Raw genomic sequence first — 54,484 nt, 5'->3', positions numbered from 1 at the left:
TATCTAGCAGTCACTCTGTATCGGTCCCTGGTATTCAAAGAACAGTGCATCAAGTTATTACCTAAGAACTTTGCTCGATACGAAATTACTTCATAAGATTGCGAAGTTGGGATGCGGCCGCCAGTACTCTATGGTCACCTGCACAGGGTGATCGAGCCTTCAGATTTCCCTGGGGCACCCCAGAGGTTACTTTTGTCCCTTACCAACACACCAGGACACTGAAAAATTTGTGGTAGCCCAACCTACATCCTCAGCCATTCGTCAACGAATTACTCACTTTCATGACGCGAAAGCGCGCGGGTTGTGTGGTTTCCCCTACAGTTGCCGATACTTATAACTGTGTATAAATGTTTAACAATTCGTAAAGTAACAAAATAATTCAAGGATCTTAAAGTTAGAAATTTGATTATATACGACAGCTATGTTAAAACCAGCTGAGTGCTGCTCACTTGAGATAATCAGACGGGCATTGTAAACTGGCTACAAACGAAATAGTAAACTATGTTTAATGTTGGGGTACTCTTATAATTTCAAGAAACTGAAGCGCCAAACAAACTGGTATAGGTACGCGTATTCAAATACAGAGAATTGTAAACAAGCAGAATACGGCGCTGCTGTCGGCAACACCTATGTGAAACAAGTGTCTGGCGCAGTTGTTAGATCGGGTACTGGCAGGTTATCAAGATTTAAGTGAGTCTGAACGTGGCGTTGTAGTCGACGAACGAGGAAAGGGACAGAGCTTCTCCCAGGTAGCGATGAAGTGGCAATTTTCTCGTACGACCATTTCACAAGTGTACCATGAAAATCAGGAGTCCGGTAAAACATCAAATCTCCGACATCGCTGCGGCCGGAAGAAGATACTGCAAGAACGAGACCAACGACAACTGAAGAGAAGCGTTCAACGTGACAGAAGTGCCACTCTTCCGCAAATTGCTGCAGATTTCAATGCTGGGCCACAAACAAGTGTCAGCGTGCGAACCATTCAATGAAACATCATCGATATGGGCTTCCGGAGCTGAAGACCCACTTGTACACCCTTTGATGGCTACACGAGACAAAGCTTTACGCCTCACCTGGGCCCGTCAACACCGACATTGGTTTGTTGATGACTGGAAACATGTTGCCTGGTCGGACGAGTCTCGTTTCAAATATGTCGAGCGGATGGATGTGTAAGGGTATGGAGACAGCCTCATCAATCCATGGACCCAGTATGTGGGCAGGGGACTGTTTAAGTTGGTGGAGGCTCTGTAATGGTGTGGGGTATGTGCAGTTGGAGTGACATGGGACATCTGATACGTCTAGATCCGACGCTGACAGGTGACACGTATGTGAGCATCCTGTCTGATCACCTGCACCCATTCACGTCCATTGTGGATTCCGACGTACTCGGGTAATTCCAGCAGGACAGTGCGACACCCCACACTTCCAGAATTGCTACAGAGTGGCTCCAGGAACACTCTTCTGAGTTTAAACACTTCCGATGGCCACCAAACTTCCCAGAGATGTACATTATTGAGCATATCTGGGATGCCTTGCAACGTGTTGTTCAGAAGAGATCTCCACCCCCTCGTACTCTTACGGATTTATGGAGAGCTCTGCAGGATTCATGGTGTCAGTTCCCTCCAACACTGCTGCAAACATTAATCGAGTCCATGCCACGCTGTGTTGCTGCAATTCTGCGTGCTCGCAGAGGCCCTACACGATATTAGAAGGGTATAGCAGTTTCTTTAGCTCTTCACTGTAGCTCTCTAATCATAAAAGAAACTGCACAGGTTGGTCTAGGCACATGGTTCAATTAATTGCTGCCAATGTAACTTATGAACGGAACCAGGTTCACTCGTCCGATAGCCACGAACTTGGGTAAACCCTTTTGTTTAATTCAGACAAGAAGGTAGAGAGGGCAGTGAAAAAGCGTCGTGGAAATCGAGGTAAAATCTCACTATTTGCTTGCATCCATATTTCGCAGGATAAAGTGTGTAAAATGCAATGCTGCGTTTCACACTAGGGTTGCTATATGAAACACGCTAGTTTATGGACAGAAGTTTTTCTCTCCAGGGAACTCATTATATTCGAGTTTCAGCATTATACATGGTACGAAGGTGCAGCGAATGACATTTATGTTGGATTGTCGGCTTAGCACATTTATGCCTATTAGTCTGCACACTTATAAATTTAAGTACATTATTACTCTCCATTTTGTTCACAGCAGACCTTTCTGCTGGATGTAATTTCGGTCCCTTGCTCAACCGCTCGTCAGCTGTCAACAAACGCAATACAGTCTAATTCAAAAAAAAAAAAAAAAAAAAGAAAAAGACGGACCATCAGAATGGGACGGAAATCGGTAGATGTGACGTATATGTACACGCAGACAAATGATTATAATGTCCGGAAAAGGATGACTTATTCAAAAGTACGAGTTTTACAAATTTAGCAAGTCAGTAACGCGTTTGTTCCACCTGTGACCCTGGTACAGGCAACTATTCGGCTTGGTATTGACTGGAAGAGTTGTTAGACAACCTGAGGGATATCGCGCAAGATTCTGTCCAGATTGTGCGTTAGATCTTCGAAATCCCGAAGACCCTGACCACAATGCTCCAAAAGTTTTCAACTGAGGCCAAGGTAGGGTTTCAGAAATAGGAAGACAAGCAGTAGAAACTTTCTCAGCGTGTGGTCGCTGAAATATAGGGCAGGATTCCTCGCCATGAAGGACAAAGAAACGGAGCGTAGAATATAGTCAAAGTAACGTTGTGATGTAAGGGTGCGGCGGATGACAACCAAAAGGATCCTGCTAAGCAAAGAAAGGGCACCCCATCACTTCTGGATGTCGGATCGTATGGCTGGATACAGTCAGGTTGGTATACCGCCGCTGTACGTGGTGTCTCCAGACACGTCTTTCGCCTGGAGTTTCATTGACTGGAGTGTAACTGTCTTCCGAGATGATTCCTGCTTCGAAATGAGCACCGACGAACAGCGGAAACCCCCCAGACAGCACTGGGACACCAGCCTGATTATCGTCCGTCATAAGACCCGACAGGCAGGAGGTGTCATATCGTTGCACAGCAGGACTCCTTTGCTTGTCGTCTGCGTCACCCTTGCAACACCGCCACATGTCGACCATATTCTACGTCCGGTTTCTTTGTCCTTTGGCAAGACATCCTGGGCTTATATTTCAGCATGACGATGCCCGCTTGAACACGGCAAGAGTTTCTATTGCTTATCAAACCCTACCTCGGCCAGAAGGGTCGCCGGATTTCTTCCCAATTGGGGACGTTTGGAGCATTAAGGGCAGTGTCCTCCAACCAACTCTGGATTTTGACGATCTAAAGAATCAGTTGGACAGAATCTGGCACGATGTCCCTCAGGAGGACATCCAACAACTCTCAATGCCAAGGCGGATAACTTCTAGCATGAGGTCAGAGATGGGCCAACTGACTGGCTACCTCCTTTTGTGAAGCCTCTCCCCAGAATAAATCATCAAGTTTTAAAGAAATTGTACTCATATGTTTGTCTGTACGTGTACATCACATGTACCAATTTAGGTCCCATTCGGATGATTCCTTTGTTGTGCGTCTTTTTCTTTTTGTCTCACAGTGAATGTGGAGGTGAAGGGTTAGGTACTTGTGCAGTGTAGCGTTGTGTTTGTGTTGTGTGTGCATCAGGTATTTTACGCTACTACCTCTACTCGCCTTACTCTCACAAGCGATCAAACTTGTCACTTCTGCCAGTGACATGCATTTGTGTAAAACGGCTACTGCAGTAGGTAGTCTATATGAAACTCTACATTTCCCCGTACTCTGAGCTGACGAAGTCATGGGATAGCGATATGCACGTATACAGATGGTAGCATTGTCTCGTGCGCAGGGTATGGAAGGGCAGTGAGTTGGCGGAGATGGCGGGTGATTCATACATCTACATCTCTACATCTACATCCATACTCCGCAAGCCACCTGACGGTGTGTGGCGGAGGGTACCCTGAGTACCTCTATAGGTTCTCCCTTCTATTCCAGTCTCGTATTGTTCGTAGAAAGAAGGATTGTCGGTATGCTTCTGTGTGGGCTCTAATCTCTCTGACTTTATCCTCATAGTCTCTTCGCGAGATATACGTAGGAGGGAGCAATATACTGCTTGACTCCTCGGTGAAGGTATGTTCTCGAAACTTCAACAAAAGCCCGTACCGAGCTACTGAGCGTCTCTCCTGCAGAGTCTTCCACTGGAGTTTATCTATCATTTCCGTAACGCTTTCTCGATTACTAAATGATCTTGTAACGAAGCGCACTGCTCTCTGTTGGATCTTCTCTATCTCTTCTATCAACCCTATCTGGTACGGATCCCACACTGCTGAGCAGTATTCAAGCAGTGGGCGAACAAGCGTACTGTAACCTACTTCCTTTGTTTTCGGATTGCATTTCCTTAGGATTCTTCCAATGAATCTCAGTCTGGCATCTGCTTTACCGACGATCAACTTTATATGATCATTCTGTAGTGGTGGACTGGCAAGACAGCCAATCCACAGTGACGGGTAACCGAAAGCCATGCGCTTAAACTCACGCAGGCTGGCGTGAGGTCTGAAACAGGATACGTAATGAATGCTATAAAGAAAAGTACGTAGCTGCTGGAATACTTAACTTTAATCCACAATTGGTGAACACTGGTCTTGTTACTGTACATGCTTCATTAGATACATAGCAAAGGATAAATGGCGCCTTGATAGGTCGTAGCAAATGTAGCTGAAGGCTATGCTATCGTCTCGGCAAATGAGAGCGTATTTGTCAGTGAACCGTTCCTTGCAACGTCGGCTGAACAACTGGGGCGAGTGCTAGTAAGTCTCTCTAGACCTGCCGTGTGGCGGCGCTTGGTCTGCAATTACTGACAGTGGTGACACGCGAGTCCGTCGTATACTAGCGGACCGCGGCCGATTTAAAAGGCTACCACCTAGCAAGCGTGGTGTCTGGCGGTGACACCACACATTCCATTTTAAATCACTCCTAATGCGTACTCCCAGATAATTTATGGAATTAACTGTTTCCACTTGCTGACCTGCTATTTTGTAGCTAAACGATAAGGGATCTTTTTCTCTATGTAGTCGCAGCACATTATACTTGTCTAGATTGAGATTCAATTGCCATTCCCTGTACCATGCGTCAATTCGCTGCAGATCCTCCTGTATTTCAGTACAATTTTCCATTGTTACAACCTCTCGATACACCACAGCATCAAAAAGCCTCAGTGAACTTCCGATGTCATCCACAAGGTCATTTACGAGTATTTGTGAACAGGAACGGTCCTACGACACTCCCCTGCGGCACACCTGAAATCACTCATACTTTGGAAGACTTTTCTCCATTGAGAATGACATGCTGCGTTCTGTTATCTAGGAACTCTTCAATCCAATCACACAATTGGTCTGATAGTCCATATGCTCTTACTTTGTTCATTAAACGACTGTGGGGAACTGTATCGAGCGCCTTGCGGAAGTCAAGAAACACGGCATCTACCTGTAAATCCGTGTCTATGGCCCTCTGAGTCTCGTGGACGAATAGCGCGAGCTGGGTTTCACACGACCGTCTTTTTCGAAACCCATGGTGATTCCGACAGAGTAGATTTCTAGTCTCCAGAAAAGTCATTATACTCGAACATAATACGTGTTCCAAAATTCTACAACTGATCGACGTTATAGATATAGGTCTACAGTTCTGCATATCTGTTCGACGTCCCTTCTTGAAAACGGGGATGACCTGCGTCCTTTTCCAATCCTTTGGAATGCTACGCTCTTCTAGAGACCTACGGTACACCCCTACAAGAAGGGGGGCAAGTTCCTTCGCGTAGTCTGTGTAAAATCGAAAATAGAGGTTTCCGACGTGATTATGGCTGCAGGACGGAAATTAACACTCTTTGAAGAAAATGATAATTCAATGGACAACCTAGCTGCAAACAGGCGTGATATACTTCATTGCGGACATGTTGAAAATGGGTTCCCCGACCAGGACTCGAACCCAGGATCTCCTGCTTACTTGGCAGACGCTCTATCCATCTGAGCCACCAAGGGCACAAATGATTGTTCACCTGCAGGGACTTATCTCTCGCACACTTTCCGTGAGTCCCACACTCCCAACATGTCCACACCACTACATTTGTAGTGCGCCTAATAGATGTTTGCCCATCATACTCATTACTCGTGGCAGATTAATCTACCAAGTCCCGTACGAGTTCGGGCATAGCGTGTGCGTTCGCACAAGAAGGTCAATGACTGGGAAGCCATATTTTAACTATATATCACGGTAGTATCTGTTCTCGAAAGATTAATCTGCCACGAGTAATGAGTAAGATGGGCAAACATCTATTAGGCGCACTACGAATGCAGTGATGTCGACATGTTGGGAATGTGGGTCTCTTGGGGAGCGTGGAAGAGATAAGTCCCTGCAGGTGCACTATCCTCTGTGCCCTCGGCGGCTCAGATAGATAGAGCGTCTGCCATGTAAGCAGGACATCCCGGGATCGAGTCCCGGTCGGGGCACACATTTTCAACATGCCCCTAATGAATTATATCAATGCCTGTTTGCAGCTAGGGTGTCCATTTAATTATCATTTCATTCTAGGAAAGCTGCATGGTCATCAACGGTAGCTGTTCTTTCGGGAACAGATACTACCGTCATATATACTCTTTGAACACGGGATGATAGTTGGGGCTATACACATGCGGCATTCCATTTCGCAAATACCAAATTTCAAGTATTACGTCTCACCAAGGACGACGCAGTGACTGATGCCCCTCGCTTAACGACAGAGACCAGATGAGTTTGCGGAGAGTTGTCAGTACTAACAGACAAGCAACACTGTGTGAAATCAATGTTTGACGCACGACGAATGTGCGGTGAATTTTGGTGCTATTGGGCTATGGCAGCAGACGACAGATGCGAAGGCCTTTGCTAACAGCACGACATCGCCTGCAGTTCCTCTCCTAGGCTCGTGACCGTATCGTTTGTACTCTAGACGACTCGAAAACCGTACTCTGGTCAGATAAGTGCTGATTTCAGCTGGTAAGACCTCATATTAGGGTTCGAGTGTGGCACACGAAGCGATGGACCCACGTTGCCAGCAGGGCACTGTGTAGGCTGGTGATGGCTGCACAAAGGTATTGGCTTTGTTTACACGGAATGGTCCTCTGGACCAACTAATCCGATCATTGACTGGGAATTGTTATGTTTGCCTACTTGGCCACTCATGGACTTTATGTTCCCAGGAAACGATGGAATTTTTATGGACTACAATGCGCCGATCACCTGGCCACAGTTGTTCGCGATTGCTTTAAAGAACGTCCCGGACACCCAGATAACCTGACATTAGTCCCATCGAACATTTATAGGATATCGAGTAGCCAGTTAGTGCACAAAATCGTGCACCGGCAACACTTTCGCAATTGTGGACAGCTGCAGAGGCAGCATGGGTCAATATTTCTGCAGGGGACTTCCGGCGACTTGTTGAATCCATGCTGCGTCGAGTTGCTGCACTACTCCGGGTAGGAGGAGGCCTGGCACGATATCAGGAGGTATCCTAGATAATAAGGATGTTGTCGTCTGCAAAAGATAATCTGATTGTTGAAAGGTCGTTGTTGGATTCCTTTCATGTTAATTTCTTAAATATGTTGTCATTTACAGCATGCATACATTACACTTCTATGTGGTGTTTCTATCTGGGAGGAGACTGAGCCGTGGAACGTGTTATTTTTACACATAAATAAGAACGATCTGCCACATTACTACACTTTAAAACACAGTTTATATGTAATACATGTCACACAGTCTCATATGGAACCTACATCCGCTTTCTTTTATATAGTGTATATGATAAGATACTGTCATCCCCCTTCTCTTCTGTGTGAAAGGATGAACGAGCAAATGTATTTCTAGTTGCATGCTTGATGGTAGCAGACAAGCGTGTCTGCTAGAGAACAGTAGGACCAACGTCGGAATAGGTAGCTTCGCTTTCTAAAAGCAAAGAGGTTTCTATTCTTGGTATGGTCCTTCCGTCCCTTGTCATATAGGAAACTGCCTCTCTGGTCACTTCCGACTATATTTGTGAGGCACCCTCGGTAGGTGCCCACACCAGTCTGTCCGCGGCGAGCGTCTGAAGTGGTAAGATATCCGGCTAAGCCCGTCTCTGCTAAGTCCGTAAGACAATCGATTTCTTAAGTTCAGTCTAACTGAAAATTTAATCACCTTCGTTTATATCTAAAATATCTTATGTTATCTTAAATTGCAATGCAGTGTAATTCGAGTGTGAAGTTCAGAATATCTTCCAGTAGTTGCTTTGTCACAACTTTGTCAGCAAAGTGGAACCACATGTTGATGATCCGTAACACTAACTAAGATCATCAATCTTAAATGTGAATGTGCGTGGGATTATAGCCTCTCGTCTTGACAATATTTTTCAATATAGCAACTTTTCTTTATGTTCAACCCACGTGGGGTGTACTTTGTGAGACCAGTACCACGTGCTTATATAATTGTTTGACCCATCAGGATAATAGTATGACGATGGTAACCAGTTCCAGGATTTTCTTTTGTAAATTGCATTTCAATGTAATTTATTTTAATTATCAAAATTATTGTGGAGTTACACTCTTTGTGTAAATCAAGTTGACCACGTGAAGCATGTGGTGTAATCATCAAAGTAACCCTCAGCTATTCTTTTCGAGAAGATTTCACAGACAATTAGTATGAATTTAGTATACCAGTGTGTGGTAACTTCATGACGGACGGTATTGCGCTACAACCATAACTTCTTTGGGTGAAAATTGAATCGGTTGGTTGTGGTTAATTTCTTCTTGTATATGTTTCAACGTTCTTCATGTGTTATTTTATTGAATGCAGTGTTGTATGCAGTCTCCCAAACTTGGCTCCATATTTGATGTGTTCCGTAAGATTATAAACTCACATTTTCACAACCCTAAATAAGACACCAGTTTAGTTATGAATCAAGTTTAATATGCTGAAATTTTAACGGAACAGTGATCAATGTTAAAATAAATGTCCAAATATAAACTGATTTATTTCTCTTTATTTAAATTCTTTATATATATATATATATATATATATATATATATATATATATATATATATATATATATCACCTGTTGTCGTAAGATGACTATTAAAAGATTATAATTAATGTTAATCTGGTTGACAGTTTGGTAAACTAGACTGGACAGCTGGTGAAACAGTTGCTCAGTAAGGCAAGGATAACTTCCCCAGATACCTCACAGCTTTTAACCCACTTTTATGGTCTTGAATATCAGCACCGCTTTCAGAACAACTTAATGCATCAACATTACATTTTTGCTGGAGCGTGGTAAATGAAATGAAATCATCGTATGGCATTTATTGGCCGGGATATCCCCTTCGGGGTTCGGCCGCCGTATTGCAAGTGTTTTTAGTTGACACCATTTATAAAATTTTGTTTTGCAGATGCCACAGTTGGAATAAAACTCCCAAATCAAGAACTGAAGAGAGGTACGGAAATGTGATATACAAGATACCAGTTACTTCTTCCTCTGTAGAGCTAATGTTGGAGTTAAGAGAACGTGAAAGCTGAAGTATAGGGATAAAAAGGTAATGAAATTCTGGAGATAGGTGGCCGTAAACGCAATACAGTGAACACTCAAGTGACAAAAATAGCGCGAAAAATATGTCTGGACAAAACCAACTGGGGATACGCTACTCCCCACAGACCAGTCAGATTTACGAATTGAATCTACCACTGAAACGTAATGTGTACAAATTGACAAAGGAGGGATATAATTATTACAGCCGAATGGTAAATATGTCGGAGGATAGAAAAAGGAAGAGAAGATGATGGAAACAGTTATCAGCACAGCTTAACGTTACAGCCGTAATTTAAATGTAACCGGAAGAAAAACAATGCTTTGAACATAAAACTTATGCGCAAACTTGACATTAAAACGTATCTCTCGCCGTTCTCCGATTTTATTTATTTATTTATTTATTTTTTTTTTTGCGAGATATATAATGTCCATCAGCTTCTTCTATTGACCGATGTAGGTCCTTTCACACACTTTGCTACCGAGCGAGGTGGCGCAGTAGTTACCACAGCAATGGAGGTGGACGGTTCAAACCTCCGTCCGTCCATTCTGATTTACGTTTTCCATGACTTTCTTAAATCGCTTCACGCAAATGCCGGGATGCCTCCTTTGAAAGGCACGGCCGACTTCCTTCCGTATACTTCCCTAATCCGGTGGGACCGACGAGATCGCTGTTTGGTCCCCTTCCCCAAATCAACCAACCAATCAGCACTTTGTTAGAATGCAAAAGAGAAGAAAACAGCTTTAGTCGAAGTGTAGGATGTTGTCTACATTTGTAATAAAGATTTAGATTTTAAAAAAAGTTGGTGCTGTGATAACTTCATTGTCATTTCAACATTCCTCTAAAGCTCCTTATGGTGTGTGAATGAAAATATGATTCATACATAGTAAAATGTTTTATACACAGTACAACTATTTCTTGAGTTGAAAAGGTACTGCGTGAAAGTCTGTTGATATCATGTATGAATTATGAATCACGAAAACGTTTTGACTCGTGTGTGTTCTACTAGACGCGAAGATGCAATAGGTATCACGTATATCAAGTTACTCTCGTTCCTATTTACGGCAGTCTGAACGGTTTTCTGCAGTTGCCTTTAGTCTCATTCTTATGTAGTATATTTACACGTAATTCACAGATGATCTTAGATTACAGGTTAATAAATTATTAATGGAATAAGTGAGTGCTTTTAGTGTGCATGGGATTTTACGAATCTGAAACGAATATGAAGATAATCCATATATGTTTCGGAGAATTCTGTACAGCATTATTTAATAAATTTATAGATTCTCCATAGTTTCTTTAGTACTATATTAAACCTGTTTGTGAACATATGGCAACAAACGAATGCACAGAAGTGTAAAATGTTAGGCTGACATCAAAACTCTTAACTTATTAACACGACTATCCTGAAAAGGATGAAGAATGTTGTATTTTGTGGTAAAATGCTGCGTAAAAAATGACATACACAAAAAAACCAACTGAAAGCAGTGCTTGTGTGTCACATTTCTGAAAAGCTTCTTTTTTTTACACTAAAACTGTACCTTGCGTTACAGTAACGACAGTTTTGTTTCCATCTGTAACGTAACATATTACACGTTAAAGTTGTGTGTCCTGTATTTTATACTACAGTCTAGACAATGATCTCACAAATCAATGTGCATGTATCTAATCCTCCACTTCACTTAACATATTTCTCAATAAATTAATACGTAGAGAGTCTCTTACATCACAGAAGTTTAGATTCTCAGTTTCGTTTCAGTTTCTTTGATTTAAATACACTCCTGGAAATGGAAAAAAGAACACATTGACACCGGTGTGTCAGACCCACCATACTTGCTCCGGACACTGCGAGAGGGCTGTACAAGCAATGATCACACGCACGGCACAGCGGACACACCAGGAACCGCGGTGTTGGCCGTCGAATGGCGCTAGCTGCGCAGCATTTGTGCACCGCCGCCGTCAGTGTCAGCCAGTTTGCCGTGGCATACGGAGCTCCATCGCAGTCTTTAACACTGGTAGCATGCCGCGACAGCGTGGACGTGAACCGTATGTGCAGTTGACGGACTTTGAGCGAGGGCGTATAGTGGGCATGCGGGACGCCGGGTGGACGTACCGCCGAATTGCTCAACACGTGGGGCGTGAGGTCTCCACAGTACATCGATGTTGTCGCCAGTGGTCGGCGGAAGGTGCACGTGCCCGTCGACCTGGGACCGGACCGCAGCGACGCACGGATGCACGCCAAGACCGTAGGATCCTACGCAGTGCCGTAGGGGACCGCACCGCCACTTCCCAGCAAATTAGGGACACTGTTGCTCCTGGGGTATCGGCGAGGACCATTCGCAACCGTCTCCATGAAGCTGGGCTACGGTCCCGCACACCGTTAGGCCGTCTTCCGCTCACGCCCCAACATCGTGCAGCCCGCCTCCAGTGGTGTCGCGACAGGCGTGAATGGAGGGACGAATGGAGACGTGTCGTCTTCAGCGATGAGAGTCGCTTCTGCCTTGGTGCCAATGATGGTCGTATGCGTGTTTGGCGCCGTGCAGGTGAGCGCCACAATCAGGACTGCATACGACCGAGGCACACAGGGCCAACACTCGGCATCATGGTGTGGGGAGCGATCTCCTACACTGGCCGTACACCACTGGTGATCGTCGAGGAGACACTGAATAGTGCACGGTACATCTAAACCGTCATCGAACCCATCGTTCTACCATTCCTAGACCGGCAAGGGAACTTGCTGTTCCAACAGGACAATGCACGTCCGCATGTATCCCGTGCCACCCAACGTGCTCTAGAAGGTGTAAGTCAACTACCCTGGCCAGCAAGATCTCCGGATCTGTCCCCCATTGAGCATGTTTGGGACTGAATGAAGCGTCGTCTCACGCGGTCTGCACGTCCAGCACGAACGCTGGTCCAACTGAGGCGCCAGGTGGAAATGGCATGGCAAGCCGTTCCACAGGACTACATCCAGCATCTCTACGATCGTCTCCATGGGAGAATAGCAGCCTGCATTGCTGCGAAAGGTGGATATACACTGTACTAGTGCCGACATTGTGCATGCTCTGTTGCCTGTGTCTATGTGCCTGTGGTTCTGTCAGTGTGATCATGTGATGTATCTGACCCCAGGAATGTGTCAATAAAGTTTCCCCTTCCTGGGACAATGAATTCACGGTGTTCTTATTTCAATTTCCAGGAGTGTAGTTTGGAGATGAGAAACCTAGCAATGCTGTAGAGAGCTATACAGAAGGTCACTACAACGGCCAGAACGAAGGCAATGACATCTACCAGCAAGTACTTGTACCAGGTAAGATCTTTAGCTGCACTGCGCAGATGTGGTGCTCCGTTGTGGCGAAGTACGTACTCAATCCACCATATGGCCTTAGGAAGGGTCTCTTCCTTATGTTCGCGGTAAACTAGTGACAGCTGCTTCATGTTCTCGCTTATCCTGTAGACAGAAAGAATGGTGATGGTGATTTATTTCCAATGTAGGTTATTTGTAATTGTAATCACTAAGTATTTAGTTGAATTTACAGCCTTCACATTTGTGTAGCTTATCACGTAATCGAAATTTAGCGGATTACTTTAGTACTCATGTGAATAACTTCACACTTTTCTTTATTCATGGTCAACCGCCACTTTTCGCACCACACAGATATCTTATCTAAAGTATTTTGTAATTCGTTTTGGTCATTTAATGACTTTACAAGACGGTGAATGACTGCATCATCAGCAAACAATCTAAGAGAGCTACTCAGATTGTCTCCTATGTCGTTAATATAGACCAGGAACAATAGTGGGCCTATAACACTTCCTTGGGAAATGCCGGAAAATACTTCTGTTTTACTCGATGATTTTCCGTCTGTTCTGACAGGAAATCACGAATCCAGTCGCACACCTGAGGCGATATTCCATAGGCAAGCAGTTTAGTTAGAAGACGCCTGTGAGGAACGGTGTCGAAAGCCTTCCGGAAATCTAAAAATATGGAATCAGTTTGACATCCCCTGTCGATAGCACTCATTACTTCATGGGTATAAAGAGCTAGTTGTGTTTCACAAGAACGATGTTTTCTGAATCCGTGCTGACTATGTGTCAATAAATCGTTTCCTTCGAGGTAATTCATAATGTTGGAACACAGTATATGTTCCCAAACCCTACTGCAAATCGACGTTAGTGATGTGGGCCTGTAATTCAGCGGATTACTCCTATTTCCCTTTTTTGGTGTGACTTGAGCATTCTCCAGTCTTTAGGTACGGAGCTTTGTGTGAGCGAGCTGTTGTATATAATTGCTAAATATGGAGCTATTGTATCGGCATACTCTGAAAGGAACCTGACTGGTATACAAATTGGACCGAAGGCCTTGCCTTTATTAAGTGATTTTAGCAGCTTTGCTACACCGAGGATATCTGCTTGTATGTGTCTCATCTTGGCAGTTATTGATTGGACTTCAGGAATATTTACTGCGTCTTCTTTCGTGAAGGAGTTTCGGAAAACAGTGTTTAATAACTCTGCTTTAGTGGCACTGTCTGTGACTTCACCGTTATTATCGCACAGTGAATGTATTGATTGCGTCTTGCCACTGGTGTGCTTTACGTATGACCAGAACCTCTTTGGGTTTTCTACCAGATTCCGAGACAGAGTTTCCTCGTGGAAATTATTATAATCATCTCGCATAGAAGTACGTGCTATATTTCGAACTTACGCAAAACTTTGCCAGTCTTGAGGATTTTGCGTTCTCTTAAATTTGGCATTCTTTTTTCGTTGATTCTGCAACAGCGATCTGACCCGTTTTGTCGTACCATGGGGGGTCAGTGCTATTGCCTATTAATTTATGTGGTATATATCTCTCAATTGCCGCCGATCTCTTCGACGTCATTCCACATCTTTTCTACGCTTTCATGATCAGATCGGAAGGAGTGGAGACTGTCTCTTGAAAAGGCGTTAGGAGCATATTTATCACCTTCTTTAAATAGATGTACATTGTGTTGTGGACTGGCAAGAGCGCCAATCCACTATGAGAGGAAGCCGAAAGGCACGCGTTTAAGCTCACGCAGGCTGGCGTGAGGTCTGGAACAGATCAGGGATATGAGACTAGCAAAAATAGTACGTATCTGTTGGAATACTTAACTTTAATACATAATTGGTGAACATCGGTCTGACGGTACATTCATCACAAGTTAAATAGCAATTGATAATGGCGCCTTGCTAGGTCGTAGCAAATGACGTAGCTGAAGGCTATGCTAACTATCGTCTCGGCAAATGAGAGCGTAGTTTGTCAGTGAACCATCGCTAGCAAAGTCGGCTGTACAACTGGGGCGAGTGCTAGGACGTCTCTCTAGACCTCCCGTGTGGCGGCGCTCGGTCTGCAATCACTGACAGTGGCGACACGCGGGTCCGACGTATACTAACGGACCGCGGCCGATTTAAAGGCTACCACCTAGCAAGTGTGGTGTCTGGCGGTGACACCGCACATTGCGTTTCTTTTTGATGGTTGTAGGTGTTACGGTATTCAGCCTAGCAGCAACTGCCTTGTGGTCGCTAATCCCTGTATTTGTCATGATACTCCCTAGTTGTCCAGGATTATTTGTTGCTAAGAGGTCAACTATGCTTTCGCAACCATTTACACTTCGAGTGGACTCATGAACTAATTGTACAAAGTAATTTTCTGAGAAAGCATGCAGTGCAATTTCGGATGACGTTTTATGCCTGCCGCCGGCTTTAAACGTATAATTTTTCCAGCATGTCGAGGGTAGATTGAAGTCACCAATGACTATAATTGTATGAGTGGGGTACCTATTTGAAATGACACTCCATTTTTCTTTGAACTGTTCGGCAGTTATATGTTCTGAGTCGGGGGGAGGAGGGGGGGGGGGCTCGGTTAAACGATCCAATTGATAGTTCAGCCCGATTGTCAAGTATAGCCTCTACCCATATATTTCTCAGGAACTATCTACTTCAATTTCAGGTAAGCTACTTCTGAGAGCAATAAATACTCCACCATCAACTGTGTTTTAATCTGTCCTTTCTGAACACTGTTAGATTGTTTGAAAAAAATGCTGCTGAACTTAATTTCCGGCTTTAGCCAGCTTTACGTACCTATAACTATTTGATCTTCCGTGCTTTCTATTAGGGCTTGTTTCCCAACACAGCTATGACAGTTTACAATTACAATACCGATTGTTTCTACAACTACCTTACTGTGCTTTACCAGCCCCCTTTTAGACGGACGCCCTTTCTGTGGTTTCCTGAGACCCTCTAACTTAAAAAACCGCGCAGTCCCTTCTACACAGCCCCAGCTACCTGTGTAGCCGCTTCTTGTGTGTAGTGGACTCCTGACCTATTAAGCGAAACCCGGAGAGCCACCGCCCGATGGGGTAAGCCAAGGAATCTTCAGCCTATTATGAACACAGCTACTCACACACATTATGACATATGGTTAAATAAAATGTACCTATATTTTTAAATTTGCGTCCTTTCTTTGTGTCTTTGTTTTCAGTTAAACTTTTTCCCTTGTCTTTCATATTATTTATCTTCCTGTTTATTTTCCTTTCAGTGACGTCTTCTCTCGGTTGTCTGTGCGATCTGTGCTTTTATGTACACCTTTATAATCTTACCTTCGAAAAAGTTAGGTGTGTCTCAGGAAACGGTGTTGAAACACTTGTCTGTACATGTTACAAATAAATGACCTGGAAGGTAATATTAATAGTAACCTCAGTACATATTCAGATGATGCAGCTAGCTGTTATGAAGTCTAAAGAAGGCTGCATACAGATGTAACTAGATCATCAAACGTTTACAAAGTAGTGCAAAGTTGGGAACTTTCTTTAAAAATTTCATAAATCTAAAATTGTATGCTTCACAAACAGAAAAACCTAACAGCCTATGATTACAACATCAATGAGTCACATTTAGAATCAGGCAACTATATAAAAGGCTGTGTGTAACAGTTTGTAGGGACATTAAATGGAACAATCACTTACCTTCAACTGTCTCTATTTCAGGTGGCATTTCTTGTGGTTTACGCTAATCCAATCTCATTTGTCTTGGATTCACATTTCAAATATCATTGATGTGACACTGTTGACATAAAGTCTGTAGGGAGACTGTTACCCACGCTAAGATGGTGAACGAATTTGCGGGATTCAAACTGCATATAATAATAGATACTGAAAATGCTCTGAAAGAATAGCACGAATGCTCACACGTTTATTTGGCCCACGGGGAATCGCGAAGAAAATGCTGAAACAAATAAACTGGCAGATGTATGAGGGTAGACGTCAATCCGGCCTTGAAAGCACCTTGGAAATCTCAACGACCAATCTTAAGTGGAGAATCTAGATATATTCTATAGCGCCGTAGGTATTGCTCTCTCATTAACTGCGAATTCAAGTGCAAAGAAACATTTAACAGATCAATTCTTCTGCAGTACACTCATGAATGCCACAAGAAGAAACCCTAATATGTGACTTAATGGTAAGAACCCTGTACCGCGCGCTTTACACTAGTTTGTAGAGTGTGGAAGTAGCTATAGATAAGTTCTTGTGGTTTACGCTAATTCAGTATCATTTGTCTTGGATTCACATTTCATATATCTCTGTAATTGCAATTTGTAAGCTGTATTCACTGTCGTTGTTTAAGGAAGCATGAAACTTGTTAATAGCAAATAAGATATAATATGCACAGACTAAGTAAGACTACATATGGTTAAAAGCAAATTTTAGAGCGTTTGTGGCACGGAAAGAAAATGGGAAACCTTCTGAGATCCTAAAATTCTTTTGTATATTGTGTTATAGTCTCTAACAACAACAAATGCATTTTAACCAGTCTATTTCTGTGTTACTTTTCATTTACGCCAATATACAGTAGTTAAATGACTGGATGCTGTTGACTTGTTCACTGAGCAAAGACCTTATGGCCTCCTACCTCTCATTTTAAATGGCTTCGGTCTAAGCCATATTTCAATAAAGGTTTATAGCTCTCTTCGATTACAGTGGGTAATTCGGTTTCAAGAAAATTATTTCTCTCTTTCTCTTTACACATCATTGATAGCAACTTCCTCTAAAAACTATTTTCACCCTTAAGAGTTTCCATGTTGTTTTAAACCATTAGCTGACGACATGGGTATTAGTGTATCTGTGCATCATAACAAGACGAGGCCTTTCGCTTAATAAAAATCGTCCAATGTTTTTACTCTCCTTACACAAAGCGAGGCGTCTGGCATTTACCAGCGTGATGTACGGCTTATGATCAGCCGCTCGACCGTGAAATCCAAGTTTTCTCACCTCCCGCCTAGCTGTTTTAGAACTTTCAGTGGATTCTGATGCTGTCTGTAATTCCTGTGTGATGGTATGGATAGATGTCTGCCTATTACACATTACGACCCTCTTCGACTGTCGGCGGCCGAGATCGGCCTGTACACTTTTGTGCTGCACGTGTCCCTTCACGTTTCCACTTCACTGTCACATCGGAAACAGTGGACCTAGGGATGTTTAGGAGTGTGGAAAGCTCGCATACAGACGTATGACGCAAGTGACACCCAATCACCTGACCACGTTCGAAGTCCGTAAATCCCGAGCGCCCCATTCTCCTCGCTCATGATGCGTAATGACTTCTGAGGTCGCTGATGTGGAGTGCCTAGAATTAGAGGCAGCACAATGCACCTAATATGAAAAATATATGTTTTTGGGGGTGTGCGGATACTTTTGATCACGTAGTGTATCTGGACCACAAAGCGATCAAGTTCGACAATGTTCCTGGGTACACTACGCGTCCCCGTCTTTCGCCATATGAGGGTTCGTTCAGTTACGGTTTTCTCACCATTGTCTACTAATAACAAGAATGATTGACTGACATTGTTCTTACCTTTTATCCGCAATAAGCGTCCGAATGGCGTCCGAAATCGTGTCTTTTGTGACGACCAAGAATTTGAGCTGGATGCCGATGCCAGCATGTACCATTTTCGCCACATTGTGGTGCTGGTCGGAGAAGAAGGGCATCCCCAGAAGAGGAACTGCGTGGTAGGCGGCCTCGTTAAAGCTCTGCAGACCGCCCTGGGTGATGAACACGCGCACATTAGGATGCGCTGTAAGACAGAAAACAGAAAGTTACTGAAACTGCACAAGGAGTAAAATTTTCCTAATTTGTTTCTATAATTTTACATTAAAACGTACATCTGTGATCTGTAAGCCAGTGTACGGAGTTTAATGGAAGGTGCACAGTGGTTAAGTGTCCTTCCAAAAAACTTATTGTCACTTGCTCCAATTCCGTTAGCGGATGGCACAAGGGAAGACCTACGGTCAGTAACTACATAATGACGAATTCTCTAATTATGCTGTCATATGATTATCGCAGAAGTTCGTGCAAGTAAATTTATACGTCTCGTATCGTCCTGGGAAGTGTTCTCTCGTAGTTTTAGTTTCTCTTTTATTACCTGCCTCTGGATATTGGTGAGTATGACGTTTAACCTAAGTTGGTGATGGTCTCGAATTGAGGAAAATTACACAAGGACTGTTGGACTGAGAGTCTTATACGCGACTCCGTTCATGGATAAATGACGTTTCCTGTAACTGCGTAAACCGGACGGCAGAATACAGGTGGGGGAAACGATAGTGGTGGGGAACAGTAGTAAAGCATCGAGGCGCTGCAGGGGAGCTCGACAGCTGAAGCCTATGCACAGACGTTTATCTTGCGTAACTGGAAAGGTACAGCTAGAGAGTCTCAAAACAATCTTGTTAACATATTATGTCAGTATGATCAATAATTCGACAAATGTAGACCTTCAAACTAAACAGTTTGTCACCAGAGTAACGAAAAATAAATATCCACATAAAAATATTGGCCAGGTGCGAGAAGGACTCTTGCACTGGGTATTCCGTACAAACTCAATTATGCATTTGTGCAGTTCATCCATCCTGTGGATCGAAAATTTCAACGATTTTTGCCTATTATCGATATCGATACTGGCAAGGAATTGTTCCTGGGAATTTCAAGACTGTATCAAAATTTCTTCAGTAGTTCTTCAGACTAGCCCGGACATGCAAAAAGAAGTGAACTGTGTACTTCAGTTTGTATATGCAGAGGGAGAAGATCTCCTACAATATTTTTTATTTATTTACTAAAACATGACTGCAACTTCCAGTTTATATTTGCGTGCAATAATATTCGTCCATTATGCTTTACACGGATGATGAATACATCGTATGTTTAAATGGCAAAAGATATTTTTGTGTGATATAATCACAGTTTAACAATTTTCAATTTTTTATGCTTTACTTGTACTGTCAAACCTTGATTCTTACCAAATTTCATGATTCTAGGTCAACGGGAAGTATCCTATAGGTTTTGATAAGTGAGATTTGCTAGTATCAAAATATGTGCCGTACATGATCTATATTTTGATTGCATTGACTTAGAAGCCTAAATTTCTTATACAGTTCAGAGACCATATACTTAAGAATGTGACAAATTTGACAGGGATACGCCAAACTGTTCCAGAAAAACAGGTTTTTTCAAAGACAAACTGACACTCAGTTAAAAAATGGCAAAACAATATTTTTTGATGTTGTATAAATACAAATTAACAATGTTCGGGTTTTTTCCTTATACTCTAAAACTTTGTTTCTTCTCAAATTTAACGGTTCTAGGTCAACAGGAAGCGCCCTATAGGTTTTGATGAGTGAGTTTTCGAGTATCAAGATATGTGACATTAATGGCCGTATCTTTTGACTGAAGTGACTTACAAGCTTGAAATTTTTTCACTTTCAGGGGATCACAGACCTTAAAATGTGACATAAATCTTAGCTTGAAACGTCTACCGGGTGCTGAGGAAAAGGGTTCCTAACTGTCGAGCAGACAGACAGAGAGATAGAGAGACAGAACGTTCCTGCAAAGGCTCCATATTCACAGATTGAGACAAGCAGTCCTGAAAAAGTATGAACCAAAGCAATACAAGTCCAGTCACGCGCTGCCACGAGAAATTAATAGAAAAATGGGTAAAATGTGGCACAGCGCAGAATGTCGCTTACTGCTACACTGAAAAGAAAATACACTCCTGGAAATGGAAAAAAGAACACATTGACACCGGTGTGTCAGACCCACCATACTTGCTCCGGACACTGCGAGAGGGCTGTACAAGCAATGATCACACGCACGGCACAGCGGACACACCAGGAACCGCTGTGTTGGCCGTCGAATGGCGCTAGCTGCGCAGCATTTGTGCACCGCCGCCGTCAGTGTCAGCCAGTTTGCTGTGGCATACGGAGCTCCATCGCAGTCTTTAACACTGGTAGCATGCCGCGACAGCGTGGACGTGAACCGTATGTGTTGAGCGAGGACGTATAGTGGGTATGCGGGAGGCCGGGTGGACGTACCGCCGAATTGCTCAACACGTGGGGCGTGAGGTCTCCACAGTACATCGATGTTGTCGCCAGTGGTCGGCGGAAGGTGCACGTGCCCGTCGACCTGGGACCGGACCGCAGCGACGCACGGATGCACGCCAAGACCGTAGGATCCTACGCAGTGCCGTAGGGGGACCGCACCGCCACTTCCCAGCAAATTAGGGACACTGTTGCTCCTGGGGTATCGGCGAGGACCATTCGCAACCGTCTCCATGAAGCTGGGCTACGGTCCCGCACACCGTTAGGCCGTCTTCCACTCACGCCCCAACATCGTGCAGCCCGCCTCCAGTGGTGTCGCGACAGGCGTGAATGGAGGGACGAATGGAGACGTGTCGTCTTCAGCGATGAGAGTCGCTTCTGCCTTGGTGCCAATGATGGTCGTATGCATGTTTGGCGCCGTGCAGGTGAGCGCCACAATCAGGACTGCATACGACCGAGGCACACAGGGCCAACACCCGGCATCATGGTGTGGGGAGCGATCTCCTACACTGGCCGTACACCACTGGTGATCGTCGAGGGGACACTGAATAGTGCACGGTACATCCAAACAGTCATCGAACCCATCGTTCTACCATTCCTAGACCGGCAAGGGAACTTGCTGTTCCAACAGGACAATGCACGTCCGCATGTATCCCGTGCCACCCAACGTGCTCTAGAAGGTGTAAGTCAACTACCCTGGCCAGCAAGATCTCCGGATCTGTCCCCCGTTGAGCATGTTTGGGACTGGATGAAGCGTCGTCTCACGCGGTCTGCACGTCCAGCACGAACGCTGGTCCAACTGAGGCGCCAGGTGGAAATGGCATGGCAAGCCGTTCCACAGGACTACATCCAGCATCTCTACGATCGTCTCCATGGGAGAATAGCAGCCTGCATTGCTGCGAAAGGTGGATATACACTGTACTAGTGCCGACATTGTGCATGCTCTGTTGCCTGTGTCTATGTGCCTGTGGTTCTGTCAGTGTGATCATGTGATGTATCTGACCCCAGGAATGTGTCAATAAAGTTTCCCCTTCCTGGGACAATGAATTCACGGTGTTCTTATTTCAATTTCCAGCAGTGTATGTCATGTGGAAATTATGTGTCCGTTCCTGGTAGCTTGTTCGAGGATTTCACCTAAAAACAAAATTTTCTTTTTCTTCTGCCGCATTTTTCCAAAACAGTGATGACTTGTGGCGTACTTGTAGCTATTTCTCCGTCTTTCTATTGTATATTCCTTCTATCGTGCGATTAAAATAGGTGGTGGTTCCAGAGACCCACTCAGACAAAGTTTTTAGAGAGAATTTTGCTTCCTCGTTTGCCTGTTTCGTCAGAAACGTAACGGTATTGCATGCAGTCGCTAGAGCCTGTTTAGAAGGAACTCCTTCTGGAAGTTGGGTGCGCGAACGCTAAGGTGCCATGCAGTGTAGTGAAGAGGCAGCGCCGAGAACAATCGAAGTGTGCAGGCGACAGTCAACTGATGTTGCCGCCCTTCGGGAACGGTGGGACGGAATGGCCCAGCATCAGAAAGAGGATGCGTTTTTGCGCTGGTGTTAGCTTACTTATCGCGAGCTTTAATAGAATTCACCCACAGAATTTCGATCTAGCATCTGCCTGGAAGCACGCTTTACCTCCCCATATTCACGAATAAGAATATTGTTGGTATTTCGGTTATTGTCATTGAATACGGTGTGATTCGATTTTCCATTCCTGTCGCATGCTAGATCTTCTTTTCATATCAGCGTACCTGCTTCATCCCACATCATCCGACAATCTGCCTAATGTACTCATACTGTCCCTGCGGTTCTTTTCTTCCGTCATCCCTTCGACTATATATTTCAGCAACGACTCAGCTCGTAATTTGTGTCCAGCCGTTCTGTCCCTTCATATCATTATGGTCTATATTAAGACGAGGGTTGGAACTTTAATAGCGGCAACTATTTACAGCTCGTACAAAATAGATACTTGTTTAGAAGCTTTGCCGACCTTCAAAGTAGTCACCAGCATTGTGTATAACCCGTTGCCAGCGATGTGGAAGTCGTAGGATACTCTTAGCACTGCCAGTTCTGTTGACAGTTCGAGCGACGCAGTCTATTGCCAGACGAATTTGTAGCAGTTCTGAAGCGAATGCCGTGAAGTGTTTCCTTCAGAGATCGAGTTGAGCTCACGAGGACATAAGCCAGGGGAGTGCAGTAGGTGGTATAGCACTTAGCGGCCCCATCAATCAAAGAAATCAGCAACTGCTTGCACTGCGCGTGCCTGAGCATTGTCCTGCAAAATGATGGTCATGTCCTGCAGAAAGTGTCATCACTTCTGTCTCTAAGCTGGTCGTAGGTTGTGTTCCAAAAATGAACAGCACAGAAACAGAAGTCATGACACTTTCTGGAGGACCTGACCATCATGTTCCAGGACAATGCTCAAGCACGTAAAGTGCAAGCTGTTACTGATTTGATGGGGATGCTAAGTGCTACACCACCTACTGTACGCCCCTGACTTAGGCCCTCGTGAGTTCAACTCGATTTCTAAACTGAAGGAAACACTTCACGGCATTCGCTTCAGAACTGCTACAAATTCGTAGGCCAATAGACCGCGCCGCTCGAACTGTCAACAAAACTGGCACTGCTGAGAGCATCCTACGACTTCCATGTCGCTGGTAACGAGTTATGCACAATGCTGTGACTACTTTGAATGTCAGTAAAACTTTGAAACACGTATCTATTTTGTACGAACTGTAAATAAATAGTTGCCACTATTAAAGTTCCAACTTCGTATTTTTCCTCGTTCCAATGCATCTGCATTATTTACTTGATCATTCTCTTTGATCTTTAACAGTCTTCCGATCTTTTCAGTTCTGTCTGACTCGCTACTCACATTTCCCATACATCCGGAGCTGGCTCCAAAACGTAGCTGTTTATTCTTCTGGTCTCAAGACCCTTTTTTTAGCAGTTGTTTATTTTCATATCGTGCCATGTTGCCTTGTGACATCTTTGCTACTGTATCTTTCTAGTATGTTCCTCCCTTTTCTATTCTACTTGCTTGAGACCAAAAATCATGAACCTGTTTAGGACTCTCTTGTCCAAGTTAATACTCATCCATCCAACGTGTACACCTGCCGTGCAACGTCAATAGAGTGCACTGGGCTTGTACTTGCGCAAACAGCACGATGGGCGAGGGTAGAGTGGTAGTGGTGGGGGGGCTCTGCTGCAACTGGTGGGAGAGTGGTAGCTGAGGTGCTGTTAGACTGCTGAAACTGAGCGCAAGTGGAACTTGATAGGTACAGCTAGCGGGTCTGCAAACGATTGAATTAACCAGTTATGCGTTTATGACCAATAATTTAACTAGACATTCATCTGCGACAGGAGAACCAAGTAGGAAAAGCAGCGCATAAATAAATGAAATGCCTGCTTCTAACCAATGGAGAGCACACCTCAGCAGGGGGCAGCAGACTGAGGTAGGCGCCCCTCCAGAACAAAGGGGTGCACTCACACAACACGGGTAACGACAATGCGTTCCTGCACAGGTTTTCCCCAGTTAGTTTTCCCCAGTTGTACCTCGGATTTTCTTTTTGTGTATGTGCATAGCATAGCCGTCCTCTATGCATTCAGTGATCACCGTTTTGTCATTTGCGAACTGTATCATGCTTATTTTTTCTTCGTGACAAACCACTTCCATGTCGAGATACTCCTTTACTTTCCTCACCGCATCTTCCACATACGGAGGAAATGTGTTGACTGTGAACAACCCTGCCTTACCTCACACCATTCCTGGTTTTAGCTTCTCGCACCACTCTTTCAGTCCCGAAGTATTCCGCTTTGTTGCACACAAACAGAACAGGTTACCTTTTTAACCCTGTAGGCGATGCTATAATTCGTAAGTAAGGAAAACACTTTATTCTGTTCCGCATTTTAAAATCTACAAATGCAGTGTATGTTTCCTAAATCTATTATTTACTTATTATATGAAAACTAATCACCGAAAATGTTAAAACATTTATCCCACTGTGAGACGAGACGGTCAGTGGCTTTATGGAAAAATGTTTGCGGTTGCATACAGAGCCATGGCTGTACTCGGGTGTGCATCTGTTCTTCTGCCCACCCACACGTTGCCAAGGTTGTTTCGGGTACACTACAGAGGTTTCACTGGGAAGCCCTCACACATCCTCCGTGTAGCCCCGGTGTCTATCTTTTCTGAGTTCTCAAGAAAGGCATTCAAGGCTGTCGACTTACTTCGGACGGAGAGGGCCACATGTGGGTGCAATCATGTTTCCGCAGGCAACAGCAAACATTTTTCCATGAAGGCACTGACCATCTTGTCTCACAGTGGGATAAATGTATTAACAGTTATGGCGATTACTTTAAAATAGTTTCAAGTTCACTTAAGGTGGAAAGGCACGCCACTGAAGAGGTAAACCACCCAAATGATTTTCCCTGCTCTTTATTTACGACTTTCGACATTTGGTGCATCTGAATATTGTTCGCAAGTACACTCTAGATCCAAACCACAGATACAGAAATGCGAATAAAACTTCTGCTCCCAGTCGATGCCCTAGCAGCGGCAACGGCGCGCCTTCCAGTAGTTTTGCTTCCCCGTGCAATCCTGCGTAAAGAAACACATCGGCTGAAAAAACGAATTGTGGCTGTTGATCGTCTGATGGAGATCCGGCAGAACTGTAGAATACATTTGGCAACTATGTGATCAGCACAATGTTCTCCCGGCCGCTGTCAGTCTTTGTGAACGGAGCCGCTATTTCTCTGTCAAGAAGCTACTCAATTGGTCTAACAAGGTTGAGCCGTGGTAAAAACTGCTGTTTTGAAGAGCGCGCCGCAGCGCGTTGTGTGAAGCAGTCGCCCTCCGTTTCTGGCGGTGGCGCCGCTGTGGCAATCGTGGCTTTGGTGTCTCCTTCTGGTGGAAAAGTGGAAAGGTTGCCTACTCACGTGCATTTAAGGGGCGCGATAAGCCCGCCAGTCGGTCAGTTGGTCAGTCTGGGTGAGTCTGGAGTCAGTCTGGGATCAGTCTCTCGTCCCCAGCTTGCTAGTCTGTCTCTCGTCCGAATTTGAGGCGCAGTGAGAGAACTCAACGAGTGGTCGCCCGGTCGGGGGCTTAGTTCCTGCATCTGAGTCTGCGCATTAGGCCTCCAGTCTGCTCGAGTTGCTCAGGCAACGCTCATTGGCGGTTGGATCGATCGGTTGGTCGGTCGCGCACTGAGACACAAGATGACTTGTCCGCCTTGACCGTCGGCGCATGTGAGGTCGCCACGTGAGTGCAGTGGGCCGCGCCGTATAGCGAGAGGTAGTGGCTTCGCGACCGACACGAGAGCAACAGGAGTCAACCCACGACACCAGTCTGGCCGGTGCGAGCTGCGACGCCTTCCTGCGTCCGTTGAAGCTGCTGGCAGCGGACAGTTCGGGAGAGCGTTTTGGGGGGGCTGCGCCAGGTCTTCGCTAGAAATCGCAGTTTATTAGGAGTTGCGTGATTGGTGATAGGTTGTTTCATTTCCTTGTTAAATTCTACTTGTTTTCTTGGTAAGGTCACCAGCCGCTACAAGTATGGAACCGCACGACCGCTACGGTCGCAGGTTCGAATCCTGCCTCCGGCATGGGTGTGTGTGATGTCCTTAGGTTAGTTAGGTTTAAGTAGTTCTAAGTTCTAGGGGACTTATGACCACAGCAGTTGAGTCCCATAGTGCTCAGAGCCATTTGAACCATTTCACCAGCCGCTTTGTTTTGGGGTCGTCCCACCATTCTTCTCCGTTTGCCCACCCGCGGGAAAGTGGTTATTTATGAATTGAATGGTCCATTTTTTCCCTTGTGGAGTAGGGACGAGTTAGAGCAACCTGCGGTTCGGGTTGTTCGGTAATCTCCCTATGTACCTGCCGTACGTTAATAGCTGCCTCTGTCATGTTTGTCGGATTCGGTGTGTTAACGAATTTATTGCTTCAAGTTTAACGGCCTAATTCCTGAAATATGTTTTTATCTTGCCTATCATCTTGAGAGGCAGTATATGTGTACTGTACAGCATGTTTTGCCAACCTTGTATAATTTTATGTAAGATTGCGTTTCATGGACTTTTATTTAAATGGTCATTTTAGTATATAAAGTTGCCACGCTTCCACCGTAAGACTTGCTTAGAAGTTATAATCAAGTTGCACGTTCGGTGGCAAGTTAATCTTTAATTGTTAGTGTTTTGTACCATTTCCATCCCTCTTTCGGGGTGCATAGTTTGTGTGCTTGTGTGAATTGTTAAAACTTTTACTTTAAGGTAATCTGGTGTGTTGCAGATTTGCACCTGTGTAGTCTTTCAGAGGTTGTTGTGAGCGGTCGTGACTACGGACGTGTCAAAAGGGAGCGGCAAGGTTCTCAGCCCGAAAGCTCTTTTATTTCTTTCTGCCTCTGAATAAATTCTAACTTGATATTTAGTGGGTGATTTCTGCTTATAATTTTAAATCTGTTTCTAAAAAAGAAAAAAAAAAGGCTTTTAGGAATAAAATTCCCATTTGTTAAAAGTAATTTCATTTTGATTTCATCAGTTACTCCCTGGCAACTACTTCCACGCTCACATAGTGTGATTAAATGTGTTAATGTTCTCGATGAATCGCCAGTAAATAAAGTAATGCATCCCATTTGCCAAAAGCGCTCGGGAGACCTGGAGGGTCATCTATCCAAGTGCTAGCCAAGACCAACAGTGCTTAACTGCGGTGATCTGACGGAAAACAGTGTTACCATTTGGGCAAGGCCGCTGGCCAAGTTAGTACGGTGCATACTAAATAGCACATTTTCGTTAGTTTATTGAATAGAGCAGATAAACATGAGATATAAACTAATCAGCTGCAGTATAGTCTCCCATACTATCTACAACAGTGTGACAATGTTCGGATGGTTTTTCGACTTGACGCCTATAGATAACACGTTGGTAGTACCTCGTCTCCTTGCATGTTATGCCAACAGACAGTAAAGCTGAGAGTTCAGCATAACCATAAGGCGAGGGATCTCGGAAATTCTGTCACCAGCTGAACGTCAGACTGAAGGCAAAGCGGAAATTATAGACTTTGATTGGGCCATTTCCGGAAGTCAGTGTTGACGTCTCATTTTTGTCTGTTTTTTCATTAAATTTCTAAAAATATTAACAGATATTTCCATTAGAGCTTCAATGTAATGTGCTGTTCGTTTCAGAGCATCTTGTGCTGTACACATGTGACTGGTTTTGATTGTTTAATGAACGTACCGATAAATGTCTATGTCTGCAGACTATGTTCTCATTCTGGAGGAATCCCAGCTGCGACCATCGCTACGAGACTCACGTCATTCATTCGGTTTTTTCAGAGCCGTTTACCACTGCAAAACCCCACCTCACACTATAATGACACCCAGTCATTAACTTCAGCAATAGAGCAGGAATTTGCACCGTTTTCTTGGGAAGGCGCTCGTCAGTGTTGTTCATTGAACTCTACACTAAAATTATTTCGATCTAGCTATGAGTTTTTAGTATTTATAGCCGTATCGTGAGAATGACAGTGATGAATGATTGCCCAGTAAGTATTCCGTTCACGTTGTTACGAACGAGTATTTCACGAGCGAAAGGGACTGGACGATACTCAGTCCCAGCACGTTGCCCACTCCTCTCTATTAACACCTACGAGGTTTGTCCGGAAAATACGTATAAAAGTTGAATAACGTCTTTTGTTACAAGTTGCAGTCACCGCCAGGTGGGACCACTGCTGTACTCAATCCCATCAACGCTCAGTTCGAGTCAGAGCACGCTTCGTGAAGGTGGGAGTGTGCGGCAGCTTGTTGACAGTTACCCTTTTTCACCTGCCGTCGGCATGGAGCTCTCTCTGATTGAGGAACAGCGCGTCAACATCAAGTTTCTTGCAAAGCTAGGCAAGAATGGCCGTGAGATTTTTGAGTGTTTGAAACAGGTTTACGGAGATAATTCTCTGAAAGAACCAACCGTGAACAAGTGGTTAAAAAGGTTGCGGGATGGCCGAGAAGAAGTGAACGATGGGCCTCGCCCAGGACGCCCGTCAACATCGAGTTCCGATGCAAGTGTTGAACGACATCGGGCTTGTGTTCTTAAGGACCGTAGATTGACAGTCAGAATGATTGCTGATGAGCTGTCAATCCCCAAAACAATGGTTCAAGAAATCCTGACACAAAAACTTGAAATGAAGAAATTGTGTGCGAAAATCGTACCGAAGCTCTTGACGCCAGAACAGAAAGCAAAGAGGGTTGAGTGCTGTGAGGATTGGTTGGAAGCAGAGGAACGAGGGGACTTTCTCAACCGAGTCATCACTGGAAACGAGTCCTGGTTTTACGAATTCGATGTGGAGCTAAAATCTCAAAGCAAGGAATGGAAACTAGCAGGAGAACCGAGAACAAAAAAGTCGCGAAAATCAAGGTCCAATGTGAAGACAATGTTGATTGTTTTCTTTGATTCTAGGGGCATTATTCACAAGAAATTTGTCCCTCTGTGCCAGAGAGTGAACGGAAATTTTTACATCGAAGTTCTGACAAGTCTCAGAGCTCGTGTGGCCCGAGTTCGAACGGAGTTGGCAAAAGGGGGCAGGTGGATCCTTCATCACGACAATGCGCCCGCTCACACGTCACTCGTTGTGCGCGAGGTTTTGGCCCGAAGCTCAATCCCCGTGACAGACCACCCGCCTTATTCACCCGATTTTGCCCCGTGTGACTTCTTCAAGTTCCCGAAATGCAAAATGATGCTTCAGGGGCGGCACTTGGGAGATGTGGAAGCCATCAAGGCGGAAACGACACGGCAACTGAACAACATCACAACTGAAGACTTTCAGCAATGTTACAAACAGTGGAAACGGCGTTGGCAGAAGTGTATCGCGTCTTAAGGCGAGTATGTTGAGGGAGACCATATTGTAATACCTGAATAATTGTAAAATAAAGTTATTATTCAACTTTTATACGTATTTTCCGGACAAAACTCGTATATCACTGGACCGTTGAACATTCTCATCTAACAGATAGATAACAGTGAGAAATGATGCATGCCCTCACACCATGCAATTTTATGACGGCAAATTTATAACGGCATTCAGAGTTTAAAGGAAAACGTTGGTGCAGATATTCTAGCAGCACCTCTCCTTCCACTGATGGCCAAATATTCCTGCTGAAAATTTCTTCTGCGATCAGCATTCGAGGTACTTGTCTCTAAATAGAATACTGCGGCACTTCCAAGAAACAGCAACACACTCCAAACTAGGCCAGGTAAGTTTTTGCTGTTTAGATCTGCTGGAGGCTCCGACAGGTGTAAGAACCATTTGAGATTTTTGCAGGTTTGGCTATCCGAATGTGAGACAGAAATGATGGAAATAGATATACAAATGAAGCATATTCGTGATTTGGTACGTTAGCTGTGCCACACCTAGTACAGATTGCTGCGGCAGCCATTTTGAGACTTTGACGTTGGGTGGCAGGTCGCCCATGTCCTTCTCCCACTTCCAGAGCACCCTCCGTCGCAGTTTCTTAAAACCCTCGAGAAACGCCAGCCTTCTTTCTTCAGGCATCGTGCTCGCCTGGACCATGGAACCCAGGCTGAAGTAGACGGCACCGTCCTCTGCCCCATCCAGCCAGTCCTGTATGTCCTGCACGTGAAAGTAAACAACTTTAGTTACGATCATTCGTTAATTATCGAGACAACTGCAAGGCAGGTACGCCATAAATTTCAAATGAAACGTACCTCATTGGCACTCTTTGTACATTATGAAGACAGTCAGATGCAATCACAGTTCCTCCAGTGATCAGCGGTGAAGCATAAGCAGCTTAGACACTTGCGATCGCTTTACCTAGTCTAGAATTTTTCCACTAAGTAAAATTGCGATATCTGTATAGGAATAACGCAAGCAGTTGACTACCAACTGTTTGGCGTATATTTCAGGTATGTGCCAACACTTGGCACTGCTGTATTGGCTGTAGTCTTTAGGGTTACCTGAAGATTCAAAAATCCAAGAGTGTGGGAAATTTAAAAATAGATCAAAAAGTTTAAGAAATATTCGAAAAATCCATTATGGCGGAGCTAGTCTAGTTGTGGATTGAAAATTCATCCGCCTCTCCTTCCTTCTCCAGTCAACTTCAGCGTAGCATTTTAGTGGGTGTTAAAATGAAGCAATCACAGCATAGTAATTGAGCAGGTATTAAAATGAATCAACCAGCCACAATGTAGCTGTGAAATTAGGTAAGTTTAATTTGAACTGCGCAACAATGTTGCCAAATTCAAAGATATTTGCCTATGAATTGCGTAAAATGACGTAACGTACAATATTTCCAAGTTGAAAAAATATTGAAGCTTCACTTGACTTGGTGTTATATTGTAAGATATTTGCCTCTGGATTACATAAAGTGACACCATAGAACACATACACACACACACATACACACACACACACACACACACACACACACACACACACACACACTCGCTGTATGTTCCACTTCTGTAAATAAATCGTCAAATTTCATCCGTCATACGTGCACACAATATCAAAAGAATTACGTATAATATTTGCACATCTGCCTCATCGTCATCTCTCTCATTTATACACATCTGTAAACTCTGTACTGCCGGCCGCTGTGACCGAGCTGTTCTAAGCGCTTCAGTCCGGAACCGCGCTGCTGCTACGGTCGCAGGTTCGAATCCTGCCTCGGACATGGCTGTGTGTGATGTCCTTACGTTAGTTAGGCTTAAGTAGTTCTAAATATAGGGGACTGATGACAAATGTTAAGTCCCATACTGCTTAGAGCCATTTGGAACACTGTACTGCCTCATCATTAAATTCATTCCACATATGTGCATTGGCATGTTCAATAAAGTATAAATACATGAGCATCGTGATTAGTAAAACACACACGCACGTACACTTCTGTAAATCATTTTTCTCTGTTTTCATATGTGAATACTATACTCCTTCCAAATATGCAGCCACTTACTAGATGGTCTAGAGAGAGAGAGAGAGAGAGAGAGAGAGAGAGAGAGAGAGAGAGACTGAGGGAGATAGACTGATAGATAGATAGAGAAACAGAGAGAGAAAGGGAGAGAGACATTGGGGGCCTGTGCGAGGGGAAAACTAGCTCTTCACGTCTGTGGTAGAAGTGTCTGGTAATTGCACTTCTAATCCATCAGTTTCTCTCTCTCTCTCTCTCTCTCTCTCTCTCTCTCTCTCTCTCTCTCTTTGTAATGCTACTTGCATGAAACACAAACTATATGCTGGAAAAAGCATTTAAATCCGTTTCTCAGTCGCTACAGAGAATAACTCAAGAAGAACAGTTATTCTGATAGGAGAAGAAGAAGACAGGCCAAGATTACGATGAGGAGTATGTTGATGATGAGGAAGGAGAGAATGTTTGTTATGAGGAAGACGATGATTATGACGATGATGGGAGGAATATGAAGAGGAAGAAAAGGAGGATGATTACGACGAGGAAAATTACGTTCACGATTGGAAAAACAGACTCCAAAAGTCGCCAGCAGACATCGACAACTTTCATTGGAATAAACTTAATGAAATGGTAGAGCAAGTGGTTTTGTTTCTAACTTTGAAAAAGTAGGGAATATTTCGCATTTTAAGGAATTAATTTCTACAGAAAAGGAACATCCAGCAGCATCGATTAGTACTTGAAGTTCATGGTGTCTGTCAGAAATCAGGTGTGTGTGTGTGTATGTGTGTGTTTGAGAGAGAGAGAGAGAGAGAGAGAGAGAGAGAGAGAGAGAGACAGAGAGAGACAGAGAGAGAGAGAGAGAGAGAGAGATACAAAGAGGGAGGGAGGGAGAGAGAGGGAGAGAGAGGAAGAGAGAGAGAGAGAGAGAGAGAGAGAGAGAGAGAGAGAGGAGCACAAGTGAGATGAGAGATACAGTGTCTGATGACCATCACTGCTCCACCCAGTAGTATCTGGGGTAAAGGCAGTTACCTGTGTAATGTAGCCAACATTGCCCCATCCACTAAGTATCCAGGGGTGATGGCAGTCACCTCTATAGACTGACAATTAGCTGCATCCAATGGTCCAGTAGTATCCATGGGGTAATGGCAATGAATGGACTAATATTGCTCTAACCCAACAAGGTGTGTGTGTGTGTGTGTGTGTGTGTGTGTGTGTGTGTGTGTGTGTGCGTGTGTGTGATGGTGCCAGTTTAGACAATTCAGTCTCAAATATCTTCGAACATAGTGCCAGAGCCAATTCAAGTGAAGGTTACGTATATTTTCAACATGGAAGTATTGTACATGACATGGCTGTACACAATTTAGGGGGACCAGAGTGGGGAAAGGAGTAACAGTGGGAGGGGGAGAGGAAGGGGAGGGGGGAGCTCACAAACAGCAACTAGGGTAAGCGCCAATTTGGATTTTACAATTTTTTACATTTATTCTTAATTTACCAGAATCTTGAATTTTTTAAGTTTCCTCCCAGCGCCACTTGGTATTTTTAAATTTCCCACCAGTCGCCAGCTTGGATTTTTTTATTTTCCACCACCACCAGAGACTGCAGTGCCGCGATAGCAGTGCTGACTAGCGGTGGAAACTTCAGCTACGCACCAAAGAGTTGGCAGCCATACTACTACTCTCTGCTTTGTCTATGCACAAAATGAAGTGAATGGTTTAACGTCTAGTTAACGTTGGGTACATAAACATGAAGCACAAACTTGGGCTTGACAAGGATAGAGAAAGCCATCAGCTGTGTCCTTTTCCGATTATCCATCCGGGGATTTATTTAGGGAAACCAAGGAAACTCTAACTCTGGATGGCCAGATGTAGAATCAGCCATGTTCTTCCTGAATGCGCATCCCTCGCTCTAAGTCTAGGAACGTGATTCAATAAAGACGAAAAGCGCAGCATGAAGCCGATAGTGCCTAAGCCGTGTTCGCAATTTCGTTTCGTCTAGAGCTTAGTCGCCTGTCAAAGCTTACAACACAACGCCACAAAGACGCTATTTGTACCCTTTTGGCAGATCAGAATCCTTGGAACAGATGAGAAACTGACTGGAAGCTCAAGAGTACTCAACCTACCACCAGGTGCCGTATCAGGCTCCTTAGCGACGATTAGTGGACGTGGAAAATTTTCCTGGTAGGTAGTTGGGGGATGACAAAGAGTAAACAATCCAGTAACGTTGAGACGGGTGTTACGATTAACCAAGGAAAACCCCCAGTTGGGAAACGGGGCAAAAATTAGTTGGTTGCTGTCGAGTTGCAATTTACAATTTCTTTATTGATTACTTCAACCATTAAAAGTCATTTCTTTATCACTTGACCAGGAACACATCCAAAAAAGCTAGTAGGCAAGAGTGCTTTTTCAAAACAATTTACTTTACAGTTAACGGCCAAGCCATTTTACTTAAAACCGACTTTGATAAAACATTTGATAACAAATCAAAATTTTCCATGTAATGAAATTAAAAACTTTACTTTACCGATAATAGCCAAGCAATTTTACTTAAAACAGACTTTGATAAAGCATTTAATAACAAAATTAAAACTTTCCAAGTAATGAAACAAAAAAAAAACACCAGTTTACTTACAGTTTCGCTGCCGAACATGTAGGGAGCCAACTTCTTTTAAACTTTGGCACAACAAAATATTAAATTACAAGGGCTCGCTAACAAGGAGGTAGAACTAGCATTTTCAAAGGATACCAAGTAGATTAAAACAATCAAAGTAAAGATAGTCATTAACGTTTTACAATAACTAACAATTTTAAAGCCACGTAATTTTAAAAACCCACTAATGAAAGGCAAACTTAACATTTTTAAACAGTGGCCAAAAACAATCAGAGTAAAATACAACTATTTAACATTTTACAATAACTAACAACTTTAATACCATGTCCTGCCACAAAAATGTCCTGGGATAGAAATAATTAACCGACCGGATGTAAGGGCGGCCACAATTGTCTCCCGAAAGATGCTCAGGCTAGAAGCGGACTAACAGACCCACAACGCCTCACATTCTGCAATCACATCGACCTCACGGGAGGCCAGAGGAGGAGGAGGAATCAAATCAGGAACCATAAGCCCTGCCCAAAAATACACTTCCTGCCAGGCAGTGCTAATAAGAAGCCAAAAGATCACTGTCTGTAATTACACCGGCGACAGGGACAGGAAACCCGAACGCAGGAGGCCACAAGGCAGGAAAGACTCTGGTTGCACAAACCAAAATTCTTCAATTGACATCTAAACCTTTAACCAACATAACTTGCAGTTTATGAGAGAAACAGCAGGTGAACTCCGATGCAAAGGTTCCTCTCACGCGACCGTGTCCAAGTCGCCAGCGTACCCAACTGGGCACAGACACGCAGCCACGCGCTCTGTCACCGGATCCCTCGTCTTCTCTGCCCCCACAGCGGCGAAATACCACTCCTCAGGTTAGGCCAGTTACTAGTCCATCATTCCCGCCTCCGGACTGAAAATTTAAAGACATCCGTTGCCGCTCCCACCAAGTAGTGACTCGGAACCACAGCCGTGGCCCCCTGGTGCTCACAGCAAAAGCTTACAGCCTTGTCCCGGCAACTCGTTCCACTCGTCTCGCACGGCCAGGATAGACCACGCGGCTTCTCGGAACAACAGCCAACCCTCCACCGCCACGCCACGCCGCGGTCTCATCGTACGACATCCTCTAATTCCCGATTTTAAAAACCGACCGACCGACTCGTCACCGCTAGGCGACCAACCGGCCATCCCCCCAGAGATCTTATTCCCTTACACAAGGCTATCAGGAAGCAACGACTCGATAAGACCAGACACGCCGCCAGAGGAGAATCTCAACAGAATCGTACGCACCATAACGATAAATATCAAAAAATCAATTAACGATGGAATGAAAGGACTCAGAACAATCTTTACAGCGCGATATTTGTTGAGAGCCGACACACGGCTCAAACGTCTTAGACGTATGGCCTGAACTGCAATAATAAACCTAATGATATCTACAGAGCATACACCCACTCCCAAGAGGCTACCTGTCAGTTTGTCAGAGAACCTGATCTACGTGAGAGAAGTCCAGCAATGTGTGTACCGCACGCTGACATTCAGAGCCCCGTTCATGCAGGAGTATGATTGGGTGGAGGAATATTGTTACAGCACAGAATAGTAAGTGGCTAAAAAGCAAAAAATGTTATTAAAACTCTGTCGCCTTGCTACAAGCAAAGTGCGGCCACGCCAGAGGCAGAGACAGGACCAGGAAATAAGCTCTGTGTCGCAAGTGGGTCAGGCCTCGTTACAACACTGCGCTGAGACAGAGAGAGAGACAGAGAGAGAGAGAGAGAGGACGGCCTCAGCAGAAAACAGCACAGGACAGAAAACCAACAGAAATGTGACACGCATATTCGTTAGCTCTTAAGAGATGTCGAAGGAAACTGTACCAATCGTGAGAAACAGTATCGGAGAACCTGCTCAGCAGTTAAGAGCCTATAGCCTCACGTTGGTTCCCTTTAAATACACGAGCTCTCCATCTCTCAAGGAGTTGATCACTGGGCTCGATGATATTCGCAGTAATAGCACTCTATTCCGTGATTATGATAATGTATCGAATCTATGTCCTAGATTTTTCAGAACATTTTTGAAAAATATGTAAAAATCTGCCAACCGATTGCATAGATTTTCTGTATACCTGGACCAGGTTTCGTCTAAGGGTGACTTCATCAGAAGGTAAGGTAATTACATGAAGAACATATCGTCAAAGATGTACAGTGATTTAAGAGCTGAGTTGCTCAAGTCATACATTAAAATATAAAACGCACACCACACCGGTGTCACTTATGTTTTAATGTTTGACTTTTTGAAGAACATTATGTCTTATATTTTAATGTATGACTTGAGCAACTCAGCTCTTAAATCACTGTACATCTTTGACGATATGCTCTTCATGTAATTACCTTACCTTCTGATGAAGTCACTCTTAGAGGTGACGAAACCTGGTCAAGGTATATAGAAAATCTATGCAACCGGTTGACAGATTTTTACATATTTTTCAAATTTGTGTATACGGTTGCTGCAAACCTCAGCCATGTTCAAAGTTGAATTCTTCAGAACAGTCTACGAACCAGCCAAAGGTGTAAATGTATATGAGACGACGGACTTCGCGTGATGAATTTCATACTGTTCGCCACCTACCAGCCGGCCGGAGTGGCCGAGCGGTTCTAAGCGCTTCAGTCCGGAACCGCGCGAACGCTAGGATCGCAGGTTCGAACCCTGCCTCGGGCATGGATGTGTATGATGTCCATAGGTTAGTTAGGTTTAAATAGTTCTAAGTTCTAGGGGACTGATGACCTTAGATGTTCAGTCCCATAGTGCTCAGAGCCATTTGAACCATTTTTGAGCCACCTACCATTACTGATGGAGAAGCCGACAGTCTTCTAACAACACCACGTCACAGAGTGCTGAAATCACCGAACTTCAACACGGACACCAGTAGCAGGGCCTAGTGGGGTCCACGTTCCTGGTCAACACTTACGCGCCTGCCGGTGCTGAAACCCACCTGGCCAGTAGGAAGGGGATTGACCGACCACACGACTTCCGACAAAACCACTCGCGGATGGGTCATCAACACAGAATTCGGAGTGGGATCGAGCACACTGCAGCAGCTAGTGTGAGTCCATTCGTGCTGGACCATAGCCGCGGCGCGATGTCGCTCACTCTTCGCTTGAGCTCGCAGACGAGGAGTTGACTCGGGAGCCGTCAGCGGGTATCCAGCAAGCAGCTGAATGAGGCATCGGCTGCAAAGCCGGTGTGGAACAAGCAGACTGTTAACATGGTTAATAAGTAACTGGTCTGTGACCATGTTTCACTAACGTCAGAAACGCTTTACAGGTACCAAACTGCTATCCGGTCTTCATGCAGAGGTGTCTTCTCTCGGTCCTTTCTTTAGCATGGTCTTTGCAGACGATTCCCGCTTTTATTTTGAGAATGATTCTCATCGCAAATTCATCTGAAAGGAAAGACGTCGCGAATACAATCACGGGGACGTCATGGGAATCAATTACTAGTAATTTCGTGGTGCCGAAGTTCTGGTGTGAGAGCCATCACATCAGATGGGCGTAAGGCGACTCATATTTTCCCAGGTGGTTGGAGGTAATGTAGTGATATTCGTGAGTTTTCAGTGAAGAAATGCGACCAGACTCCATCTTTGGGATATTAGTGCTTGTTCAGACGCAGCTGTTCTGGTGGGTTGGTCAGAAAGGTCATCTGATTGTAATATCTCTTTATATTCTACTAATTATCCCTGCACAATTCTATTAGTGAATTACGTTTCCTACTTGACCATCTATATACTCGCAGAATCGATACGCAAAGTAGTACAGTACTATTACTATTCCATGAGCGCATAATTACTCTTTGTAATATTCTCTCTGGTGTGTTGAGGGGACTTCTAGGGTCTTCTCCGTGCCGCATTGAATAATTGTAATTTTTCTATCGAGATTAGTGGAAGAAAAATATATGCTGAGCATTTACATCAAAGGTGTGTAAGGAATTTCATTATATATGTATTCTCTAATTGGAAATTTGCACGGAGGTGTCATTTCGTTGGTAATCAGAAGGGAACTTCCGATGAATTGGAAACGAACCTGCAGTTATTAGAACCAAGAGCTCCATTATTTCATCGGATAATAATTAAACTCTATCAAAGCAAACTTTCCGCGCCGGCCGTTGTGGCCGAGCGGTTCTAGGCGCTTCAGTCTGGAACCGCGCGACCGCTACGGTAGCAGGTTCGAAGCCTGCCTCGGGCATGGATGTGTGTGATGTCCTTAGGTTAGTTAGGTTTAAGGAGTTCTACGTTCTACGTTCAGAAGTTAAGTCCCATAGTTGGCTGGTTGGTTTTGGGGAAGGAGACCAGACGGCGAGGTCATCGGTCTCATCGGATTAGGGAAGGACGGGGAAGGAAATCGGCCGTGCCCTTTTGAAAGGAACCATCCCGGCATTTGCCTGGAGCGATTTAGGGAAATCACGGAAAACCTAAATCAGGATGGCCGGACGCGGTATTGAAACCGTCGTCCTCCCGAATGCGAAGTCCCATAGTGCTCAGAGGCATTTGAACCATTTGAAACTTTCCGCTTGATCTGAGGTTTCCCGACTGACTACGCAACGCAAGAAAACAAAGACTTTTATTTACAGAGGGTTGGGGGTCGCTTCGAATCGTCGAGACTGCGGACAAGGAGAGTCATCGTCCGATTCTGATTAAACAAGTAAAGCTTAATTGTAACTTGAGCGACTGTGAAGACTGTGATGTAGCTGCTTATGAATGAGATCATTAAAAAAATACTAATAACTAACTTTCCTCCTCACCAGCAATCAGTATAAACACAATATTAATTAAAATTATATGATCTGAATCCTACAAAGCGTGTCTGGGAGCCGAATTTCATCTCTGACGCTAGGGACCTTCAAGACCTGCACACAGTCCTTGCTCAGGATTTGGATTGACTGCCGACAGCCGGCCGCGGTGGTCTAGCGGTTCTAGGCGCTCAGTCCGGAACCGCGCGACTGATACGGTCGCAGGTTCGAATCCTACCTCGGGCATGGATGTGTGTGATGTACTTAGGTTAGTTAGGTTTAAGTAGTTCTAGGTGACTGATGACCACAGATGTTAAGTCCCATGCGACTGCTACGGTCGCAGGTTCGAATCCTACCTCGGGCATGGATGTGTGTGATGTCCTTAGGTTAGTTAGGTTTATGTAGTTCTAGGTGACTGATGACCACAGATGTTAAGTCCCATAGTGCTCAGAGCCATTTGAACCATTTTTTTGACTGCCGACAGAGCTGTTGAATCTCCTCGTACAAAGCATGTACGGTTATTGTCATGAGTGATGGCTAATGGTACGCATATCTCCTGTGATTTATGTTATTCTTGTGGAAGAGGTTTTTTACAGTTACAGAGCGAGGTGATGTAAATTCATTCCGGAGAATCGAGATTCAAATTTCTGTTCGGCCATTCACATTTAGATTTTGTGCGGTTGGTCTAAATGGCTTAAGGCAAATGACGGAATAGTTTTCCTTGAAAAGTACTTGGCAGATTGCCTTTTCCATCCGTTCTCCGTCCGAGCTTGTGCTCCATTTATGAAGACTTCGACATCGTTGGGGCGTTCCTTTCTTCCGTCCCTTTTGTATTTTAGTTTCATTATCTATTGTAATACGCTTTGAGAACTTTGCTAATGACACTTCTGCACGGTTTACATTGTTCTGTTATTATTCCGACGTTCTGTTGACACATGTCCTCAAATCTACTGATTATGCTTGACTTCTGCACAATAGCGTAATATTGTTTCTGTTACAAGTGAAGATTCGCTACGGAATTTTAAAATTGTGCACTTCTGCTTATAAAGCAGCTTTCAGTTTGTGAAGATTTCATCTTTTTGATAAGTCAGTCGATTCTGCTCTACACTGTCTCACACATCCCACCACGTGATGTAATCGCCTACCACACATTTATGTAAACCAGTCCTGGGCTGCCACCAGAAATGATCAATCTACGCATTTATTTATTGATAAACCTATGTGTGTTCGTACTAGACGTATGTGCAAATTGCCTAAAGATTATTCTCTATCAGTGTTTATTCGTGGTAGGGGTATTTCTATTAAGCTCAAATTCATTCGTGATTGCACTATTTACAATAGTAGAAAAAAGAATAATTACCTTAGAAAGAGGCGGTGGGTTGGCTTCCACATGCAGTCCAGTCAATTCTATCATGTTTGGCAGATTCGGTCGAGGATAATTTATACCGAAGTGATTGTTTATGAGCATTAAACTGAAATTCTTTTCAGTTTCATAAACCGATGGAACGTCAGGCCCAAAATACACTCCTGGAAATGGAAAAAAGAACACATTGACACCGGTGTGTCAGACCCACCATACTTGCTCCAGACACTGCGAGAGGGCTGTACAAGCAATGATCACACGCACGGCACAGCGGACACACCAGGAACCGCGGTGTTGGCCGTCGAATGGCGCTAGCTGCGCAGCATTTGTGCACCGCCGCCGTCAGTGTCAGCCAGTTTGCCGTGGCATACGGAGCTCCATCGCAGTCTTTAACACTGGTAGCATGCCGCGACAGCGTGGACGTGAACCGTATGTGCAGTTGACGGACTTTGAGCGAGGGCGTATAGTGGGCATGCGGGAGGCCGGGTGGACGTACCGCCGAATTGCTCAACACGTGGGGCGTGAGGTCTCCACAGTACATCGATGTTGTCGCCAGTGGTCGGCGGAAGGTGCACGTGCCCGTCGACCTGGGACCGGACCGCAGCGACGCACGGATGCACGCCAAAACCGTAGGATCCTACGCAGTGCCGTAGGGGACCGCACCGCCACTTCCCAGCAAATTAGGGACGCTGTTGCTCCTGGGGTATCGGCGAGGACCATTCGCAACCGTCTCCATGAAGCTGGGCTACGGTCCCGCACACCGTTAGGCCGTCTTCCGCTCACGCCCCAACATCGTGCAGCCCGCCTCCAGTGGTGTCGCGACAGGCGTGAATGGAGGGACGAATGGAGACGTGTCGTCTTCAGCGATGAGAGTCGCTTCTGCCTTGGTGCCAATGATGGTCGTATGCGTGTTTGGCGCCGTGCAGGTGAGCGCCACAATCAGGACTGCATACGACCGAGGCACACAGGGCCAACACCCGGCATCATGGTGTGGGGAGCGATCTCCTACACTAGCCATACACCACTGGTGATCGTCGACGGGACACTGAATAGTGCACGGTACATCCAAACCGTCATCGAACCCATCGTTCTACCATTCCTAGACCGGCAAGGGAACTTGCTGTTCCAACAGGACAGTGCACGTCCGCATGTATCCCGTGCCACCCAACGTGCTCTAGAAGGTGTAAGTCAACTACCCTGGCCAGCAAGATCTCCGGATCTGTCCCCCATCGAGCATGTTTGGGACTGGATGAAGCGCTGTCTCACGCGGTCTGCACGTCCAGCACGAACGCTGGTCCAACTGAGGCGCCAGGTGGAAATGGCATGGCAAGCCGTTCCACAGGACTACATCCAGCATCTCTGCGATCGTCTCCATGGGAGAATAGCAGCCTGCATTGCTGCGAAAGGTGGATATACACTGTACTAGTGCCGACATTGTGCATGCTCTGTTGCCTGTGTCTATGTGCCTGTGGTTCTGTCAGTGTGATCATGTGATGTATCTGACCCCAGGAATGTGTCATTAAAGTTTCCCCTTCCTGGGTCAATGAATTCACGGTGTTCTTATTTCAATTTCCAGGAGTGTATTTTCTCTGGATTTCTTCTTGATCTGCCATAATTTGATAGAAGTAGTAATAATTTGTGAAAAGACATAAGTATGTCACGTAAACTCTCGCCCAGAATGACATGTGGTCTGAGCAGCGGGCTTGAAAGTCTAGAAGGTAAGCGGGGTTACTGGGATTCCCATCAGTCCAGTGGGTGGGGGTGGTGGCGCCTAAGGAGACGTATCCGATGAGAGGCGGGGAGCCCAGTTTGTGGACTAAACCGTAGTAGCACGGCGTCATCACCCGTTCCAAAATAATCTGGTCGAGTTTTGGAGCTGACCTGAAAGAAATGTATGTATTAGTGGAATACTGCTACCTGACTAAGTTCAAATATTCAAGAAATATTGGATTAGTTTAAATGGTACATAATGCGACTTATGATTAAAGCGTTTACCGAAAAAAGAAACTGTGTCTTTATGAATGTGCAGATGTTGGACAAAATTCAATGACTACACTGGTATAATCTACTCATTTCTGGAGCTAGTGTTCTGCCTTACATGTGACGTATACACGCTGTTCTTTCGTGTTGTCCTGAACACCACTACGATTTCGAACCTATTTAACCAGTCCTGCCATTCTGCTTCGCCGATTCCAACAAATGATACCGACCAAACACCTTCACATGCTTCACATCTTCCCTCGACTTCTTCTTCTCCCAGACAACATAATCCTTTCTGACATTCGTTCTTCCTAAAAGATGTGACGAATTCCTTCCCATCCTTGCTTATATACAGGTTCCGCCCCCTTTTCCTATCCTGTCCTTTTCTTTTCCCTGTATAACCATGGTCTGACTTCCACCCTAGTCACCCCATCCCAAATCAAACGTCTCCTATCATCCACTGTCCAGCACTACACTTCTCTACATACTAATCCTCCAATTCTGTTACAAGCCAATTTCTCACAACACCAGTTAAGCTTCCTACTCGCAATTTACTGTTTTCAGTTAACATAGTAGAACATAGTGCAGTGAAGTGAAGTAGTCCAATACTACAATAAATACTACCACCAATTATTGCTTTAATAGTCAATAAATAGTTTTTAACAGCTTCAATGCACAGTTTTAAATAATAAAGAATGTAAACATTTTTTCCATTTCATTTGAAAATTATATTTGTGTGCTTTATGAAATTACAATATAGCATAAAATACACGAGCATATATGAAAGTTGATGAGGCAAGATGTTCTAGTACTGTTTGCAAAGGAGTTCAATGAACATGAGGAAGAAACAGGAGGCGAAGAAAGAGGAGGAAGAAATGACTGAGAATGAGGAAGACTGATGCAGCAACTACGTACTTTATGAAGTGCTGCATCTCTGGAGAACTGAGTTCGCTCTCACAAGCTGCTCTCCCTATCTGCTTCCAAAAAAATAGCATATCAATTTCTGTCCAATGGACCGTAGCCATCCAATCAGTGGATGTTTTCAAATAGTTATATGCGGCAGATATGTCAATTTCCGTGAAGTTGGTGATGTTTTCCTGAAATTAAAAAAAAGTCACAACAGCACTAACACCATTTCCCGTAGTCTTTACACAAAAGTTTTGCTGGCATTCAGGCTGATACAGAATATGGTATTTTGCGGCTGAACTTTGATCATCCTGTTTTTGTAAGATTTGTAATTTGTACTACAGCGTTTACACTTCCCAGTATGTATAATTCCCGCGTGGAATATTTCTTGGCTTTTGTGATTCCACTTGTGGTCACGTCGATCTTATGCTAATTTTGACTTGCTGCAGTAAATGTAGAGTATTTGATTGTCTAGTTTGTAACCATTCGTTTCTTGAGTGTTACCACCATGCACTCTACATATACAGCGGGTAGACAAAAAAATGGAAACACCAGTATCACAACAAATTACCATGCCCAGTATAGTGTAGGAAAACCGTTGGGAACCAAAATAGCTTCCAGCGGTTTCGGAATGCATAAACACAGATACTACGTGGTTTTCAATGAAATCTTATATCATTCCTCCTGCAAAACAGTGGCAAGCTCCGGAACGATCATGAAGGTGGACAGCGATCACGGACCTTCCTCTACAAAGTAAATCATAGAGCCTCAATAATACTGAGATCTGGTGAGTGTGGGGTCCAGAGCAGATGCTTCAATTCATCTTCGTGCCCACAAAACCAGTGCTGGATGCTGCGAGCTATTATCTTTGGCATCAGTCCCACGTTGCAGATTAGCCATGGGGCACATGGAAATCGCGATATCGTTGCCAAATCATCACCGAACCCCCACATATTTCACTCTTGGTACGTAAACTCGACCAGAAATTGGAAACAGTATGAAACAAGACTTATCCGACCAAATGGCATCCTTCGACTGCTCCTTAGGCCGGGTTTTATGGCTTCGGCACCACTTTTACCTGTTACAGGGATTCCATCACTGATAAGTGATTTCGGACTTCCATATCGCCCAGTAATTCTTCGCTTTTTGTGCTTCCTCCGTGTTGTTTTGGTGCAGACAGCGACATTCAGTTCTGCAGTGACTTTTGCAGCTGTCATCCAGTTATTTTTGTCGCAGTCCTCTTGAATGACCGACCATCACATCACTCAGCACACACATTCATCCGCGTTTTGGCTCAGTAGATGTTTTTCCACTTTCCCTGTATGTGTCTCTTGAAACATCAAACACCTCGACTACCTCGCTTACGGAAGGACCCATCATACGAGCACCAACAATTTGCTCACGTTCGAAGTCGCTTACGTCCGAAATAAAGCACTGACAACTACGCAGGACACTATTCTAACCACGACTGACACTTCCAATGCACTGATGAGCGCTCGTGGTCAAACAGAGCAGTGGACCTTGAAGGCTTGGCTGGCGTCTGCATTTCTTTCGAGCAGGCATTTCTCCCGCTGATTCCATTTGTTTTTCCAACCCTTATACACTACTGGCCATTAAAATTGCTACACCACGAAGGTGACGTGCTGCAGACGCTAAATTTAACCGATGGGAAGAAGATGCTGTGATATGCAAATGATATGTTTTTCAGAGCATTCACACAAGGTTGGCGCCGGTGGCCACGCCTACAACGTGCTGACATGAGGAAAGTTTACAACCGATGTCTCATACACAAACAGTAGCTCACCGGCGTTGCCTGGTGAAACATTGTTGTGATGCCTCGTGTAAGGAGGAGAAATGCGTACCATCACGTTTCCGACTTTGATAAAGGTCGGATTGTAGCCTATCGCGATTGCGGTTTATCGTATCGCAACATTGCTGCTCGCGTTGGTCGAGATCCAATGACTGTTAGCAGAATATGGAATCGATGAGTTCAGGAGGGTAATACGGAACGCCGTGCTGGATCCCAACGGCCTTGTATCACTAGCAGTCGAGATGACAGGCATCTTACCTGCATGGCTGTAACGGATCGTGCAGCCACGTCTCGATCCCTGAGTGAACAGATGGGGACGTTTGCAAGACAACAACCATCTGCACGAACAGTTCGACGACGTTTGCAGCAGCATGGACTATCACCTCGGAGACCGTGCCTGCGGTTACCCCTGACGCTGCATCACAGACAGGAGCGCCTGCGATGGTGTACTCAACGACGAACCTGGGTGCACGAATGGCAAAACATCATTTAGTCGGATGAATCCTGGTTCTGTTTACAGCCTCATGATGGTCGCATCCGTGTTTGGTGACATCGCGGTGAACGCACATTGGAAGCGTGTATTCGACATCGCCAAACTGGCGTATCACCTGGCGTGATAGTATGGGGTGCCATTGGTTACACGTCTCGGTCACCTCTTGTTCGCATTGACGGCACTTTGAACAGTGGACGTTACATTTCAGATGTGTTACGAGCCGTGGCTCTACCCTTCATTCAATCCTTGCGAAACTCTTGGATAATGCTCGACCGCATGTTGCAGTTCCTGTAAGGGCTTTCTGGATACAGAAAATGTTCGACTGCTGCCCTGGCCAGCACGTTCTCCAGATCTCTCACCAATTGAAAACGTCTGGTCAATGGTGGCCGAGCAACTGACTCGTCACAATGCGCCAGTCACTACTCTTGATGAAGTATGGTATCGTGTTGAAGCTGCATGGGCAGCTGTAGCTGTATACGCCATCCAAGCTCTGTTTGACTCAATGGCCTGGTGTATCAAGGCCGTTTTACGGCCAGAGGTGGTTGTTGTGGGTACTGATTTCTCAGGATCTATGCACCCAAATTGCGTGAAAATGTAATCACATGTCACTTCTAGTATAGTATATTTGTCCAATGAATACCCGTTTATCGTCTGCATTTCTTCTCGGTGTAGCAATTTTAATGGCCAGTAGTGTAGTTGTATTAAATGCAGCCGCACCTTAGGCAAGTGGGACAGGGCAAGTAGGGCACATGTAATTACACAGTTGTGGTACTATACCAAAAAAGATAGACAATAGTGCACCGGAAATGATAAAACAACTGCAAGTGCGCGTGTGGTAGACTAATAGTTTTGTCTTCTGGCGAAGCTCCAGAACACGTACTTGATACTGCTTCGTGCTTGATACATTCTGACGAAACTTTTGTCGCAGCCTAGCAGCACTATCCAAGGTCGAAAAAAATGCCGCAACAAATACACTGACGGAATAAAAGGCAGCACCAAAAAGGAGTTGTGCGACATAAGAGAAAACCGACACACACGGACCGATACCTGCACGAACTATCAAACAACCACCCGAGCCAGAGAAGAGGCATGATTAATACGCTCGTAACGCGAGCAGGACGAATATGTGAGCCGCAGCACCTCAGACGCGAAATGCAACACCTGGAAAGTGTTCTGAGGAGCAATGGGTACTCCACAAGATATATTAGAAGTGTATCAGAGCCAAACAGCGAAGTAAGGAATCAGAAAAAGAAATGTCGGGTACGGCCTTTCTGACATACATTCCCAGAGTGACGGACAGAATCGGCCGTATATTGCGCAAATACGGCGTAAAGCCGATTTTCAAACCGACAAGGAAGATCAAAGAGTGTCTTAGATCGACAAAGGAGAAAAGGGAGCAACATGCAATGTCGGAAATATACTATGCACATGCGGAAAAGTTTATGTCGGAATGACTGGAAGATCAATCAACACCAGGATCAAAGAACATAAGCGACTTTGCAAGTTGGGGCAGGTGGAGAAACCGGCCGTGGCAGAGCACGCACTGAATGAGACCGACCACGTAATAAAATTCGCACACACGGAAGTTCTGGCTGTAGAGAAGCACTAGCACACGCGCTTGTTGAGAGAAGCTGTAGAAATACAAAAACACGCGAACAGTTTCAACAAGAAAGAGGAAAGCCTTAAGCTAAACGGATCCTGGCTCCCCTACTGCAGCGAACGACCGTCGCAGGTAGCAAGAGGAGAACCGCAACGGAATCACCGAGAAGCCCCCGGACGTTGGCGGGCAAGGTACATACAGTATGCGGCCGCGAGCTCGGCTCCAGTTCACCACCGCAATGGAGGGTGAAGCTTTGACAATGCCAGCCACTCGTGCTGGTGAAACGTCAGTAAAATCATTAGATGAACGTCGGCTGAAGAACCCGATACAGAAGCCAATAGCCGCGCGGGATTAGCCGAGCGGTCTGAAGCGCTGCAGTCATGAACTGTGCTTCTGGTCACGGCGGAGGTTCGAGACCTCCCTCGGACATGTGTGTGTGTGCTTGTCCTTAGGATAATTTAGGTTAAGTAGTGTGTAATCTTAGGGACTGATGACCTTAGCAGTTAAGTCCCATAAGATTTCACACACACACACATACACACACACACACACACACACAGAAGCCAATAAGCAGTTTGTCAACAAGTGGTCACGTAAGCCTTAACAATTTTGTACATAAGAGAAAGTTGGTAGGCATGTTTCTACATCTGAAAGATGATGTCTGTTCAGATTTCGTATCAGTCGCATAAGAGTGGTGCTAATAGCGCCACTATGAGGATGCAGGTCAGGTTTGCTGTAACGCTGTAACGGCCGTGAGCCTTAGTTACCTCTGAGATTCGACGTGGTGAGCTGATGATAATCAAGAATGCCTTTAAGACGACGAAGACGCCATTATGATCACCTCAGTTAGAAGGCGGTCTTGTAATAGGGCAGCGAGAAGTTGGATGCTCCTTCTGCGACACTGCAGAAAGACTTGGCAGGAATGGAGCCACTGTACATGATTGCCAGCAGCGGTCGTTACGACAATGTACGGTCGCAAGAAGACTGGGCTCCGGACGGCTACGTTTCACTGCCGTTTCGGAGTATGGCTGTGGTGCGTCGTACTGAACATGCACCAGCAATTCGAGCAGCAGTCGGTGTTGTGGACTGGCAGGAGACCAACCCACTAAATTTAGAGGAAGCCGAAAGGCACGCGTTTTAGCTCACGCAGGCTGGCGTGAGGTTTGGAACAGGACAAGGAAATTAGAACTTAGAAAAATGGACGCAGATGGTGGAATACTTAACTTTAATCCATTAATGATGAACGTAGCTCTTGTCTGTACATTATTTACAATATCAATAGCAACTGATAATGGCGTCTAGCTAGGTCGTAGCAAATGACGTAGCTGAAGGCTACGCTAACTATCGTCTCGGCAAATGAGAGCGTATTTTGTCAGTGAACCATCGCTAGCAAAGTCGGCTGTACAACTGGGCCGAGTGCTAGGAAGTGTCTCTAGACCTGCCGTGTGGTGGCGCTCGGTCTGCAATCACTGACAGTGGCGACACGCGTGTCCGACGTATACTAACGGACTGCGGCCGATTTAAAGGCTACCACCTAGCAAGTGTGGTGTCTGGCGGTGACACCACATTTGGCATTCTTTTTTCGTTGATTCTGCAACAGCGATCTGACCCGTTTTGTAGTACCATGGAGGATCAGTGCTATTACCTATTAATTTATGTGGTATATATCTCTCAATTGCCGCCGATCTCTTCGACATCATTCCACATCTTTTCTACGCTTTCATGATCAGATCGGAAGGATTGGAGACTGTCTCTTAAAAAGGCGTTAAGAGCATATTTATCATCTTTTTTAAATAGATGTACATTGTGTTGTGGACTGGCAAGAGCGCCAATCCACTATGAGAGGAAGCCGAAAGGCACGCGTTTAAGCTCACGCAGGCTGGCGTGAGGTCTGGAACAGGTCAGGGATATGAGACTAGCAAAAATAGTACGTATCTGTTGGAATACTTAACTTTAATCCATAATTGGTGAACATCGATCTGACGGTACAATCATCACAAGTTAAATAGCAATTGATAATGGCGCCTTGCTGGGTCGTAGCAAATGACGTAGCTGAAGGCTATGCTAACTATCGTCTCGGCAAATGAGAGCGTATTTTGTCAGTGAACCATCGCTAGCAAAGTCGGCTGTACAACTGGGCCGAGTGCTAGGAAGTGTCTCTAGACCTGCCGTGTGGCGGCGCTCGGTCTGCAATCACTGATAGTGGCGACACGCGGGTCCGACGTATACTAACGGACCGCGGCCGATTTAAAGGCTACCACCTAGCAAGTGTGGTGTCTGGCGGTGACACCACAGTAGGCACCACAGTGACGCAACGAATTGTTGCAAACAAGTTACTTCAAGGACAGCTTCGAGCCAGACGCCTATAGTGTGCATTCCACTGACCACAAACCACCGCAATTTGCGACTTCAGGATGTCGGAGTGAGAGCTCATTAGAGGGATGGTGGAGGGTTTTGTGATGAGAACTGGCTCTGCCTCTGTGCCATTGAAGGCCTTATGTTGAGTAGAAGGAGGCCGACGAAGGTTTGCAACCAATCTATCTGCTTGCTAGACGCACTGGACCTACACCTGGAGTTATGGTCCGGGATGCAATATCGTATGACAGCAGAAGCACCCCCGTGGTTATCCCTCGTACCGTGACTGCAAATATGTATGACAGTGTGGTGATTCGACTTGTTGTGCTGCCATTAACCAACAGCATTCCAGTGGGTGATTTCCAACAGGATAACGCTCGCACTCATACCATTCTACGGAGTGCCGACATGTTGCCGCGGCCTCCTCAATCGCCAGATCCACCTCCAGTCGACCACACATGGGACAACGCCGGATGACAACTCCAGCATCATCCACAAGCAGCGTTAACTGTCCCTATGTTGACTCACCAGGTGCTAAAGGCATCGAATTCCAGCCCACGAACTTATATCCGGGACCTGTAGAGCACTATGTTGGAACGTTCCCATGCTTGCATCCAACATTCTGGAGGTTACAACGGTTATTAAACTACCAGGAGTGCACATTTCCACTTACATTAACTTCTGATCCTGTAATGTTAATCACTTAAACATGATATCTAGACAAAGGTATTCCCGAAATTTCATTACTCTACATTAATTATTTTTTCGTACCGCGATTTTTTCACGTTCAGCGTAGTTTCTCAATAATGAGATTCGTCTCCTTTGACTTCTTTTTCATGTTGTTGTTGTTGTTGTTGTTGTTGTGGTCTTCAGTCATGAGACTGGTTTCATGCAGCTCTCCACGCTACTCTATCCTGTGCAAGCTTCTTCATCTCCCAGTACCTACTGCAGCCTACATCCTTCTTAGTGCACTCATCTCTTGGTCTCCCTCTACGATTTTTACCCTCCACTCTGCCCTCCAGTACTAAATTGGTGATCCCTTGATGCCTCAGAACATGTCCTACCAACCGATCTCTTCTTCTAGTCACGTTGTGCCACAAACTCCTCTTCTCCCCAATTCTATTCAGTACCTCCTAATTACACTCCTGGAAATGGAAAAAAGAACACATTGACACCGGTGTGTCAGACCCACCATACTTGCTCCGGACACTGCGAGAGGGCTGTACAAGCAATGATCACACGCACGGCACAGCGGACACACCAGGAACCGCGGTGTTGGCCGTCGAATGGCGCTAGCTGCGCAGCATTTGTGCACCGCCGCCGTCAGTGTCAGCCAGTTTGCCGTGGCATACGGAGCTCCATCGCAGTCTTTAACACTGCTAGCATGCCGCGACAGCGTGGACGTGAACCGTATGTGCAGTTGACGGACTTTGAGCGAGGGCGTATAGTGGGCATGCGGGAGGCCGGGTGGACGTACCGCCGAATTGCTCAACACGTGGGGCGTGAGGTCTCCACAGTACATCGATGTTGTCGCCAGTGGTCGGCGGAAGGTGCACGTGCCCGTCGACCTGGGACCGGACCGCAGTGACGCACGGATGCACGCCAAGACCGTAGGATCCTACGCAGTGCCGTAGGGGACCGCACCGCCACTTCCCAGCAAATTAGGGACACTGTTGCTCCTGGGGTATCGGCGAGGACCATTCGCAACCGTCTCCATGAAGCTGGGCTACGGTCCCGCACACCGTTAGGCCGTCTTCCGCTCACGCCCCAACATCGTGCAGCCTGCCTCCAGTGGTGTCGCGACAGGCGTGAATGGAGGGACGAATGGAGACGTGTCGTCTTCAGCGATGAGAGTCGCTTCTGCCTTGGTGCCAATGATGGTCGTATGCGTGTTTGGCGCCGTGCAGGTGAGCGCCACAATCAGGACTGCATACGACCGAGGCACACAGGGCCAACACCCGGCATCATGGTGTGGGGAGCGATCTCCTACACTGGCCGTACACCACTGGTGATCGTCGAGGGGACACTGAATAGTGCACGGTACATCCAAACCGTCATCGAACCCATCGTTCTACCATTCCTAGACCGGCAAGGGAACTTGCTGTTCCAACAGGACAATGCACGTCCGCATGTATCCCGTGCCACCCAACGTGCTCTAGAAGGTGTAAGTCAACTACCCTGGCCAGCAAGATCTCCGGATCTGTCCCCCATTGAGCATGTTTGGGACTGGATGAAGTGTCGTCTCACGCGGTTTGCACGTCCAGCACGAACGCTGGTCCAACTGAGGCGCCAGGTGGAAATGGCATGGCAAGCCGTTCCACAGGACTACATCCAGCATCTCTACGATCGTCTCCATGGGAGAATAGCAGCCTGCATTGCTGCGAAAGGTGGATATACACTGTACTAGTACCGACATTGTGCATGCTCTGTTGCCTGTGTCTATGTGCCTGTGGTTCTGTCAGTGTGATCATGTGATGTATCTGACCCCAGGAATGTGTCAATAAAGTTTCCCCTTCCTGGGACAATGAATTCACGGTGTTCTTATTTCAATTTCCAGGAGTGTAGTTACGTGATCTACCCATCTAATCTTCAGCATTCTTCTGTAGCACCACATTTCGAAAGCTTCTATTCTCTTCTTGTCCAAACTATTTATCTTCCATGTTTCACTTCCATACATGGCTACACTCCATACAAATACTTTCAGAAACAACTTCCTGACACTTAAATCAATACTCAATGCTAACAAATTTCTCTTCTTCAGAAACACTTTCCTTGCCATTTCCAATCTACATTTTATATCCTCTCTACTTCGACCATCATCAGTTATTTTGCTCCCCAAATAGCAAAACTCCTTCACTCCTTTCCTACTCTAATTCCCTCAGCATCACCCGACTTAATTCGCCTACATTCCATTATCCTCGTTTTGCTTTTTTGATGTTCATCTTATACCCTCCTTTCAAGACACTGTCCATTCCGTTCAACTGCTCTTCCAAGTCTTTTTCATACTTAGTACTTTTGTATTTACATCTTTAGTTTTATCTTATGTGATACATGCTGTTGCATTCACGATAGTTTGCGCCCCTCCCCCCGTCCGTAACCATGAAGAGACTGTAGATTAGGTGCGGTACCTTGGACGGGTTGGTGGTGATGAATGTGACCTGGTGGCCCCTCCTGACCAGCTCGAGACTCATCGTCCTGAGGGGTCTCTGGTGGCTGATAGCCGGGAACGGCACGACGGACAGAATCGTGGCCGCCTCCGAGGCTCCCAGCGTAAACAACACGGTCAGCAGGACGCAGGCATTCATGGCGACCTGTCAACATCAGCAGCTTTACTGCAGTGGTTCAAATGGTTCAAATGGCTCTGAGCACTATGGGACTTCTGAGATCATCAGTCCCCTGGAACTTAGAACTACTTAAACGGAACTAACCTAAGGACATCACACACATCCATGCCCGAGGCAGGATTCGAACCTGCGACCGTAGCGGTCGCGCGGTTCCAGATTGTAGGGCCTAGAACCGCTCGGCCACTTCGGCCGGCTTACTGCACTGGTGATACACACAGACGTCGACTACGTTTGCAGATATTGCAAATAGAGATCCCAGCGCAATAGTTTGCGAGACTAATGTAGGAACATAGTGGCAGAGGAGCAAGAGGTTGTCAAAAGGATTATGGAAGGATGTCCACAAGGCTCTATCTGCAGACCCATCTTCTAGTATATCAAAAATGAACCTCTTTTGAAGTTAATCACAGGAGATGAATGTTCAGGTGGGATCGTTGTGTATGCTGGTGACCTGTTAGCCGTGATATCAGCCAACAAAAGAACAACGTTGGCAAGGCCAGTGCTATGCTACATACACATATACAACAGTGGTTCAACCAAAACACATTATCAACAGCAGCACAAAAAACAGCATACAAAATGCCCAAAGGATCACTACAAAGGAAACAAAGAATTAGAATCAACAACACAAACATAAAACGCGAAATTATAACTCGATACCTAGGGCTGCATATTGACAACCGGCATAGCTTCAAAGAACACAAATGACTAATCATGAACAATGCCAGAACCAGTTTTCAAAAACTAGCAAGATTAAATTCGATGCATACTACCAGTTACCAGTTACATACTACCAGTTGAGTCGGTCTTCAGCTTTGCAGCTAGTACAATAGAATATAGACACGCTCTCACCATGAACAGGGTCACTGTTAGGTGGGGCAGGGGAGTGCGCCACTTTCAGAAAGCAGTCTGTGAAGATGCAGGAAAATGGGTTCACCCAGAAAATTTTGTTTTGAAATGCATTAGATACAGGAACTTACGTAACAATTTTGAGCACGTAACAGAAGATACACTATACGATGTGTTGAAGAACCCATACACATGGGCGCAACTGTACACAGTCACTAACATCGTCTGGAAACAATACATGACATATAAGAAGAGACTCGTCAATGTAGAAGGCCCAGAAGACAAAGACAAGACGACACAAATAACTGGAGCAGCTCCAGTACTAACGATGGAACGAGCGATAGTGACCACACTGGCACAACACAGACACAAAAAACTACTACATCATAAAACAGACACAGCATGTAACTTGAACATTTGTTGAAGATCACAATTTATGTATCATAATGCATGAATTTAATTCATACTAGAAGTATTTAGAGTAGTCCAAGGACACATATTCTTCTAGAAACCACTTTAAACCTGGGCCTTCTAAAGTAGTAATACA

At 45.2% G+C, this 54,484-nt stretch overlaps 1 protein-coding gene across 2 annotated transcripts; it reads right to left on the bottom strand.

The window, feature by feature from the left end:
- Positions 1-10,857: 10,857 nt before the first annotated feature.
- LOC124606940 (UDP-glucosyltransferase 2-like) lies at positions 10,858-53,054 on the bottom strand. 2 transcript variants are annotated; one of them, XM_047139055.1, is made up of 6 exons: positions 42,187-42,478; positions 40,601-40,762; positions 30,356-30,575; positions 18,459-18,678; positions 12,800-13,044; positions 10,861-11,375 (listed from the first exon to the last, which is right to left on the bottom strand). In XM_047139055.1, exons 1-6 carry the CDS (start codon positions 42,442-42,444, stop codon positions 11,344-11,346), a joined length of 1,137 nt encoding a protein of 378 aa, XP_046995011.1. In that variant the 5' UTR covers positions 42,445-42,478; the 3' UTR covers positions 10,861-11,343. The 2 variants fall into 2 exon arrangements, with proteins under 2 accessions (XP_046995012.1, XP_046995011.1); XM_047139056.1 differs by lacking the exons at positions 40,601-40,762; positions 42,187-42,478 and adding an exon at positions 52,876-53,054 and having other exon boundaries at positions 10,858-11,375.
- Positions 53,055-54,484: the final 1,430 nt, after the last annotated feature.

Source organism: Schistocerca americana, chromosome 3 (genome assembly GCF_021461395.2).
Source record: "Schistocerca americana isolate TAMUIC-IGC-003095 chromosome 3, iqSchAmer2.1, whole genome shotgun sequence".
Lineage (NCBI taxonomy): Eukaryota > Metazoa > Arthropoda > Insecta > Orthoptera > Acrididae > Schistocerca > Schistocerca americana.
The sequence above is the reverse complement of the archived record's forward strand: the minus strand, read 5'-3'. Positions and strand labels throughout refer to the sequence as shown.

What these genes read in the sequence shown, in the direction of transcription:
- LOC124606940 (XM_047139055.1), bottom strand. Translation starts at nt 42,444, where the DNA reads ATGACGCCGTGCTACTACGGTTTAGTCCACAAACTGGGCTCCCCGCCT. An exon ending in GCCGCAGCAATCTGTACTAG is followed by an intron (nt 18,679 to 30,355) that starts GTGTGGCACAGC and finishes TCTGTCTTACAG; the next exon opens with CGCATCCTAATGTGCGCGTG. An exon ending in TAGGTTTCTCATCTCCAAAC is followed by an intron (nt 11,376 to 12,799) that starts TACACTCCTGGA and finishes TTTCCAGGAGTG; the next exon opens with TATTTAAATCAAAGAAACTG.